The 72089-nt window shown below is 40.8% G+C and overlaps 1 protein-coding gene across 1 annotated transcript; it reads right to left on the bottom strand.

The window, feature by feature from the left end:
• Positions 1–13902: 13902 nt before the first annotated feature.
• Positions 13903–69731, bottom strand: LOC143283282 (ribosomal protein S6 kinase 2 beta-like). The gene is made up of 21 exons (XM_076589465.1): positions 69606–69731; positions 65482–65517; positions 62238–62354; positions 58972–59053; positions 53512–53592; positions 43168–43247; positions 41878–41984; positions 40415–40595; positions 38404–38474; positions 37349–37437; positions 32619–32777; positions 31383–31513; positions 30464–30514; positions 30015–30089; positions 29320–29409; positions 27887–28045; positions 26311–26472; positions 24955–25031; positions 20591–20708; positions 19038–19175; positions 13903–16737 (listed from the first exon to the last, which is right to left on the bottom strand). Exons 1-21 carry the CDS (start codon positions 69663–69665, stop codon positions 16606–16608), a joined length of 2196 nt encoding a protein of 731 aa, XP_076445580.1. The 5' UTR covers positions 69666–69731; the 3' UTR covers positions 13903–16605.
• Between the last annotated feature and the right edge of the window lie 2358 nt (positions 69732–72089).

Raw genomic sequence — 72089 nt, 5'->3', positions numbered from 1 at the left:
TTGATGTTTTTTGAACGAACTTAAATGTTTTTTCAATGCTGATTTAACTGAACTTTTGATATAGCTGGATGTGGGGTGTATTGTGAGTGTGTGTGGAGAGTGGGGGTGGGTATCCCTTGGTGCATCAGATGGTACGTGCAATTCCGTTGGCCAGCCTTCCCAAATATCGTGATGCAATAGTACAGAAAAAAAAAAAAAAAATAAAAAATAAATCACAATAAAAATACACAAAAAATATTTAAAATAATAGCACTATGATAAAAATAATATAAATAAATAATAATCGAGTAAAGAAAATTTATAATACATATAAATAAAAATAATATAATAATATTTTTTTTATATATATATTTTTTAGGTAGTAATCAGTATTTTAGTAACTTTCAAGTGCAAATACTCCTGCCAGACTCATTTGCAGAGTTCCCTCAATATGACCATGTTCTCATCTCCTTCAGTCTCTCCACTGGTTGTCCGTTTCTGTCGAACAGACTATAAGTATCCACTCGACTTTTATGCGTCAAAGGATCGGCCCAAATTATCTTTCGAATCCTTCATCTAGCCCCGTCTCGCCAGCTCGTTCTTCCTGATTCTCGAGTTCTAGGTGTACTTCACGTCAGAGTAGCCTAGTTCTGTTTTACATCTTTCAATCGCCAAGCTGAACAAGCCTTCCTGATAACCTTGTCCGGACAACTCCGTGGCATCTTCCAATAGTGTCTAAAACTCCATGTTCCACTCGCCTAATAAGTTCATTAGCAGGTCCCGCTCTGTGATGAGGTTGCTTGACTACGGAAGAGTTTAAAGCTGCCTCATATCCACTTCAAGGGAGCAGATGTTTTTCACATACGCATACCCTCCCCGTCTCCCTCCCTCGCCCCCCTATATGGTGACTGAACCGGTGGGATGTAACAGCCTAGCAAGAAAAGAGGAGTGTTTGTGACCAATATTTCACTTGACAACCTTACTGCAATCATGTAAAACAAACTCCATATCGATTCTTTTGAAGTAATTACTAAATCATTTTTTAACCAATAGAACTACACCTCCAGACAGCCTGGCTGTCGGGGTGTCATTATATTAACTTCCACGCCAGGTGCAATACAAGAGTCGTGAAGTGGATACACTAAGGAAGGGAATGAAGATAAAAAATAAAAAAAAGTCTCCACGAATAAACAAACACCAAAACTCTCTAAGTATGCCTATATATCAGTATCATACAAACCGGCGAGTCCGGAGGAATTTTGTTTAATGTCCCCTCACACATATCGGTGATTGAAGACAATTTGTTAGAGTATTTATGTATACATTTGAGTATCATTGTTTAGAAGAGGAGGGGAAGGGGGGTGAATGGTGAGCTGGGGCAAACCGGGTATATGGGGGGTGAAATTTGAAACAGATATCTAAATACAATTACAGAAAATTACTTAATGGACTTTGTAAAAGAGAAGTCGCTAATCTAACAAGCGAAATAAGCGAGTCCTTCTACGTTATATGAAAGGAAATTACAGACTGCTTTTATACAACATTCTCAAGGGGGCTGCCAGTTGTATGGGCCGGGCCGTAATCCTATTCTTTCTGGTATGGTCGGGCGTCGCCCTTTTCGCACTGGTTTGGGTTACACTTTTTGTCACGCTATCTTGCAACGCCTGGTGGGTAAAGGGTGGAGATTTTTCCGATCTCCCAGGTCAACATATGTGCAGACCTACTAGTGCCTGAACCCCCTTCGTGTGTTCTTTCAGGTCTTCTGCTGAAAAGCTCCTTCGAGTCCAGAAAACCTCATCAAAGACATTTAGCTAAAGGAAGGGCCTTTCAGTTCCAAGTACCTTCTGTATGGAGTTCTCTTCCTCTGGATCTCCGTCACTTACCAACGCTGTCCTCTTTCAAAACAAGGAGTTCTCTTCCTCTGGATCTCCGTCACTTACCAACGCTGTCCTCTTTCAAAACAAGTTCTCTTCCTCTGGATCTCCGTCACTTACCAACGCTGTCCTCTTTCAGAACAAGTTTTCTTCTGAGGTCACCAAGAGAGCAGGGCATGAAAGGCCACAGACTTTGGGACTGTTTTGTTTATATTGATGATGATGGAGGAGGAGGAGGATGACGATGACGATGTTGCTATGGAGGCCCAATCTGGTTTGGGGCTGCCTGACAAGGCTGTACTCTACGCTTCCTGTCATAATGATATCCCGCCGTCAACCAGGCCCGAGAGATGACACTTGCAGTGTTGGTCAGATAATTAGAGCAACACACCCAAAGACGCATCCATGAAGTGGATGATACTCCACTGTGTGGTCCCCGTCTCCCCATTTAAGCCCATAGCACACTCAACTCTGGGTAGGAGACTGCCGCGGCCCGAAAAACCCACCTCTGCTGGGATTCGAACCCGCGTCCAGCCGTCAGTCCGCGACGCTAACCACTTCGCCACGGCGGCTGGTTACTATCACTATTATTATCATACACACGCAGAAGATCAAATACGAATGTTAAAGATCCTGTAATGGCTGTAAGCGTTCGGTGGGTTATGGAAACATTAACAAGAACATAACCAGCACGCACACTCCCGAAAACAGAATATGGCAGCCTACTTGCCGGGGTAAATAAACAAAAGTCATACATGTAAAATGTTACATGTCTGTCTGAGCGTCGCCGTGTATATGTGCATGTCTAAAATCTGATTGAATGACACAGGAAACGAATGATGAGTGCCCAATGGCTTCCGTCAGTCGTCTCCCAGGTAGGCAGACTGTTGTGCAAATGACCCAGAGATTGGATAGTGCTTAGAGCTTGATCTCCAACCAAGGACAGGCACTATAGGTGCTATATAAGTATGTATCCATATCACCTCAATGTAACCTTAACGACACCAACACCCCAATGAAACCTTAACGACATCAACACCCCAATGAAATCTTCATGACACCAACACCCCAATGAAACCTTAACGACATCAACACCCCAGTGAAACCTTAACAACACCAACAGTGAACACCCCAATGAAATCTTGACAACACTGACACCACAGCACTCGACAACGTGACCTAAATAAAGGGCGTAAACCATTTGGTTGCTTAACTTAACTTAGTGGGTCAAAACTCCCATGATGATGAAACTGGCAGCGGATGCAATGCCTTCACATGCCACTGTCAGCCTGCGATGCCAGTCATGTCTTTGCTTCAACTGCATTGTTACAATTACATTTGCGTGAATCGGAACTGACTGTACATCGATCGTTACAGTCGGCTGTCTGTTTTGTTTGACTAACAAATTCAAAATTGGAGATCATTGTCCATGTCCAAAAATCATCTCAGTTTGAGAGAAAGAGAGACAGACAGACAGAGAGAGACAGAGAGACAGGCAGACACAGGGACAGACATACTGCAAGAGAGAGCACTTTCACACACAGAATAAATCCACTCCACCTAACTTCTTTAAAAAATATGTACATCTCATTTTCTGTACATTATTAATTCATCATGTTTTCAAAGTCACAACGAATCAGTATCTCACCCTTAGCAAAAAAAAAAAGAAAAAGAAAAAAAAGAGAGACACATCTTTCACAAGGTTGATCCATGAGGCACACATCACTGTGAAAAAAGGAAACACACCGTAGTCAAGGAAAACGTACTGTCTCTGATGTAATCAAAGTTAATTCAGACTAATTCCTCTCATAAATCATCGTAAACTTAAGGAAACATATAACCTTTAATTTTGGTTTCAGTCACAGCTCAAGCAAAAATAACAAACAAAACAACAACAACAACAAAAAAACAGATTTGAAGGTTGGTATAGGAGGGATGGAGGAGGAGAGGAAGGGAGAGGAACAACAAAGACAGAATAAAATCTGACACCTTGCAAATATTCATTAGTCATGTTTGGTCATTAAAGAAAACAGAACAAAAACAAAACAACCAACCAATAATAACCAGTCATATAAAATGGGAAAATTTCAAAAAAATCACTACATCAACTCTGATCTCTGCTAGGTACACATACTACTGTTACACGCAGAAAAAATTAATAATGAGGAGGGAAAAAAGGGAAGAAAGAGAGAGAGAGAAAAAAAAGCATACTAGCTAAGGTGACGTCTAAATATCATTAACAGAATTATTACAATCTGACACACACTCACACACAAAATCATCACAAATTCTCAAGCAATCACCTACAAATAGACATAAAAACCTTTGAATTCCCTCCACAAACGGCTTTTTCAGCTGCCATGTACAGTCAATGAATGCATCGGCAACACTATCTCTGTACAATCAGGTACAGCACTTTTTTTTTTTTTCACTCTTGCAAAATAAACTGACCAACCATCCAACTACAGCATTGAAAAAAAAAAGAAGACAATAATCAGGAGATGAGTGAAAAAGAGATCCACTGAAGCTAAATCAAAGAAATCACTATTCAAAAAAATATTTTCAAAAAGTGAGTGAGAGACACAGATGGGGGGGAAAAAAAAAAAGAAGTATCCAACATTCAAACAACTCTTGAAAAATAACATGCAGTGGGGGGAAAAAAAAAAAAAGAGAAGAAAAAAGCTGAAATATAATAAACGTGATCCATGAAAAGACGTTTATCACAGTGCAGTATGCGAGTGGGATAACAGATCCAAACAGTTCGGTAAGGCAACTGTTACATGGATACATTGGAAGATCAAAAGACAAAAAAACAAAAGGGGCGAGTGGTTATAGAAGGAAACTATACAAAGCTTTCAAAACACTAGTCTGTTTAGTTTTCATTTACTCTCACGATCTAGTTTCAAAAACACCCAGAGAGAAAGAAAGAAAAAGAAGGGGGGGGTGGCTGAGGGGGGGGGGCGGAGAGAGAAAGAGTAGGTGTTCTATAAAAATGTTTGCAAAACTTTTTTCATCTCCATGGAACATCAATCGGCCACAGATGAAAGATACTACACATCATTATTTTAATAAAAAAATTTTTAAAAATTATGAGGGTGCTAGGGGTTGGGGAAGAATCATGTAAATCAAAAACATTACACATACCCGTTCCCTCTTAATATCTCCCCTACTTCTCTCAGATAAGCACCTTGTCATACATATGCTCCAAAAAGCAACTGAAATATAAACTGCAGAGACGGAACACTCAAACTCATCATCACATTTTACATTCTCCGGAGGAAATGTGTGCAAGGAATATGTTGATGGAAGAGCCAAGTTAACCTTCCCAATGTCTGAAAAAGGTTTTACCAGAAAAAGCAATCACTATATATATATATATATATATATATATATATATATAAAATTAATATGTGGTCACTGTCTACAAAAACAACCAGTTTTTGCTTTCTAGAAAACAGACAAGACACGCTTAGTCATAAATCTAAATACATAAGAAAAAAGACTCTTCCTGCTGAGAATCAACCAGTGACCACCACAGCTGGTTTTGTAAATGTAAGTGTACAAGGGTAGAGAAAGTAAGTTTTGTAAATGGTCCAAAACAAAAGATCAGCCCAGCTAGCTGCCTTGTCTTGTCTTAGCTAAAGACTTGTCCAAAGCACAATCTTAACATCTCACAATTATCTTCAACACATACTAGGAGCTGTGAATGTGTTATGGTAAATGTAGACTTGAAAATCATACTTCGTCATTCGGATTTCAATCCGATTATCTAAAAAAAAAAAAAAAAAAAAAAAAAAAAAAAAGTTTAAAAAAAAAAGAGAAAAAAAGAAAAGAAAAGAAAAACACGCAGTTCAATAACCAGGAATAGGTTTCAATCCTTCTGGCCAGTCACAAAGTGTGGTGAATATTGATAACAATTAACAGATGCACAACAACGAAATCCAAAAACAATACAGATTTTGTTACAGGTGGCAGTTTCACCAAGTCAGACTTCAATCACATTGCAGACAAAATGCACAACATAAAAAAGATTATAAAAAATATTGAAAAAAAAAAAAAAAAAAAGCAAACAAACCATACAACTGCTGACACACAAGTCAGGTGTTTAAATCAAACAAGCCAATGGTCCCCACCACATAATATTCCAAGGAGAAAAAAAAGATCAATGAGAGGAGCCAAAAGCTTATCAGTTACACAGCATAATTTCTTGACAGTCTCAAATACACTTGAAGAAGCCTCAGTGAGAGAGCCCAAAAGCTTTTTGAGTTCATAACAGCATTCGTCTTCACTGTATCTTTAAAGTTTCAGTTTTCTTTGAAACATTTTTGTTCTATCATTAGTCTTCACGGTGTCCTTGAACCATTTTGTTCTCCTTTCTTTACATGAAAGACTGCAATAGATAGTTGCGTAAAAGGAATGAGACAGCATGCAGGAGGCAAGGAGGAATGATGCTGGTTGGTGGATTGGGGGAGGGGGCGGGGGGTGGGGTGGGGGGGGGGGCATGAGAATCAATATGGAAATACTTCCAGAGGTGCGCAAAATGGCATGTCTGAAGATGATATGTCATCACAGATTAAAGCTCTGCAATGGTATTAACAACCGTGCTCAAAAGGTTGTGGTTTTTTTGGGTTTTTTTCTTTTTGCATGACCCTTCTTCGCCGTATTTCGCTGCTGAGCTAACGTTTTCTTTGACCGAGTGATTGTTATTCTTCACTACCGCCAATATTCTTTTTTTCTGAGGAACATAACTTTTTCATAGTGATGTACTCTTGGAAACTGTATTCTCTTCTTATAAGAGAAAACTATGCATAGCAATATATTCTATTCCAATGGGATAAAATGAAATTTTTATGCTAAATATTCTCTTTCAACACATCCCCTTTCATATATATATATTTTTTTTTTAGTTCTCCAACAAATTCATACTGTTCACCATCAAGCTTAACATTAGTGTGCAAAAATGGTCTTCAGGTGAAATAAATTCAGTGCAGCATTAACGTTCCTTTCCAACTGAACTTACCATTCACGCCAATACAATATTAAGTCTTTTCTTCTCATAGTGACAGAACTCACTTCTAATACCCCTTCAAATTTTAATCAAATGAGCTAGAAAATGATAGAGGGAGCAACAGTGAGAGATGACAAGACAGACACTAGAGGTCACTACAGAGAGACAGAGACAGTTGTCAACTACAGCACCAACTTATTTTCCTTTTTTTTTCTTTTTATTCAGTTCATGCAAGTTCAGCTCAGTATAAATAACTTTCCACTGGCTCTTGTAACCATTGTCCTTAATTTCAGAAGTGATATGTTGGGAGAGTGACTCTCACCGTGGAATTCAATCAGTGTCTGTCACAGTACTGGCAGCCTTCATTCTGACTGTTGTTTACCACCCAGTCGACCACGAGGGGCCATCTCTAGGCTGCCGTCATGGCAGTGTAAGTAAAAGGCACAACTCAGTACAAGTTGCAACAGAAAATAAATTTTCCTTAAGATGACGGTGACTTACTTCAAAACCGTTTTTTGGTCAAAAACAATGCAAACAAATGGCAAAGGGCATCTGGGGGGCTGGAGGGGGAGGGGTGGGGAGGGAGGGGGGGGGTGGAATGGGGGGAAGGGGAGTGGTAGTGGCTGAGAACAGAGAATAAGAGGGGAGTGTGGAGGTGCGGGAGGGGTTGGGGGGGGGGACACCAAAAAAGAATCCAATGATACAGATGTGCCAAGTATATATGTTGTTGAACATTATGAAGAATTAACTATATACATCATTAACACCAGAGAGGGAGGCAGAGATGGGGGGTTGGTTGGGTGGGGTGGGGGGTTGGCGGGGGATTCAACTGGAGAATCGCAGCAACAAATGCATATGGCAGCTACAATATAATCCAGTTGGACAGCAAATGCAAGATTTCGTAACCCCTTTTGGAACACTTCAAACAGCTGGCCTGGTGAGATTAAGGTTTGAAAAGTAGATAAATAGCAATAGAATAATAACAAAAACACAACTGAAGAATGCATAATATATATATATATACATATATATGTATAGATATATGTATCTATATATAATTAACAAAAACATAACTGGTAACAAAAGAAGCACAAAAAAAAAAAAAAAAAAGTATAAATGCCTCATATATATAACTAGTGTATAAAACATCCTCCCCCCACCCCCCCCACCCCACCCCACACACACCTCTGACACAAAACACACCATGAGAAGACAAACAATCACAGTTACACCAACAACCACAACAGACCAATTCTGTCATGCACTCCTCTGGTTACAGTAAGGATCTCTACATGATTTACAGGAACTCTGTGACAGGTAACGGGAGGCTTCATCATGACATGTTGCATTACAACAGACAAAAAGACCAACAACACACGGTTATCATCATCATCATCATAACGCAAAATATGTAAGGCAGTCCAAGGGACCACTCTCTGAGGGTTTTTTTTTTTCAATCTTTTTTTCAACACTGCATAGTTACATGTGATGAAATGCCTCACACACAAAAAGGGGGAGTGAAATTTAAAAAAATTAACACTCCCCCGCCCCGCCCACCCCAAAAAATGATCAACCCCGAAGCACTATGCATGCATTCTTTCAGGTGCTATAAAAGGGCAGGAACCACCACTGACAACACTGAATGGGTTATTGTTCTTCCTCATACCAAAACCAGGGTCATCAAATCATTAAAACACACCATGGAGCAACAATACGTCCTTATTCTCATGATCATTTGAAATAAATCAATCAAACGATGCAACAAATGCACTCCTGTTTGTTTTATCACTTGTCAGTCTCTTCAATGAGTTTTCAGCAGAGCAAGATACAGAATCAGACTGAATGGCGGAACAATATTGTTTGTTGTGCATATAACCCTAAACAAATGCTAGAGCAATTCATACTTTGGACAGTATCACACAATTGTACAGAACCTAATCATTGCAAAATGATTAGCAGGACATCACATGCATGCGTATTTGAGTGTGCACGAGTTTGTGCACGCAAGCGCGCATGTTCGCGTGGCTGGGTGCAGTGTGTGTATATGTGTGTGAGTGTGGTGTGTGTGTATGCATCCAGGAATGGTATGTCAATGTGTATAGGCATCATGTTTTCTTTACAAGCAAGCAAGCCAGCCAGAATAGATAATTCATGTTAACATCAAAATCTTTTGCTGTTCCTTTTGCAATAATATTCACCTGCCATGGACTCCCTGTCATATTTAACAGTTTCACATTAATCAGTGCAAATCTGTGAACACAAACTTTGTAAGAAATAATCATTCCCCCCCCCCCCCCCCCCCCCCCGCCCTCCTGTCAACCATGTTCAAACGTAATTTGCAATTCATGCTGAACAGAAGAAACAGCACACACGCATGTTTATTTTTTTTAAAAACAGCAATAGGTTAACACAAACAACCTGTGTTACACCGACACATAACTGAGCACACAAGCAAGCACACCTAAACATGCATGTACTCACATGTGACATATACAGCAGAAACACCCCTGCCCCCCACTTCCCCCCAAAAAAATGCACATCTAAATAGTACAACCGGAAACAAATACTTTTAAACATGTTAACAACAAACACGCAGCACTGTTAAAGAATAGCTGGGTGGGATGGGGAGAGAGGCGAGGTGTGGTTTCCTACAATCAAAAGAAACAACAACATGAAAGACATCAGAAAAATCACATTTGGTCTGTCCCCATCTGCAAATCTGACCACAAGTATGAAAATATTTACACAGGTTATAACAAATCAATACACCTCTCACAAACAGAAAGCATTTATCCTCCGTGCATGACAAGGAACCTTTCTTTTTTCTTTCTTCTGGTATTCTAAAAGCATGTGAACTATCCTTTCATTCTGAAATAATCTGGAACAATCAAAATTAGGGCAACAGCTTTCGATAAGTTATACATCACCACAGTACATAACCGTATGGCAGTTTGATATCAAAACAAACTTAGCAAACTAGCTTGTTAGCAATGGTTTGTTGTTTAAAATCAAAAAGGCAGCAAAGCTGCTTTCGCCCGAAAGCCACTGCAGTTATTCAGAGCTGAAACTAACTGCAACTGTGTCCCAGGGAACTGTTGTACCCACACTGGTGCTTGGGATGTTCTCAAATGCATGTGACGTATGCGTATGCTTGTAGAAATTAAAGGAGGCTATGAATGAAAGTAAACTAAAATGAAATAATAATAATAATAATAATAATAATCATGATAACAAAGAAAAGGCAGTGTTTTAACAAAATCATTGGTAAATGGTGAAATGGCCTTTCAGATCTTGCACTCAGAAATTTTACCAACTGTATAGCTCAAAAAATGACTGCAGATTATCTTCCACAAGACAAATCAAACGACATACAATGATGGGATGATAACAGAGGCTGTCGTTATCTTTCTCCAGTGCATGCTTGCTTACTCAACTGCAGTCCAAATGACCCTTCCAGTAACAGAAAATTGGATAATCACAGCCATTTATTGCCATTTATACTATGGAGATTACAACAAATTGTACTACTGCAAGGGAAAGTCCATGAGCAACACTGAGTTTGATTCTTTTTCTCTTTCTTTTTTGTGTAGATTGCAACTCTCAAGTCAATGTCTGATCTATCTCTGTGTGCAAAATTCTTCAGTATATTTAGAAGCTCTTGCTATTAAATGCTGAGCAATTACTATGCGCAGAACACAGCTACAGGAAAGTTATGATTAAAAAAAAGAAAAAAAGAAAAAAAAAAAGACCTCCAAAGAAAGGCAAAATGCATAGACATATCTGTTGACAGAAAACAACACAAACGAAAGCCAACTACCAGAGTACTGACCAAATAACACATGGGCTGATTCACTCTTTCCAACACCAAAAATTCATTCGGTTTTTTTTCACTATCACCAACTTCTCATACTGTAATTGAGGACCAAAGAAAGACCACACTCATCACAGGATCTGTTTTCTATAAAACCTCAAAACCTTGTCAGATGAGGAGAGGCACCTGTCAGACCCTCTCATCCAATCAAATCGCTGGACATGACAAGTATGCAAAAGGGGAAATGATTCCTGTGTCACGTGCACAGAAGTACTATCATTTTGAGGAACATGTTTTATCCTTTCTGTTTTGATTCAGTGTGACCATGACAACCATCTCGGCCACCACGATTAATAGAGAATTCATGCTTGAGAGAGTGCTCCCCCTTCTTTTGCTTTTTTTCAGTAACACGTGATCCACGGCTTAACATCTGGAACAGTCATCAATCTTTTTTATATTTCTGCCTAACAAATCCACCTATTCCACAATGACAGGCATGTCTGCTGTGACCATGTCACTCCAGATGCCCAGGTACATGCTAGATGAGCTATATAAATATCCATATATAAATGTCCATTATTATTAGATGAGCCTTGCAGTGGAAGCAAGGTGGCAGGAACAAAGGATAGCACTGCGAGTACAGCTGTCTTGTCATAGCACAGGTTTACATCCTTGAAAGGATTTGATCGATTTTTTTTTTTTTTTTTTTTTTTTCCAAAAGTCTAATTTACAAACTTACAATCTCACTGGTGCCAAAAGGGGATGGAGCTCGATTTCTTCCCCATCTCAACGCAAACACATGTCCCTCACGGACGTCTCCCATGATGCCCCTGGGCCAGAAAGAGACATCACAAGGTCAACTACGTTGAGGTTCACGTTTTCCTCAAAGCCTAAAAGCTCAAACTGCTCTTACTCCACAAATGATAATCAATGTGTGACTACACAAAATATTTGGTCGTTCGGTGCCACTCTGACCAGGGCCATTCTTAAAAATATGTTGAGACAAACTGATTGAATGAGAAAAAAAAAGGAAAGAAAAAAAAAAGGAAGAAAAATAAGACAGAGAAAAAAAAGAGACAGGACATGACAAATCATCTGCCACTCCTCATCTGACAAGCGTAAGGATCGTCATTTTGTTTTGCTGACAAAATCCCGTCAATTAAAACCAAAAGTCCAATGCCAGCAAAACACATGGAACAACAACCATACAACAACAATAAAGGTATTAGCTGAAAGAGCTATTTGTCAAAGTCAAACCTCACAAAAAAGAAACATGAAACCAGAGTCAACAAAATATACTGTAAGAATACATGAGGTTAAGTCCATGAAGCAAAGTTAGGACGTTGTTAACAAAACAATATGATAATATATAAATCAGAAATTGGTACAACACCTATGTAATACAATTATTGTCAAGGATATGTACAACTATCATACACCTGACATACTGTTTGATGTCATGTCTGATATGCTCCGCTTTATGTACAATCTATGCTATTTCAAAACATGTCAGTAGAAGACAGACTGCATCAACACAAACCTTACACAAACAACAAAGCAAAAATCATTTGCATTGAAACTCAACAAATTAAATCAAATATTTGCTAATTTCATTTGGGGGTGGGTGGGTGGGAGGGAGGAAGGGCTGTTGTCTTCATACATCCTAACATACTTGCGAGTGTTTCACACAACAAACTTATGTTTTGGTTTCATTTGAAGCGGTGATCATTACAAACCGCTCTCTTTCTTGACAACAACAACAACAAAAAAAAAGAAAAAAAAAAAAGGAAAAAAAGAAAAAAAAAAAAAGAAAGGAATTCTATCATATTAAGTATACAACTCAAACTCATTCCCCCACATAAAAATATTGAAAAAAAGTATTAACCCCCCCCCCCCCCACCTCCACCCCCCCCCCCCCAACAAAATGACAAAACAAACAAAACCCACAAAAAAACTCAGACTATCAATGCAATTTCAACACTTTTATACCAAACATGTTCTTTTCAGTTAAGGAAAAAAAAAGACAATATGAGCACATCCTTGTAAAAATGCTGCTTGAGAAGTAATGGAAATATAAAGAACCTCCATTTCTTGCAAGCAAGCACAACAATGTAACTTCAATGGCCTGTTTCGTATCAAATGCATCCTCGCTAACATTCCGTGGTCCACTATGTATAAACGCACCCTCACTTCTTTTGTTCAGTGGTCCACTTTGTATAAACGTGTACTCCTTTATGTTCAATGACCCACACTGCTGACATTTTCTCACTTATGCCCCCCACATACTGCAAACAAGTTCTCAACTATACCCCCCCACCCCCCTTCACACACTGCACTACAAACGTGTTCTCACCTAACACTATATGCTACAAACATTCTCATTTATGCCACCAAACTCTATGCTACAAACATGTTTTCACTTATGCCCCCACCCATGCACTGTATACTGCAAACATTTTCTCACCTATGCGCCTACACACTGTATGCTGCAAACATGTTATCATCTGTGCAACCCCTCCCCCTGTATGCTACAAACATGCTCTCAATTATACTCCCATGCAAATGGCCCACTCTAAAGACACAGTCACAGTAAGTCATCACTTACAACCTGTAAAGAATTTTGCTGTCACCTCACAACAACAGTGATGAGCAAACACAGCTTTTTTTTACAGAAAGAAAATTATCATCAAACACAGAACGCAAGATTCAGGTAAAAAAAATGGCAGTGCCGCATTCTGTTGAGGGTTCGGCAATAAAGAGGTAATACATATTATCTTGAAAAAAAAAAAAAAAGGGACAAAACATAATATTCTGAGAAATATCAAAGGACTTGCCTCCCTTACCTGTTTCATGAAAGTGAGCAGACAGTGTAAATGTTGTATCTCATTTATTTGAACCAATCTTTTCTCAATTCTCTTCCAACACAATTGTGGAACACTGGAGTTCCAACACCAACAACATAAAGCATTTGAGGTAAATCTTCATGTCCAACAACTTGACGACAATACATTTGGCTCAATTTCTGTGTAATGGTTTCAAATGTGTGTGACAGACGACACTGAATTGTGAACAAGAGCTAAGAATATCATTATGAAAAAAAAAAAAAAAATCGAAAGAAAAAATCCACTGCTGAATATCAGGACAACAAAAACAACAAAAAAGCAACAACAATAACAACAACAAAAAAAAAGGGGGAAGGGGGGGGGGGGGATTAAGGATGGCCTGATCACTTAAGAATTGCTCTCTCAATTCTCCCAAGAAATGGAAACGAAGGAAAACCAAAGAAGACATCAAGACTGACAGAAGGAGAATGAATCACCATCAAGAGACTCTTTCACCTAGCTAAAAAAATAAAATAAATTAAAATAAAAAGGTTATCCATGAAGCATATAAATGTAGTATGTTTTACAACTAAATGTTAGAGTTGCAACAAATTTTTTACCCTCTATGAACATATTCAACTACGAAGCACCTACCAGACTCAATGTTTTTTCACCCTCAATAATCCTAATCAACTACAAAAGCACCTATCAGACAATATTTTCGTCTCAAGTCTGCATATAAAAATGCACTCATGTGCTGGTACTTGGTGTAGCTAGATTTACAACAAGAAAAAGAAGTGTCCAACAGAGTATGTGTCCCCTCTGTTCAAGAGTAGCTACAAAATCAATGAGTGATTCAAGGGTTTAGCGCATCAGCAAATACTGTACATTCCTTACACCTGTTGCGAAACGAGGTTAGCAGACGCCTTTGACCCGGAAGTTCAACACCAAGGGGCGGTTACTCCCGCTAGCGGAGGAGGGGCACTGTAAACAACTCACTGGTGTTTTGGTCACCCTGCACCATCAGCAACCCTGTGCAGTGTGCACTTCACCTTTGAAGAGAACACATCTCTCTGCACAAGCTCTCAGAAGATTCCCTTGCTCAACGACGACTTCCTGCCAGCACCGGTCAACTACCCGGTGGCGGCAGCCATCTTGAATTCGACAACACCAACCAACAACGGACGCCTACACTCACCCACTACGAGTACGTTTACATTCACAACTAGGCCTGCCCACCTGACTTGACAACCCTGCCTAAATACGACAAGAAGCAATGGTTAGTAGCCACAGGTGCTTGTCCCTTAGAAGTGCACTGCCCGATGACCGGCCATCTTAATCAATTGGCTGAACCGTAAACAGTAGGCTGTGAAAAAAAACCAAAAAAACCTCACAAAGCCAACCTAGGACAAACAACAAAGTATGTAACATTCTGTTAATAAAAAAAGAAAAAGAAAAAAAAAGAGAAGAAAATTCCTTTTTTATGAAGTTGAAAGCAACAAAATCGTTAGTTTGGATTCTTCAGTCACAAAGCAGACACGGCTGCTTCCATACCCCTCAAAAGATTCAGTCATATCAGCAATGTGAACATTCTACTTCTCACCAATCCCGTTTACTAACCAGAGTAAAAGAATCTTTTTTTTGTTTTCCTATCACCTTAACCAGTCCCACCAACAAGCAATCAAGTAGAGAACATGAAGTTTAAGTCTGTACATGTTTAGAATACTTTTCTTTTTAATATATGTGTATCAAAACTTTACTATTCGTGAGAAAGAAAAAAGTGCAAGAGCTTGTTCACACAATTATTCCTACACGCATACACATGCACAAAACCTCCACATTCAACAAGTGAAACCGTCACGACACTGTACTCAAGCACTCTCATTACATCTTCCTGTCACTACTTGGTTTACAAAACACAGAACACGCTAAAGGGAGATCAGAGGTGTGAGTTGGAGCGTGCGGGAGGGGGTCTGGGCGAGGGGGCCAGGGAGGGAGGGGGGGGAGCAAGAGGGCTTGAGAGTCTGAAGCAGTGGACTGCGTTCCACACATTCATGTAAAGAGATCGCTTCCATCAACCTGACGTCACAACAATTTGCTCCTCAGACACTACAGCTTGCAGACACACAAACTCACACATCCCAGCTCAACAAATACCACACCAACGGTACGGTACGCTTCACACAATGCCAGGATTCAGAACCACTGTCCGAACTACTCATCCAGAAATGCGAGGAGGACCGTCCGATCCATCCACAATCATACTGGCATGATCCCAGGATTCCACTGTCATTCTAACCTCCTCAAGAAGTGTTAACAGAGGGCACACTCACATCCACAGATTCCATTATCATTCTAACTTGATCAGAAAGTGTTAACAAAGGGCACAATAACATCCACAGGTTCCATTATCATTCTAACTTGATCAGAAAGTGTTAACAGAGGGCACACTCACATCCACAGATTCCATTATCATTCTAACTTGATCAGAGAGTGTTAACAGAGGGCACACTCACATCCACAGATTCCATTATCATTCTAACTTGATCAGAAAGTGTTAACAGAGGGCACACTCACATCCACAGATTCCATTATCATTCTAACTTGATCAGAAAGTGTTAACAAAGGGCACAAAAACATCCACAGATTCCATTATCATTCTGACTTGATCAGAAAGTGTTAACAAAGGGCACAATCACATCCACAGATTCCATTATCATTCTATCCTCATTAAGAAAACATGAACAAGGAAGTAATCGCATCCACAGATTCCATTAAATCATTCTAACCTTATCAAGGAAACGTTAACAAGGAAGCAAAAATCACATTCATATTCCATTATCATTCTAACCTTATCAAGAAGCGTTCACAAATCCACATCCAATCACATCCACAGATTACGTTAATCATTCCAACATCACCAAGAAAATGGTAACAAGAGTAAGCAAAGATATCCACCTTAGTGCATGATCCCAGGATTTTTTTCTTTCTTTTTTGTTTTTTTTTGTTTTTTGATACACCATGTTTTCTGCAGGTAACCATTTACATACTGCTGCAGAAAGGTTGCTAGCAGTGGGCGGACAGACCGACCGACTGACAGGTCAGGTGTGGTTACAAGGCGGTGGAGGACTTGGGTCGTGCCTTGCCCCGGCGCTGAGCCAGCAGGGAAGCCCCGACCGGCTCCAGGGGGGCCTGCTTGATGTTCTGCGCATTGAAGGCCTTGAAGGTTGCTGCCAGGGAGCCCTGCAGTGTGAGAGGGAAGACATTTTGATGTGGGGTACACCCAATTCCAGGAAACAAAAAAACCGAAAACCCAATAATGACAATAATGGTAATGAACAGTTTCATGAGCACCTTTCTGCACAGTTGTCTGGCAAGCATCATTATCTAGTAACTGAATGTACACGCTCCACCTCTTTCTACCAAATTCCCAGTGATGGCTAAATGTCTCCAAACCCAAATCCTCCCCCCACCCCCCACACCCTCCCCCAACACCTGCATTATGTTTTCTTTAAGTTTAATTTTCGCCACATGACCATGTAAGCATACGAGACTTCTTTCATCTCCTTCATTCATGGGCTGTGACTCAACACGGGCTTTTACGTGTATGAACGTTTTTACCACAGGCACTAACAGGTCTGCACATATGCTGCAGACTGCACCCGTCATACAGGACAATACAGTAAAAATACAGACAGGTACTTAGGTCTGAGCACAGCAAACTGAGCTTCTCATGTGTTACTTTACCACAGGCATACCTGTGAGGACCTGTACTGTGTTGTGTTGTATCACTCTTTCTGATACGTTTTCTCTGCCTGAAATTCCTGGTCTCCCTGGACAGAGCATGTTGCCATGGTACACCCCCCAACCCCCTTTATTTTTGTTAGTTTGTTTATTGTCTGCTAGTTTACTGGTTTTCCTATCAAAGTGGCTTTTTTCACCAGAAGTTTCCAAGTGGCATCGGTTTTGTTTGCCATGGGTTCCTTTTCATGTGCTTATTGCATGCTGAACACACAGCCTCATCCCATCCGAATGACCAGAACCATGACCACACACAAAAATACAACCACCCATTTTGTGAATGGGATTCAAACCCATGGACATTCACTCGCTCAGTTCCTGGTCAGGTATTAACTCACTCGGAACGACAAGTTTTCTCCCTTGCTTTTCCCCACAGACGGCCCATTTGTAAGGGTTTGGAAAAAAATTACAAAAAATACAAAATACTGTATAAGAAAATGAAACTTTCAGAACTGGTTTATTACGTGTTGAGCTAGTACATATAATCAAATTTCTCATCTTATTTTTACAGTTTTGCCATATGTAGAAAATACTGCCAATTTTTCACCCCGAATCACCATACCCATGCTCGCTTTCTGCATTAAATTCGCTTTCTTCTTCGTCATCATCCACCTCTTCAATGTCCGACCCTTCAGTTTGTAGCATTTCAAGTACTTCGGCAACCCTAAAACATTGCCGTCGCTGCCCTGTTCGCTTCACAACATTCTGAGAAGAGCCCGCTTTGCTAACAGGCTGGTATGTGAGCAGACGACCGGTCAGTGACTTTGTCAGCGTGTGTGCGAGACAGACCACACATGCCGGGCTGACCAATCATACTGTTTGATTGTGGAGTGACCCAGAATAGCGCACTCTGTTTGGCTAATCACAAAATCACGTATACAGCGCATGATGGAATTTTACTTTCGAAGAATGCTATTCCATTCCTTCGTCCGAATTCGAATACGTTTTGTGCTGGAATGCGTGAGCATTCCTTTGTCCGGAGAGAGTTAATACCACTAGGCCATCACTCCACCTGTTTATGTGTACATACAAAACAGAATAAAAGTAATCTCTTGCTCCCAGACTTTCTGAAACTCAGAATTATCTTACTGCAAGGCCACTGGCCTCTTTGCAAAGGAGGTACATGCATACATACATTTTAAGACATACAAAGTACTGTAAACAAAAAGGGAAAAGGATCAACATCATGGACACATTTCAAAACTAAAAATATCAACATAAAAACAAAAAACAGAGAGAGAAAAAACAACACAGGCAAAGTGGAGTGATGGCCTAGAGGTAATGCATCCGTCTGGAAAGTGAGAGAATCTGAGCACACCGATTTGAATCACGGCTCAGTCGCCAATGTTTTCTCTCCCTCCACTAGACCTTGAGTGGTGGTCTGGACGCTAGTCATTCGGATGAGACAATAAACTGAGGTCCTGTGTGCAGCATGCACTTAGCGCACATAAATAACCCACGGCAACAAAAGGGTTGTTCCTGGCAAAATTCTGTAGAAAAATCTACTTCGATAGGAAAAACAAATAAAACTGCACGCAGGAAAAAAAAACAACAACAAAAAGGTGGCGTTCCCGAATTTCACACATAGAAATCTGTTGCGACAAAAAACGAGAAATACAAATTTAACTTTGTAACATTCCTCCCTACACTAATGATAACTCCCAGGCCTTTGTTTAATCATCAAGCTAAGCAGCTGAGTTGCACTCCACCCCACCCCACCCCACCGGCACACACTGACTGACCTTGACGAGCTGTGCATCCTGAATGGTGAGGGGGTGGTGGGGGAGCTGCTGGCGCTGGGAGATCCACTGGCACTTCAGCACCTGGGCGGCCGTCAGGCGGGTGGCCGGGTCGATGTGTAGCATCCTCTTCACCAGCTCCTGCACACACACACAGACATTCACACACATAATACATACACACAATGCCCCCCCCCCCCAACCCCCCCAACACACATATTCACACACTCAGGCCCACACACATATTCACACACTCAGCCCCCCCCCCCACACACACACACATTCACACACTCAGGCCCCTCCCACACACACACAAGTATTCACACACTCAGGCCCACACACACACACGTATTCACACACTTAGGACCCCCCCCATCCCCCCACCCACACACATTCACACGCTCAGGCCCACACACACACACGTATTCACACACTTAGGACCCCCCCCATCCCCCCACCCACACACATTCACACACTCAGGCCCACACACACACACACACACACACTCAGGCCCACACACACACACAGCCACACACACACACACACTCAGGCCCACACACACACACACACACATTCACACACTCAGGCCCACACACACACACACACCTTCACACACTCAGGCCCACACACACACCTTCACACACTCAGGCCCACACACACACACACTCAAGCCCACAAACACACACATTCACACAATTAGCCCACCTCCCCCCCCCCCACACACACACACATTCACACACTCAGGCCCACACACACACATTCACACTCAAGCCCCCCCTCTCCACACATTCACACTCAAGCCCCCCCCTCTCCACACATTCACACACTCAGGCCCACACACACACACACTCAGGCCCACACACACACACACACACACACACACACTCAAGCCCACACACACACACATTCACACACTTAGCCACCTCCCCCCCCACACACATTCACACACTCAAGCCCACACACGCACACACATTCACCCCCCCCACCCCCCAACACACACACATTCACACACTCAGGCCCACACACACACAGACACACATTCAAAGGTTTATCTATGGCCCATCTCCCTTCCCATATACTGGCAGACCTTTTTTTCTTTTCCCCTTCCTGCCTGCAGCCTGTGAACAGGCAAGCGGAATCTCCCTGTCTGGGCGTGCCTGCCAGTCTGTGCGCGTGCGTGCATGTATGTGTGTGTGTGTGCGTACATGTGTGTGTGTGTGTATGTGTGTGTGTACGTATATGTGTGTGTGCATACGTGTGTGTGTGTGTGTACGTGTGTGTGTGTGTGTGTGTGTGTGTGAGTACGTGTGTGTGCTTGTAGGCAGGTGTGTACACACCTAAATGCGAACATTTCCCATCCAACATAGCACCACTTATCAACCAAAGCGCTGTCAAATCTTTCCAAAACATACTTTCTCTTCTCTAAACCATTCACGGTTTCACCTACAACAAAACACACAAGGGAAATCCGAAAGACCATAACATTACTTCAAACAATCCTCCCAGCACTTACAACCCTACGCCGCTGTCTCAAAACACAAACATCTCAGTCCCACCTTTGCAGGGGCGGAGACCGAATCCCAGTTGCCTCCCACCAGGGTGAACTTGCCCTCCTCGATTCTGGCCAGGATATCGTTGGGAGTGTCATTCGGACCGTTGGCAAAGGGAGTGTGGCTGCATATCACCAAAACCCACAGAAAATTACATTACATGGATCGAGTCGAAACAGACAATTCATTCAATGCGCTCTGTAACCTTTTTTTTTTTTTTTTTTTTTTTTGTAATACTCACATGCAACCTTTTTTTTTTATGATCATCACACCATAAAACGAAAGTAAGTGCTCTATAAAAAAAAAATATATATATGTAAATTACATTAAACAAACATTCACAAAATCATCACATCATTAAAGACTAGTAGACTGTACAAATAACTGGGAAAACATTTAATACAGTTTAAAAAAAAAAAGAAAAAAAAGAAAAAGAAAAAGGTTTACATTACAATGGTGTCAACACTGAAATTTACAACCATCACTTCACTGAATTATGAAATATAAATAAAACAAAATAAACAGTTTTCGAAAAAAGAAAAGAAAAAAAGTTTACATTACAATGGTGTAAACACTGAAATTTACAACCATCACTTCACTGAATTATGAAATATAAATAAAACAAAATAAAATAAAATAAAGAAAATTCTATAAATTTGCCCTGTGAAATATCATCAATGAAATAAAGGTGTGTACAAAGCTAAAATGATGTGCCAAAAGAAGTGCTTGGGCAACACTGAGCCAGGAACCAAGACAGCAAAATGTGTCGCACAAAACATTATCACCTACACAGAGAACAGACCCAGTCACAATTCGGCTTACGCAAAATATCACTGCTCTCTGACCCTGTCTTCACCTTCACCTTCACCTCTCCCGTAGTCTGGGTTCAGACCGTTGGGGCACCGCTGCTGACCTGGCCACCACCCCTCTCCACTCTTCACGGTTTTCTGATTTCCTCAGGGCGTCACCGAGCGTCAAGCCTGTCCAACCCCGGATGTTGTCTTCCCATCTCTTCCTCTGCCGTCCTCTCCTTCTGCCTCCTTGTACGGTGCCTTGCAGGAACGTTTTGGCAAGACCAGATGATCGGGAGATGTGTCCATACCACCTAAGTTTGCGTTTTTTCACTATGGACAGAAGGTCTTCGTAGGGTCCAATACTTTGCTTGATTCTGTTCTTCACTTCCGTGTTAGTGATGTGGTCTCTGTAGGAGATGCCAAGTAGTCTACGAAAGCATCTCATCTCGACAGCTTGGATTCTTCTCTCGATGTCCGCAGTCAGGGTCCAAGTCTCGCAGGCGTAGAGCAATATTGAAATAACCAGGGAACGCATCAGTCTGATTTTTGAGCTGAGAGCGATGTTTTTGTTGTTCCAGATGGTGTTCAGCTTGTTGAGTGCCATTGTTGTTTGGGCAATTCTCGAGAGTACTTCTGGTTTAGATCCTTCATCTGACACGATTGCTCCCAGATATTTGAAGCTGTGGACTGTTTTAAGCTTTTCGTCGTTGACTTTGATGTCAATGCTGATGCCGTTGGTGTTGTTAGTCATCAGTTTGGTTTTCTCCGCACTGATTTGCATTCCATACGATGTGGAGGCTTTGTCTAGATGTTTGACCAGGCTTGCCAGTTCTTCTTCTTTTCCAGCCAGTCCATCAATGTCGTCGGCAAAACGTAGGTTTGTGATTGTTCTGCCGCCTATGCTGACTGTTCCTACATGCTCTTCCAGTGCGTCAGCCATTATTCTTTCTAAGAAGATGTTGAAGAGTGTTGGGGAGAGTAGACAGCCTTGTCTCACTCCAACTGTGGTTCTGAACCAGTCCCCGATGCTATTGTTGAGGTAGACGGCGCTGGTGGCTTTGTCATAGAGGTGCTGTATCAGTCTGATCAGGTTGGCGTTGATGTTGTACAGATTCATGGTAGCCCACAAAGCTGCATGCCAGACCCTGTCAAATGCCTTCTTAAAATCAATGAAGACGTGGTAGAGGTCTTGTTGGTGTTGATGGTACCTCTCACATAGCAACCTCAAGTTGAAGATTTGTTCAGTTGTGCTCCTTCCTGGTCTGAAACCTGCCTGTTCTTCAGCAATGATGTTTTCTGCTTGTGGTTTCAGTCTGTTAAGCAGGATCTTCAACATGACTTTGCTGGGATGACTAATCAGGCTGATGGTGCGGTAGTTTTGACACTGCTGGAGATTGCCCTTTTTGGGGAGGGTGATGATCAGTGATTGTGTCCACGGTGTGGGCCATTCCCCTGTTTGCCAGATCTTGTTGCAGATTTTCAGTAGCACATCTATCATAACTTCACCCCCTGCTTGGACCAGTTCTGATGGGATGTTGTCCACTCCTGCCGATTTCCCTTTTTTCAGCGATGCTATTGCTGCCTCTATTTCTTCACGGAGTATGGGGTGATTACTGTTATCAGTGGCTGGTGGAACATTCAGTATTGCTGGATCACCTGTGGTCTGTATGTTGTATAGCTCTGAGCAGTATTCTGTCCATCGCTTTAGGATGTCTTGTTCTTCTGTTAGACATTTTCCATCCTTGGTCTGGATGTTGGACATAGTTCTACCTTGCCTTGTGTTGGTAAGTTCTTTCACAACTTGGTAGGCTTTCTTGCTGTTGTTTCTTGTCAGGTTTTCCTCTATGTCCTGGCATTTTCCTTCAATCCAATTCTCCCTTGCCTTCTTCATGCTTCTCTTGATTTCGGTGTTAACTGCTTTGTACTGTTTTGCCCCTTCTTCTTCATTCTTTTTCTTTTTCAGGTCTCTACGTTTGTCACACAGCTGTAGGATGTCGTCCGTGACCCAGGGCTTCTTTTTGATGCGTTGTTTTCCAAGAGTTGTTTGGGCTGTTTCAGTCACAGCTGCGTTGAAGTCGCTTACAAGTGTATCCAGGTCGGCGTCATCTGCATCGAGAGTGATGAGTGGCGCGAATTTCCCACCAATCATGGCTTGGAAAATGCCTCTTGTACTTCAGATCTTTCAATTTTTCCAGGTCGAACTTCAGTCTTGAGAAGCTTTGTTTCCTTGTTTTCTTCAGTTGGAGTTTGAAGGTCATCATTACCAAGTCGTGGTCACTTGCAATGTCAGCTCCTGGGAAATTCTTGTCTTGGCAATGTTCACGCTAGACTGGAACGCTTCTTACCATGATGTAGTCTATTTGGTTGTGGTGATCTCCTCCAGGGCTGTGCCATGTCCATCTTTGGATGCTTTGTGTGGTCCAAATGTGTTTGTTATCTTCAGTTGTTGAGCAGGCAAACCAGCGATTCCATCCAACAACCCTCTTTCAATAGCGTTGTCTTTTCCAAACATATTCTCCACATGTTGCCCTTCCCACCAGGGAATCGAAGAGTCATTCTCCATCCTGCCCAGTTCCAACTCCTACCTTGTAACACTAAATCTTTCAGTCCCCTTTAAAGGGCTGAGATCGATCCAGTTGCTCCCCCCAGACTTCCTCCTCGCTGTGCCAGATTGTTGGAGTCTTTGCCTGTATGAATGGGAGTGTGGTGAATCCCAACAGTACCATGGTGAGTGAAGCGAGATAATGTTCATAAAGCCCTGACCTTTAATTTCTTGTCTTTTGGTCAAATACTCCATGCAACCTTTTTTTTTTTATGATCATCACACCACAAAAAAAGTAAATGTCCTATAAGTGAATTTACGATGTATTTACTTTAACATTCACAAGTTAGGATCCACATATTGACATTGCAAATGGAAATTATCAGTTTTAAAAATTTTCCTGGCGTCCTGAAATTTACAACATCACGTTCCTAATAGAATTAAAATCTAACAAATAAACATTGTTTTTGAGTGAGTCCACAAGTGTAAACATGAATTTACACCATCCACCCTGAATTATGCAAAATGAAAGAAAAGCGAATCCTTAAATCCCTGTGCATGGTTTTAAAATTACACAAACCACGCACCCAATTTACTTAAAGTGAACTGTGATTCAACACTTTGTGCAGCTGCAGTCATGCAAGGTTTTTTCCTTCCAACTGTTCTAAGTGTTCCAGCACAAAACATTTAACACATACTTGCGTTTGAAATTTTCCCTGAACTATCACAAAACAGCAAACACCTACTTGCATTCAAAATTTCCCTCAACTATCCCTTTTGATCTGCCGACTCTTGCCCTACGAATCAACCCAAACCCAGAAAATGATTTCTGAAAACTAATTAAAAAAAACAAACACAAAAGATTCTTCCTCTTGGGGAGTCCCACATCAGCAAAATGAAAAAGGAGTCGAAACAGACTTCATCTTCAGCAGTTTCTGCTCACCTGACCAGCACAATGAAAGATATAAAGGAGCAGGCAGGGTGTGCATTTATTATGAAAGATGTACTGATCATAATGTCCATCCGTTTCTTACCCAGCCAGCATGGTGTAAAGCAGGACCCCTAGACTCCACACATCACAGGATGCATCGTAACCCTGTCTTTTCAACACCTGTACACACACACACACACACACACACACAATGATCAAGATTAGGAGGATGCGTTCTTTTCAACACCTGTACACACACATAGGATGGTTCAGGTTAGGAGGATGCATGGCAACCAACAGACAATACAGCAACAACAAAACTTATAATTCATTCGCATTTCATTAACAATACAGCACAACAACTTATTTGTATTGTCTTGTATTGTATTACTATTTGTTACAACAAATTTCTCTGTGTGAAAACTGGGCAGCTCTCCCTGAGAAGAGCATGTTGCCACAATGCAGCACTATCCTTTCTTTTTTTTTTCTGCTTGCAAATTTGTGTGTTTGCCTTACTATCAATGTGATTTTCTTTCACAGAATTTTGCCACAGACAACCCTTTTGTTGCTGTGGGTTCTCTTACGTGCGTTGAGTGCATACTGCACAAGGGACCTCGGTCTACAGTCTCGGGACTTACAGTCTAACTCTGAACTCAGATAAACAAGCAAGCGCACTTCCACTGGCGCAAACCTCAGAAAGGAAAGGAGAAAGAAAGAACACATAAATAAACTGGTAGACTAACGGTAACGTGTTCGCCTAGGAAGCGATAAAATCTGAGCACATGGAATCAAACCCCACATTTCCCAGTATTTTCTCCCCCTCTACCAGATCTTGAGCAGTGGTCTAGTCTGGATGCTAGTCATTCCGATGAGACAATAAACTGAGGTTCCGTTTGTAGCATGCAATGAGCGTCTGTAAAAGAACCACAGCAACAAAAGCTTTGTCCTTGGCAGAATAAAGTGGAAAAATGCACCTTGATCGGAGAATACATACATCAGCAGGCAGCAAAAAAGGAAACATCAAATTACAAAAAAAACATGTACAAACAGATTATAGAATAGAATATGTCTTTATTACTAAGTGTACCGGGATCACAAGGAATACTGTGATATTTATTATTTTTTTAAAATATTTTTAAAAAGAAAAAAAAAGGCAGGTGCCGCACTGCTGCTACACACTCTCCATGGGGAGAGCAGCCCTGAATTTCACACAGAAACATCTGTTACCAAAAAGAGGGATAATACAAGACAACACAAAACAACAAGCAGCCCCGAATTTCACACAGAAACATCTGTTGCGACAAAGAGTGACAATATAACACAACACGAAAAAAAGAGTGATAATACAAGACAACACAAAACAACAAGCAGCCCCGAATTTCACACAGAAACATCTGTTGCGACAAAGAGTGACAATATAACACAACACGAAACAATACAACACAGAAGTCTGTCACACCTCAGGGGCAACAAAGTTGGCAGTGTAACAGGGGGTCATGAGCAGGCCATTGTCGGCCCTCAGCTGCTTGGCAAAGCCAAAGTCGCAGATGCGCAGGCTGTCGGGGGAGCCGCTGTCATCGGCGTACAGGATGTTGGAGGGTTTCAGGTCACGGTGCACCACCTGTGTCAAAACATTCAAAGAAGATTAAAAAAAAATTTAATCCTTTTTACCCCTTTTGGGGTGCGGAGGATACAATAACAAAACATAACAATAACGCAAAAACGCACAACCAAGCACACACACACACACGCGTGCCCCGATGATAATGATTTGCAACAAAACAAACCAAACTTAAACATACTGACAAATATGTTTTAGATGTAACAAAAGTTACACACCCTTTCCAAGTTTTAAGAATTTACTTAAAGTGAGTTGTCAAACATACACCACACCACTTTTGTTACACGAAACACCTTTGCTGGATACAGAGCAAGTTTTGAGTTATGGTGAGGTATGTCTTATTTAAGCGGTATATCTACAAAACTTGACATATCAAGGCTCTCCGTCTAAAAGGACTGTATTGTGGTCCCGTATCTTGTTTCTCACTTGCTTTCGCCACACTGTGTGTGTGTGTTTTCCTTGCTTTTGCTGCAGTATGCGCGCGTGTGTGTGTGAGTATGTGTGTCTGTGTGTGTGATACTGTACTTTACTTTAAAAAAACCCAAAAAAGCATCTTGCTGAAAAAGAAAAAAAAAAGTGTGTGTGTGTGTTTTGATTTAGAATCTTTATTTTAACAAGTTTACAAAACATTTAAAGTGGATATATATCTTACTGTCAGCAACAGAAAAAAAAAGAAGAAAAAAAGAGACTGCACAGAAGATACAACATGTTGTTGCTCTTAAGTCAAGGGGAAAGAAATCCTGAAAATGGGGCTGCTACATGAGTGCATACCCCGTTGGAGTGAAGGAACTCCACTATCTAACTAAAAAGATACAACAAAAGATACAACATGTTGTTGCTCTTAAGGCAAGGGGAAAGAAATCCTGTAAATGGTGCTGCTGCATGAGTGCATACCCCGTTGGAGTGAAGAACTCCACCATCTAACTAAAATGACTGCACTGAAGATACAACACATTCTTGCTCTTAGTAGACGGGCGCAATAGCCAAGTGGTTAAAGCGTTGGACTTTCAATCTGAAGGTCCCAGGTTCGAATCACGGTGATGGCGCCTGGTGGGTAAAGGGTGGAGATTTTTACGATCTCCCAGGTCAACATATGTGCAGACCTGCTAGTGCCTGAACCCCCTTCATGGGTAAACGCATGCAGAAGATCAAATACACATGTTAAAGATCCTGTAAACCATGTCAGCGTTCGGTGGGTTATGAAAACAAAAACATACCCAGCATGCACACCCCCAAAAACGGAGCATGGCTGCCTACATGGCGGGGTAAAAACGGTCATGCATGTAAAAGCCCACTCGTGTACATGCGAGTGTATGTGGGAGTTGCAGCCCACGAAAGCAGAAGAAGAAGAAGAAGAAGTTGCTCTTAGTCTTAAGGCAAGGGAAAAAATCCTGGGAATGGGGCTGCTACATACCCCGTTGGAGTGAAGGTACTCCACTGTCTTGGTCACCACCTCCAGAACAGCGCTGGCCTCCCTCTCAGAGAAGAACTTCTGCCTCAGGATCTTGTCCAGCAGCTCTCCGCCTTTCATCAGCTCCGTCACCATGTACACCTTGCCGCCGTTGTCGTACACCTGAAACACACATGCATGCGCGCGCACATACGTAACACATACAACATACACATGCACGTACACACACCAACACACACGTACACAATGAACATATGTGCGCTCACACATACACACACACACCACAAACATATACACACACATACACACAAACACCACACAAACAAAAGTCATCATTCACCTTGTACTGATGGTATCATGAAGAAAGATTCTAAGATTCTGATGTATTTTTTTTTCGTTTTTATTTCTCTCAAACACAGAGAACCTCATCCACCTAATGCTGATGGTATCACAAAGAAAGATTCTGAGATATTGATTGATTCTTTTTCTTTTCTCCCGAATTCATGTTTTGGAGACACATGAAAAGCATTACACAACCAAGGATCATAACACACCCCAGCACAGAATATCACTGTACCATACAAACAGATGTTGCAATAAGATTGCAATAAGAACAGTTCAGGCTTGATCTGAGGCATGTGAAAAGGCACCAAATTCACCATTTTTTAATAGCGCTCATCCGAACAAGCTTTTGTTGTGGACACCATTTTCTGAATAATTTTATCAGAAAATTTCCAAGGAGAACATGTATTTTTCAGTTTTATAACTGTTCCTAAATCGTATTGGAGGATAACGAGACCATGATTATAGCAACAAAAGGTTGGGGGGAAAGAGTCAATTTGCTTTTTTTGAATTTTCATATATATATATATAATCACTCAAGTATGGCCCAAACCAGTTTTAATCAGAAAAAAACACACCACTGCAGGAGAAGTTTTATGTACTCATTTTCCCTAAAACTATCTCACAAACCTCTACTGAACAGTAACTTAAAAATAAATGAATAAATTAAAAAAAAACAACAGATAAACAAACAAAAAACATTCCTGTACCAAAACCCAACAAACACAAAAACACAAGAGTTAATCTGCAGAATAAAAATATTGGCAATCTTTTTTCTTGTTCACTTAATCATGTCCTCTTTTCTATTTTTACATATGTACTTATGCAGACTAAGTGTTGTCAAAAATATGAAAGAAAAAAAGAAAAGGAGAAGGAAAAAAGGTGATACATTTTTCTTAATGTCTTACAGGGTCACTTTATAATCCAGAGGGCCTTACTAATGGACAAAGCATTTCTTAGAGCCCATCTGTATACAACTGCTGACAAGACGATGACAAAAAAAGAAAAGAAAAAGTGACTGAATTAACTAGACTAAGATCTACGAAGACAAAGAACGGATCCACCAAAATACTCAGGCGACACGAACCACTCACGTCTCGTAATGATATAACGTTGGGATGGTGACCGAACCGCAACAGTATCTCCACTTCTTCTGAAGGATCTCTCTTATCTTTATCCATGATCTGAAAACACAGAGGACACAATCAGTTTGCTGGAACCCCCACATGCTAGTGCACATGCAAACATTATCCTCAAAACAATGTTAAGAAATGCACTCTCAAGTCTCCCAATTAAAATGTTGCTTCTGTTTGGCTTATCACACAAACCAATGATGCTTCTACTGCAGTAAAAACACATGAGCCAAGACTGAAGTGTCCACATTCTCCCAGGAACACTTCCCCATTCCTCCCCTACCACCACCACCTCACCCTTTCTCTCCACCCATTCGTTTGTCTCTTCAACTGAAAATGCACGATATATCTGCTCCCTATGATAAGCAAACTTCAAAGAAACCTTTCTCAGCCTCCTTGTCATCTATATTCATCACCCTATTCTCCCACTGTTTTCTGTAGTCAAGTCTCTTGTCCCCCCCCCCACCCCCCCAACCCTACCCCTGTGCCTAAAATCTTGTATACATGTACACACATGTAATATACTTATGGAGAGAGAGAAAATGAGAGAGAGAACAAGAGAGATAGAGACAGACAGACACAGACAGACTGACAGAGACAGAGACAGTGAGAGAGAGAGAACATATACACATACGCACAAACACATGCACACTTACTTTGACAGCATAGCTGTTCCCTGAATGCCTATGTACACAGCGCTTGCAGACCGAATATGATCCAATGCCAATGTCCTGTGGTCCAGATTAGACATACACAGTAATACATCATTGTCTACATTTCATAAACAGTATATAATATCATCGTCTACATTTCATAAACATTGTACAAACACATCATCTGCATCAAAGCTGACAAGTAGTATGTATACACAATATCGATGTTTTTTCATACATATATCCTGTTATCCTGGTTCATCAGTTTAATCACCCAGTATGATAAACAGATATACCGATTCTAAGGAGAAAGAGAGAGAGGAGAACAGAAAGAGAGAAAGAGATATGTACACACACACACACACATGTATATGTATATACATATATATAGAGAGAGAGATACAAAGAAAAAAACAAACACTGTCAAAGCCAATACAACAGTCTATGCCTACCTCTTTCATTTCATAGTCATCTGTGAAACTGCACACTTTGACACCAGGAAGCTGCAAGAATGGAACACGCAATGTTATCACACACTCAGCTGGAAAATAGAAACAACAAAGAAAAAACACCCTCCCTGCCTAGCACCCATGCAAAAGCCACCATCACCCAAAAACATAAGAAACAGAAAAAAAAGCACAAGAATTAGGAAATGAAGACAACTATATTGTTGTTTTGTGCACAACCACCATGTTGTCCTGTTTACAACAACAACAACAACAAAAATCTTGTTTTCTCACTCTTATCATTCAAAACCACCATAACTGATCACAAATGACATTTTTAATAATACTTGTGATACAAAATCCCTTTCACAGGCAAAGTGCATTATCATTCAATACCACCACAACTGATCACAAATGACATTTTTAATAATACTCGCAGATGAACTGTAATACAGTTTCTGTGACCTTCATTCTCACATGGAAACTACCACTATAGACATACATAATATTCACTCTCACACTTAAACTGCTGAATCGTTGAACAATACCAACAAATCACCAGTGATAAAAATATTCATTTCTTTCATGCTACCCAAACTATAGTTCACTTACAACATTATCACAGTCCCTGAAAAAAAACCTATGGTCAGTAATGTTAACATTTCTTTAAAAACCGAGTTTTATTACAAAACCCAAGTCCTTTTCTTCAAATATATAATTCTCCTTTTGTCTGTTTTAAAGACTGACTCACCAGTCATTTTTCGTTTCATCACCATACCTGTTCTATCAACAGCGTTATATATATTCGTTTTCACAAGCGCCATATAAATACTAATTACTATTATTATTATTAGTAGTAGTAGTAGTAGTAGCAGTAGCAGTAGTAGTATCTGTACCTGTACAGCAGTTCACCCACACCACTCACTTTGGCCAGACTGATCTTGTTGTCCAAGGGATGGTCAGACGTGGTGCTCTCCCCGAGAAGTGCAGGAGCCACAAAACTGAAGCCACGGAATAGTTCATGGGCTGTGGCACTAGCTGGAATCCCTGGCGAATCTGGATTAAAAAAAAAAAAAAACAGTCAGTTCACACAATCATCATCAAGATCTTCCGCCTGAGGACTGGACACAACCGCCTGCTCCACCACATGCACACAAAATTTGGCATTGGACAGAGTGGAGAGTGCCCTTGTGGTGAGGGACTAATGACAACTGACCACATCCTTCAAAACTGTAGGATGCATGCAGCATCCAGGAGGAAGTACTGGCCAACACTGACAACAGTGGAAGCCAAACTGTACGGCACCCTGGAGGAGCTGCGACGGACGGCAGCCTTCATCGAGGACACTGGGCTGCTTATCTAATGGAAGGCGAACAAGGAAGAAGAAGAAACATCAAGAAATGTTACTGAATAAGACCATCAGTAATAACTGTACACTCGGTAATCAATAAATGAAAGCTTTGAAGTTGTGATCTATCTGACGAAATAAGACAATAAGTTATAACTGTACACTTGGCATTCAATAAATGAAAGCTTTGAAGCTGTCACCTATCTGAGGTAATATGACTGAAAGCATGCCACCGTTTACCATTATGTTCTGGAGCTGAAACTCACCATTATTATGTGATCAAAACCATATCCATTTAACATAAATGCAGGCTCTGAAGATGTGACTTACCACACACAGTATTCAAGTGGACAACAGAAACAAAATACAAGATAAGCGCAGAGACTGTGGGGATCAAGTCACTGGAAATTTAACAGAATGTGCGCTTGCTACCTTCTTTCATTTATATGTATTTCTTATGATTCTCTTAAAAAAAAATAAAAAAACCAACAAAACCATCAGTATGATATTATGCAATTCAATGAGAAGCTCAAAAGTAAATGTAGAAAGGTTAAAAGATCCTTGTGGATTTTATTTCAGCAGGGATATTATTCAGTCACTGATAGAATTAGTGCGTGTGCGTGTGTGTGTGTGTGGCAATTTATCACAATGTGGGTGTGGGTGTGTAAGAGTGAGTAAGGTCACTCAAACTACATCATCATACACTACACACACACACACACACACACACAAACCACACCCTCCAACACCACAAACACACACAGAATCAAACCCCAAACAACCACACCCACCACAACCCTCCTCCCCTCTCACCTTTGGGCGTTTTGGACGTGAACTCGTGGTCAAAGTAAAACACCTCGTCCGTCTGCACCACGGCAGGCTTGAAAGGGGGCGCCACCTCTCGCCGGAACAGCTTGTCCCAGTCGATGGTGGAAAAGAAGCAGTGGCTCTTGATGTCATCGATGCCGTTAGCTGATGATCCTGGGGGAAAATGGAAACCCCGGTCCCTCCCACGGTAAGTCAGTCGGCTGACAGGCCATGTGTGATGATGGCAAGGAAATGGAAAGCCTGCTTTGTGTTGTGTGGTGTTGTATTTTATTGTATTGTATTGTTGCACTGTAGTATTGTATTGTACTGTATTGTGTTGTATTGTTGCACTGTAGTATTGTGTTGTATTGCATTGTACTGTATTGCATTGCATTGCGGCGCCGAGTGTTGGACAGACCATCGTCTTGTAGTCTCGAAGTTGAATATTCGAATCCAACCCAAGAGACGCCCCCATGGCCAGAAGGCTCCAAAACGGCTCAACATCGCTAAGCTGAAAAGCATCACCATCAAACAGTCCTTTGTGGAGCTGCTGGAAGATCGTCTGGAATCCGCCTCTCTGGACAACCAGAATGTGGAGTCTGACTGGAGGACCCTGCGTGAGCTGATCTATAGTACAGCTTCAGAGACCCTGGGACCCATGACCAGAAAGCACAAAGACTGGTTTGATGAAAACTGTGATGAAATCAAGCAGCTTCTGGATGAGAAACGCCGTCTGCATCAAGCCCACCTGAGCAACCCAAAGTCCACATCAAAAAAGGATGCGTATGATGCCATCCGCAGGACTGTTCAGCAAAAGTTACGCCAGATGCAGGATAAGTGGCTGAGTGACAAAGCTGATGAGATCCAGGGATATGCTGACAGGCACGATATGAAGAGGTTCTATGATGCCTTAAAAGAAGTCTACGGCCCCACATCCTCAGGATCATCCCCCCTCCTCAGTGCAGATGGGAATACCTTGATCACCGAGAAGGAGAACATTCTCGAACGATGGGCTGAGCACTTCAACAGTGTCTTAAATCGCCCTTCCTCCATAAATGATGAAGCCATAGACCGTCTCCCACAAGTCCCCATCAACGAAGCACTGGACGATCCGCCAACACTTCTTGAGACCCAGAAAGCAATCCGTCTGCTATCCAGTGGCAAAGCACCTGGCTCAGACTCCATACCAGCAGAGGTCTACAAGGATGGAGGCACTGTGCTGACTGAGAAGCTTCATCAGCTGTACTCACTCATGTGGAAAGAAGAGACGATCCCCAAGGATTTCAAAGATGCATGTATCATTCACTTGTACAAGCGAAAGGGGAACCGGCAAGCCTGTGATAACCATCGGGGCATTTCCTTGCTCTCCATCGCAGGCAAGATACTTGCCAGGATCCTACTTAACCGCCTCACAGCACACCTTGACCAAGGTCATTTGCCTGAGAGCCAATGTGGATTCCGGAAAGAGCGCGGAACCACTGACATGGTGTTTGCTGCAAGGCAGCTGCAAGAGAAATGTCAGGAGCAAAATGCTGATCTGTTCTCCACCTATGTCGACCTCACTAAGGCCTTCGACACCGTGAGTAGAGAGGGACTGTGGAAGATCATGGCCAAGTACGGATGCCCTCGGAAATTTATTTCCTTGGTCAGCCAATTCCATGAAGGCATGCAGGCTCGAGTCCAGGACAATGGTGAAACATCTGCTCCTTTTGCTGTCACAAATGGTGTCAAGCAAGGCTGCGTCCTGGCTCCAACGCTGTTCAGCCTCATGTTCTCTGCAATGCTTACTGATGCCTTCAGAGATGGCGATGTTGGAATCGGCCTAAAGTACCGAACAGATGGCAAGCTGTTTAACCTCAGAAGGCTTCAAGCAAAAACGAAGGTCATGACAGACATCATCAGAGACTTTTTGTTTGCTGATGATTGTGCCCTCAACGCTGGATCTGAAGCTGACATGCAACTCAGCGTCAACAAGTTTGCCACTGCCAGCAGGAACTTCGGCCTTACCATCAGCACGAGGAAAACTGAAGTTCTCCATCAGCCAGCCCCAGGGAAACCCTACGTTGAGCCCAACATCACTGTCAACGGTCAGAGACTCAGTGCGGTGGAGCGGTTCACATACCTTGGCAGCACACTGTCACGAAATGCGACCATCGACGATGAAGTGAACGTCAGGATTGCAAGAGCAAGCGCAACTTTTGGTAGACTCAATGCAAATGTCTGGAACAGAAGAGGCATTAGTCTTGAGACCAAGCTAAAGGTCTACAGAGCAGTAGTTCTCCCCACACTACTGTACGCCTGCGAAACTTGGACAGTGTACCAACGACATGCCAAGAAGCTGAACCACTTCCACACAACATGCCTCAGGAAGCTACTGAACATCAAGTGGCAAGACAAGACCCCAGACACAGAGGTGCTCGCAAAAGCCACCCTTCCCAGCATCTTCACCATCCTGATGCAGTCCCAGCTTCGCTGGGCTGGACACGTGGCGCGTATGCCAGACCATCGGCTGCCCAAAAGGCTCTTCTATGGCGAGCTGCAACAAGGGAAGAGATCACACGGAGGTCAGAAGAAGCGCTTCAGAGATACTCTGAAAGTCTCTCTGAAAGCGTTTGATATCAACCCTGACTCCTGGGAGGAATCTGCAGTGGACCGTGACAAATGGCGCGCTGCTGTGCACAAAGGCGCCAGGTTGTGCGAGGCCAACAGGACTGCTGCAGCTGTTCAGAAGATGCAGGCCAGAAAGTCACGGGCAAACAAGCTCCCTGACAATGATATGCCTGTCTTTGTCTGCCCCAACTGTCAGCGAACATTTCGTGCGCAGATTGGACTATTCAGCCATCTGCGCACTCACAGATAGATTCATGAGCATCCTTCCCCCCACCCCACCACCACCCTCCCCCCATCCCCCATCCCCCATCTGGATGACAACGATGGTCATCATCGATCTCGATGGACACACCACCATTGCATTGCACTGCATTCTATTGTTTCATATTGTATCATATTGTATTCTATTGGTATCACTCCTCGACACAACAGATTTCTCTGTGTAGAATATGGACTGCTCTCCCTGGGGAAAGCATGATGCTACAATGCAGCACCACTTTTTCTTCTTCTTCTTTTTTGTTTCTGCTAGTATAATTTTTTTTCCTATCATGGTGGATTTTCTCCAGAATTTTCCAAGAGGCAACCTTTTTGTTGCTGTGGGTTATTTCACATACACTAAGTGACACACTACACATGGGACCAAGGTTTATCGTCTCACCCAAATCAAGGTCCAATGGAGTGGGAGAAAATACCAGCATGGGATTCAATTCAAAACGCTCAGATACTTTCACTTCCTAGGTGGGTGTGTCACCATTAGGTCAACATTCCATGGTCTCTCGCACATTTGAATTAACTAAACTCTACATGGGGAAGGGGTGGAGTGGGTTGGGGGCTGAGGGTGATGATCATACCTCATCTCTTAGGACCAAAAAAAAACAAACAAAACAAACAAAAAAAAAACCTCCCAAAGAACAACTTTCAGTTCTCAAGACAAATGAAAATGCAGTGCAACCAAGCCAATTCTTTTCTTTTCTAAGTTAAAAAAGAAAGAGAAAGAAAAATACTAAAGATAACTGTTTAGCTTTTTAGAAAATATCAAAGATACCAAATGAACAGCGCAGCAACTTGTAATTCTTTGTGCCAAAAATATATCCAATATCTTTTTTTCTTTCTCTTTCACACAAATGCATGTACACACAAACACACATACAGAGAGAGAGAGAGAGAGAGAGAGAGAATGAACGAACAAAATTTTATTTCATGAGGGCAAGGGAATAAGCATGGTTGCTTTTTTTCATCCGGCCCTCAGGGACAAGTTGACAACAATGAAAAGAAAATGAAAAAAAGGTGGTGGTTGGACGTGGGTAAGAGAATACGCATGCACAAAAGCAAATTCTTCATACACACGTGAGCACACACACACACACACAGAAGAAGAGGAAGAAAAAAAAAGTAAGCATACACATCACATAATCATATACATCAATAATCATATGCATAGTACATGTACAAATGATAAAGTAATGGAGAAGAGAGAGAGATGTATAAAGTCCTAGGTATCATTTCTGATCTATTGTTGTTGTCAGTTGGTTGGGGTTTTTTTCCCAACAATATACACAAACTAAAGAGGAGTAAATGCGGGAAAGTTCACACATTCAGACAGGAAATCTATCACTACACATGTCCGTAATTTCTGTCTTTTTTTTCTTTTTTTTTCACATTTCTCATCCACTCCTTCAGACTTTTACCTCCTCCACTCTTCTCAAAGAGACTGCCGATGCAACAAGATAAATACTATTAGCAATCAAAAACATACAGCTTCCACTTCCAGAACAGTTAGTTATGCACCCTAAAAAGCAATGATGTCGTTTAACTTTTGCTTCAGAACATGAATTATACGAAAAACCAATGTACAATTAAACTGTCATGCAGAATAACAAACGGGTGATTGAAAAACTTTTGTTTTTCCAAATCTATCAAAATGAACATTAGTCACAAAGGATTATAATAATTTTTATTTTTACTCAAGTGTCATTTATTTCCATCAAATGTAAATTAAAAACAAAACAAAAAAACACTACACATCTATAACAGCTGTACATATCCGTACATCCACACACACACACACACACACTGTGGTAGTTTACAACGCCAAGACTGACTGTAACACCAGGAAAGGGTCTTACCCAATCTGTTGAGCGGGTTGCGTTTGAAGAGCGCACGTAATAAACTCTGAGCCTCAGGGCTGAGAAACTGTGGCATGCCAAGCTTTGCTCTGTCACACACACACACACACACACACACACAAACATGAATAATGAACTTCAGGATAACAGTGTCTACAGTGTAAGGAAACCCCATAAATAAATAAACACAGGAATAAACAAACAAATAAATGAATAATAAGAAAAATCATGAGCATTGTGAAATAACAAGTGCTCATCACAAAATGTGAGAAATAGTGAAAAAATACAGATAAATTAATATGTATCATTATGAAATAACAAAACATCAAATGCTAATAACACAATCTGAGAAAACCAGATAAACAAACAACCATTTAGTAGTAAAAAAACCAAACAAATGAAACAAAATATGTACATAAATAATTATCATTATAAAATAACAATTATTAATACGCGAACAATACAATATAGCTCAATTATCATTATAATTTTATAGTAATAAGTGAAACACTAACAATACAATCGGATCCCAAACATCAGTAGGTTCTGCCATACTCAAAACCAGTTGGATTCACCAAAACCCAATTCACAAATACTTCATTTTAATGGCAATATTTCTGAGTATGAACACCTTACTGCTCATCACTTCCTGGTAGATAATATCATAGTTATAAAAGCAGATGGGAAAATAAAACATATACATACATTTTCTTCTTCTTCACATTCTGCCTAAACATCATGGCTGCTGAAAACTGTTGTATAACTGCCACCACTGGAGGGGAAGCAATTACACACAGTTTGTTCATACTTCAAAAAATAACTTATGTCTCAAACAATGGCAGAATATCTACAACTACAGAGCATTAATGACAATAAAAAATACAACATTTGATTGATGTATTATGCCATCATTCACAATAAGGACTGCAGTTTGCATACTTCTAAACAAAGGGTTATGATTTACAAACAATCATAGGTAGCGCTGCACATCCAACACAACACTGAAAATGTGCTGGCTTAGATTACGATATAAAATGCCAATTCTTCAGACTCACTTCAAGATTTGTGTCATGGTCTCTTTTCTGTTGGCACCTTGAAATGGCAACGCACCGGTCAACATCTCAAACTGAAACAACATGAAGTATACATACATATATTAAACATCCATGGTAGTGAAATTAGTTGCTTCACACCTTTTTGCCTTTTTCTTGCTGTTCAGATATAAGAGCATATATAGATTATCAGGTCAAACACTAACACAAAACTACAAAACTGACTAACCAAACACACACATACACACACAAACACACAATACACCAGGAATCTTGCTTGCCTGCCAGGACAGAAAAAGAACAACAAACATGCATTTTCTTTCTTGTGTGAAAGAGTTTATTCCTATAGTTTCCAACATGTTGAGACTTAAAGGACTAGACAAGGCACCAAAAGCATGCTGTCCCAAATCCTGACAGCTTCCAAGAATCTGTCTGCACAAGATATTGCTTTGTCTCACTTCTGTCACAACAGAAATCGTCCTCACAGAACAGTGCCAAACTGCCCCCGTCCCCTCACTCTCCACCCCTCTCCCCATGTCTGCAAGTGTATTGGTTTTACAAAGTGGATTTTTCTACAGAATTTTGTTCTGTTGCCATGGGTGCTTTTACAAGAGTGCGTTAAGTGTAAGCTGCACATGAGACCTCGATTTAACATCTCAACCAAAGGACTATAGTGCCCCAGACCACAAGGTCTAGTAGAGGGGGGAGTAAAAATCCTGTGCATGAGACTCAAACCCATGGACGCTCCCTTCCCAGGTCACCACTGCACTTTAACACCAGTTCCGAAACACAACCCCCCACACACAGACGAGATAGGAGGAAGGTGGCAGAATGGTTACGATGCTTATCTGCAAACACAGTGTCCATGAGGGTCACGGCTCAAATCCCAATCTCTCACTCTTTCTCCCAGACTTGACTGGAGAATCAAACTGAGCATCCAGTCACTTGGATGAAACTTCTTCTTTTTTTCTTCTTCTGCGTTCACTCGTATGCACACGAGTGGGCTTTTACGTGTATGACCGTTTTTTGTTTTTTTTTACCCAGCCATACTCCATTTTGGGGTGTGTGCATGCTGGGTATGTTCTTGTTTCCATAACCCACCGAACGCTGACATGGATTACAGGATCTTTAACGTGCGTATTTGATCTTCTGCTTGCATATACACAAGAAGGGGGTTCAGGCACTAGCAGGTCTGCACATATGCTGACCTGGGAGATTGTAAAAATCTCCACCCTTTACCCACCAGGCGCCGTCACCGTGATTCGAACCCAGGACCCTCAGATTGACAGTCCAACGCTTTAACCACTCGGCTATTGCGCCCGTCACTTGGATGAAACAATCAACCAAGGTCAGTGTGCAACACACACTTGGCGGACTGAAAAAGAACCTGTGACAACGCAAGTGTTGTCCTCAGGCAAAATTCTGTAGAAGAAATCCCCCCTTAATAGAAACACAAAATATGCATGCGCTCCAAGGTAAGTTGTGCTGCTGATCTGCAGATGTGGTGTAGTGTATATGGATCTAGGTTGTGCTGCTGATCTGCAGATGTGGTGTAGTGTATATGGATCTAGGTTGTGCTGCTGATCTGCAGATGTGGTGTAGTGTATATGGATCAAGGTTGTGCTGCTGATCTGCAGATGTGGTGTAGTGTGTATGGATCTAGGTTGTGCTGCTGACCTGCAGATGTGGTGTAGTGTATATGGATCTAGGTTGTGCTGCTGACCTGCAGATGTGGTGTAGTGTATATGGATCTAGGTTGTGCTGCTGATCTGCAGATGTGGTGTAGTGTATATGGATCTAGGCTGTGCTGCTGATCTGCAGATGTGGTGTAGTGTATATGGATCTAGGCTGTGCTGCTGATCTGCAGATGTGGTGTAGTGTATATGGATCTAGGCTGTGCTGCTGATCTGCAGATGTGGTGTAGTGTATATGGATCTGTCCGAACACAGTGATGCCTCCCTGAGACACTGAAAACTGAAACATTACAGATTCGACAGAGTTTGTGGACACTGACCATGAGGACGCCATAGGACCACCAGTCAGCCGCCGTGCTGTGGCCTTTCCGGTTGACCACTTCTGGGGCCATGTACTCCACCGTCCCACAGAACGAGTACGTCTTCTTCTCGTCAAATATCGACTCCTTGCTCAGCCCAAAGTCCGTCAGCTTGATGTGGCCTTCCGTGTCCAACAGGATACTGGTTTAATAAAAAAAAAAATTTTAATAATTTAATTTAAATCAAACATGGATAATTATGTGATTACCTGGTCACTGTTATCAGTGATAAATTTGTCTATGGTGTCCCACAACAATATCTATCAAAGGCTCATTAGATACTGCCAAAATCATCAAGTTAAGCTACCCTCTACACAAGGTAGATATATCAATGCTCAACATGTTCATGCTTATTTTCAGTGAATGAAATAAGGTTTTTCTTCTTCTGCATTCATGGAATGCAACACTTTCACTTAAACTCGTGTCTGCATGCAGGCTTTTATGTACCATATGATATATGCAGCCACACTCCTTTTTCAGGGGTTTATTCTGCATGCTGGTTATGTTCATGTTTCATAAACCACCAAAACTGATTACATGTGCAGATTTTTTTACAAGTGTATTTGATCATCTGTATGTGGATAAACATGAACAGGATTAAGGCAATAGCAGGTCAGACATATACACATAGCATGACGCGGGTGACTGGGAAAATATCCACTCTTCTTCTTCTGCGTTCACTCGTATGCACACGAGTGGGCTTTTACGTGTATGACCGTTTTTATCCCACCATGCTGGCAGCCATACTCCGTTTTCAGGGGTGTGCATGCTGGGTATGTTCTTGTTTCCATAACTCACCGAACGCTGACATGGATAACAGGATCTTTAACGTGCGCATTTGATCTTCTGCTTGCATATACACACAAAGGGGGTTCAGGCACTAGCAGGTCTGCACATATGTTGACCTGGGAGATCGTAAAAATCTCCACCCTTTACCCACCAGGCGCTGTCACCGTGATTCGAACCCAGGACCCTCAGATTGACAGTCCAACGCTTTAACCACTCGGCTATTGCGCCCGTCATATCCACTCTTAATCCACTAGCTGATGAAACAAGAATCAAACCCAAGATCCTCACAATGTAAAATGGAATTCAGAGAGCGATGTCTGTGCCTTGCTTATATCGTGCTAAAATCCTTGGTCTCTCAAGGCTCCATCAGTGTATTAGATTTATGCGAAAGTCAGGCTTTTTCTGTCTTTTTATATATATATATATATATATATTTTTTTTTTTTTTTTTTTTTTTTTTTTAAGCAGATGTGGTGTAGTGTTAAATATATCATATGGGTCAGTCTACACTTACTGACACCTCCTTGAAACTGAATCTGCTCCAGACCTCTCTCTTTCTTTCTCTCTCTTATTTCATGCATCTACAGCCAACAAATACGTGCTGGTCGGTTGGTAATTTACTGTATTTTGACTGACTTTTCAGGCTTGAGGTCCCGGTAGATGATGCCCAGGCCGTGCAGATGGTGGAGTGCCAGAGCTAGCTCTGCCAGGTAGAACTTGACGTCTTCCTCCGTGAACATCACCTGCCCAGCCCAGGTGTGTTTTATGTTTTCCCTTCAGCTTAAGTGCATTTTATTTCACTAGGGATTGTGTCACAGGACTCAATAATCAACCAGCCAACAACAATATATGTTTAAGTGCGCACAAAAGAAGACAAGACAGGACAGACAGAGAGCTTTCCCTCCACCCAAATTGAATTAAAAAGTAGATGAAAATACTAATTTTGAGTATGTTCATCCTGAAGCACATGCATCTTATATTTGTTTTTAACAAAATCAGATTTAAAGTTTGACAACTGGCATGCTATGAAGGCAAAAAGTAAGGAAGCAAAATAACGTAAATCAACTGTCTTTCTACTGATTTCAAGAATATATACAGTCTTGTGAAAACATCAACGTACATTCAAAAAGGTTTATTTTTAAATGTCAATGACTGATGAGGTCATGTCAACATGCATACATGCATATGTGCATAAAAAGCTTTTATAACTACTGCAAAATAAACAAATTTAAGTGATGTGACTGTTACTGATGTATGGATTTTTAAAACAAAGACACTGAGATCATCATCCAATTAATAATTAAAACTCAGAACAATCTAATCCAAAAGCCTATAAAGAGGAAATAAAACATTTTTATTTAAATCTTGCGAAACAAAACAAACAAAAAAACAATGGTCACTGACAGTTCAGGAAAAGGAAATCACTCAAGTCCAATAACATACACAAACAAAGAATAAAAGTAGTAAAACACTCCCATAACATACATAACAATACATAACTAATGCAAGTAAACGACAAGACATACAGACAGGAAGACAGTAACAGAGGAAAATGTGTTACAATGAGAGACATCTTGATGGAGGGCCGGGGTTGGGGAGCAGGGGTGGGGAGGGGTAGGGGCGGGGGGGTGGGGGAGTGCCTCAGAGAGCGAGCGAGCGAGAGAAAGAGAGCACAAGCGAGCAGACAGGGAAGACTAGCAAAGAAAAAGAATAATGCAGTACTGCCTCAGCCTAAAAGCCGACCACATTAGCGTCAATCATATCTCCCCCATCCATTCTGCTCAAAGTTCCTCAGGGGTTCACGGAAGAGGCGGCCTGGGGGGGGAGATAGATCTATAAGCTGGCAGCAAGGCGACAGGGAGGGTGTAGAACTGGGAGTATAAAATGGATGGTTTGGGGATGGTGGGTGGGTGCGGGGGATCTCACCTCTTTGGACAGACGTGTGAAAAGGTCACCCCCTCGCAGGAACTCCAGAATCAGATATAGCTTGCCCTCCGTCTGGAATGCTGCACACAACCAGAGAAATGAAAGGAAAGGTCAGGAAAGGAAAGGACAACACTTCACTGACAACAGCCTATTTGGTTTCTGTGCCCAAAGGGGTATCATCAATACAGAAACCAAACAAAAAACACACAGCTACAACAGTTGAACATTAAGGCCAGCTTGTTTGCTGATCTTTAACATTTTTTCTTCATTTTTGTTTTTAGGTTTCAAATTCTAAATATCTCCTGATTTTGTTGATTTTTGGTGAACTTCAGTCTGGTTATCATTCTTTTAGAGACAATAAACAAAAATCTTGTTATATATATCTAAGTATTTAAAAAAAAATTGTTTTTCTTTAGATCACTGTACGCGTGATCGCGAGATGGGTTGGTTATCAAATGTCAGCATAATTTCTAAAGTTTTAACTCAATTGACTTCAAACTTTGCACAGTGATAGAACACAGTCAGATGCTTAAAACAGACTAAAACCAACTCTCTATCTCACTTCATAAGGCCACAGTGTGATTGTGACAAACATGAAAACTGAAAATTTCTAAACCCACTTCTCTCTTACCTAACACCTTTAGAAATAGTCTTATTTTAAAGCCACATGTGTCATGAGTCTGTGCAGAAAATTTCAAGTCATTATGACAAAAAATGCGGATTTTAGGCTGACATTAGTAACCATACTATCCGAAAATGCTGAAACTGAGAAAACAGCATTTAAAAGTTTGAAAACAACAAAAGTTAGGTAAAGACTGTTAAGTCAACAAAAGAAGCGTAAACTAAGCCAGATCAACACTGTTTGCTGACTGAAGTGCCATGTTGTTGTCTATAATCACTGTTACAAAAGGAATGTGTAAACACTTCAGTGGTTAGTGTTCATTCAAAATACAGTAAATTACCAACTGACACAAATTCATTGGATATAAATGCACAGAATAAGAGAGAGAGAGAGAGAGAGAGAGAGAGAGAGAGAGAGAGAGAGAGAGAGAGCCAGAGAGATTTACACTGATCTGGCGGTGATAATCTCAAATGATGCAAAGAAAAGTTTAAATGCACATGTGTGTCTGCATAAAAAATCATTTGTATTTGTATTTCTTTTTATCACAACAGATTTCTCTGTGTGAAATTTGGGCTGCTCTCCCCAGTGAGAGCATGTCGCTACACTACAGCGCCACCCTTTATTTTTTTGTATTTTTACCTGTGTGCAGTTTTATTTGTTTTTCCTATCGAAGTGCATTTTTCTACCTAATTTTGCCAGGAACAACCCTTTTGTTGCTGTGGGTTTTTTTAGTATGCACTAAGTGCATGCTGCACAAGGGACCTCTGTTTATCGTCTCATCCGAATGACTAGCATCCAGACCACCACTCAAGTCTAGTGGAGGGGGAGAAAATATCGGCGGCGGAGTTGTGATTCGAACCAGCGCGCTCAGATTCTCTCACTTCCTTGGCGGACGCGTTACCTCTAGGCCATAAAAACCTGCCTCTTTAAAAACTTAAAAACCTGCCTCTTTCCAAAGTGGAAACGCTGGTCATTCAGATAAGACGATAAACCGAGGTTCCGTGTGCAGCATGCACTTAGCGCACGTAAAAGAACCCATGACAACAAAAGGGTTGTTCCTGGCAAAATTCTGTAGAAAAATCCACTTCGATAGGAATTAATAAAACTGCACGCTGGAAAAAATACAAAAATTATATGTGGCGCTGTTGCGTAGCGATGCGATCTTCCTGGGGAGAGCAGCCCAAATTTCACACAGAGAAATCTGTTGTGATAAAAAGAAATGAAAAATACAAAATTATTGCTTTCAATCTCTCTTGCTAATTACAAACTTCACTGACCAGTCAGAACAGACAAAATGACAGGGAGGGAAAGAATCAAAAACGGCAAAAAAAAAAAAAAAAAAAAAAAAAAAAAAAAAAAAAGGATGCCGGCCCCTGCCAGACTGAATCAAAGCCTTTCATGTCACTCAGCTCTAAATTGTCAGCCACCATCCATTCAATCATCATGAAATTGGTTAGGGAAAGGAGGGATGGGGGGCCCCGGGGAAGGGGTGGGGTTAGTGTCAGCCATTCATACACTCATTCATTTATCCCACGCACTTCCTAGTTCCAGACTTCTTTCTTCTTCTTCGTCTTCTTCCTCTTCTCTCAGTTCCCTTGCTTATTAATTAACAGGACAAGCCCAGCCATTTGAGTTCAACAACCATGTGCTTTTTCTTTTAAATCTCATATATATATATATATATGTACACACACACACACACACACACACACACACATGTACAGACAGAGAGAGAGAGAGAGAGAGAGAGAGAGAGAGAGAGGTGGCAGCAGAAGTAACAAACTCTTCTCATGAGCCTGTATCTCTGTGTGTGTGTGTGTGCGCGCCTGCCTGCCTGTGCGTAGGTGTGTGTGTATGTTTATACGTATGTGTGCAACAGAGAGAGAGACAGACAGACAAGACACAAAGAAGCAGAGAGAAGCAGACAGAGGAAGAATCAAGTCAACAAGAGTTTATTGGGATGGCGTTTTGCTGCCAGACGTTTCAGTTAAAATCGGACGTCGGCTTCTCCCCACCCTCCTGCTTGCGTCAATAGACCATCTCATCCTTTACAGTTGTATTCCGATTCCCCCACCCCCCCAATTCTGTAACAGTATGTGTAAACTGTATGTTTGTCACTTTGTGTCTGCCTGCAAGCATATGCATGCATGTGTGTATACATGTATGAATGTGGATTTCTTCTTCTTTGTTAGTGAGTTGCAACTCCCACGTTCACTCGAATGTACACGAGTGGGCTTTTACGTGTATGACCGTTTTTACCCTGCCATGCAGGCAACAATACTCCGTTTTCCGGGATGTGCATGCAGGGAATGTTCTTGTTTCCATGACCCACCAAGACATGGATTACAGGATCTTTAATGTGCGTATTTGATCTTCTGCTTGCGTATGTACACACGAAGGGGGTTCAGGTACAAGCAGGTCTGCACATATGTTGACCTGGGAGATTGGAAAAACTTCCACCCTTTATCAACCTGGTGCCGTTACCGAGATTCAAACCCAGGACCCTCAGATTGAAAGTCCAACGCTTTAACCACTCTACTATTGCGCCTGTCAAATGTGCATTTAAAAATTGTGTGTGTTAATCTGTTTTGTTTTGTTGTGTTTTTTTTGCTTATAATGTTATTCTGCAATTGTGATTTCTGATGAACATCCACCCTCTTTCCCACACCAACTTTGACCCATCCATTGTGTGACACTGCTATATACGTGTGTGTGTGTGTGTGTGCGCGCGCGTGCACGCGTGTGTGTGCGTGTGTGTATGCGTGTGTATGTGTCACTTTGTGTTTGTAAGTAACAATGTGTGTGCATGTGTGAGTGCATACGTGCGTGCATGCATGTGTGAGAGGAAAGGCAGAGACGCACAGAGAGAGACACACACACATACATATGTGTGTGTGTATAATCTCTGCATATGTTGAACAGGACAAGGGAAAAGGGGATGGGTGGTGGATGGATAGGTGAGGGTGATCACCCCCCCCCCTCCCCCCCAAAAAAAAGCACACAAACCTGGCATCTTGAACAAAACATTAGAAATAATAAAACCTCACAACAGCATTCACCCTCATTCACTTACAGGCCTCGTGTACTAAATAAAATAAGAACCAGACAACACTTCAGTCTGACATATGCATTCTCCAAAAAGTAGCAACATACCAGTCAGCACTTAGGCAAACCATAAAGTCAGATGTGACAGCAAAGAAACATACATAGAACAATGCAACTTGGGATAGATAGTCACTGGAAACAAAACAGAAAAATCTCCAATAGCGGCAACCCCCAAGAAGCTTTCTCGCACACAGATACAACTATCTTCTGACTTGAATCCTGTTGCTAGCCAGTTTCTCTGACAACCTAACCTGCAGCTAACGGTGAGGGCATGTGTGTAGGAATCATAATGAGTGGCGTGGGAGTAATGCCACTGAACGAATGGTGCAGATGGTGGGAAAAAAAATCCTGCAGCAATATGATGCCATCGGAAACGCTAATTAATTCAAAACGATCAAGAAGACTGACAAAGATAAACGCCTTCATTATCAAGAAATCAGACACAGGTAACATCTTTTAACAATGATAACGCCTTCACTATCAAGAAATCAGACACAGGTAACACTTTTCAACAAAGATAACGCCTTCGCTGTCAAGAAAATAGGTACAGGTAACACCTTTCAACAGAGATAACGCCTTTACTATCAAGAAATCAGACATAGGTAACACCTTTCAACAGAGATAATGCCTTCACTATCAAGAAATCAAAGGTAACACCTTTCAACAATAAGATAATGCCTTCACTATCAAGAAATCAGACACAGGTAACACCTTTCAACAGAGATAATGCCTTCACTATCAAGAAATCAAAGGTAACACCTTTCAACAATAAGATAATGCCTTCACTATCAAGAAATCAGACACAGGTAACACCTTTCAACAGAGGTAATGCCTTCACTATCAAGAAATCAAAGGTAACACCTTTCAACAATAAGATCATGCCTTCACTATCAAGAAATCAGACAAAGGTAACACCTTTCAACAAAGATAACACATTTACTATCAAGAAATCAGATGCAGGTAACACCTTTCAACAGAAATAATGCCTTCACTATCAAGAAGTCAGACACAGATAACACCTTTCAACAATAAGATAATGCCTTTACTATCAAGAAATCAGACATAGGAAACACTTTTCAACAATGATTACGCCTTCACTATCAAGAAATCAGACACAGTTAACACCTTCCAACAGAAGTAACGCATTCACTAGACACTAGTTACAAGATTATGATCCCTTCCCTCACCCTCCACATGGTTCTGCAATAACGACATGTCTCCAGCTGAGCTGTAAGGGAAATAATGTATCTCAAGTATGAAAGGAAAAAAAAACAACTCAACTTGCTGGCATTACAGCGCCAAACTTCATTATCTAGTTTCTGCAAACAAGGCATAATAATACACATTATAACGGAACACTGGCTCGAAATCAGCTTAGTTAGTCCATCTGCCATGATCCAGGCTGGTGCATTTCAGGTCACAGACAAAGGACAGCAAAATCTTGACACGTTTCCATCGGTTCATACCAAGCACTTCATTTCATGCAGCCAAAGGAGGATCTTACAATCAAATTTCACACTTTTGATGTATCTGGCCTTCACTTTTTGGTCACAATGACATAAGTTTTTAAAGATATAATTTGAAGGTTCCATACTAGGTACCGTTTCCAAAACAAAAAAAAGATCCCAACTGACTGCATCAGAATGGCCGTAGCAAATTCATAAAACAAATTACTGTCAGCAGCAAAACAGTGTCTGCATCCCCCTTGATTTACGCAATGATTCTGCAACTTTCCAACCCCTCCTCTTAAATGCCTAGCAACAGTGAAGACTGATGCTTGTTCCTCGATTCCTTCTGTGGCAGTACATTTGAAAAGTTCTGCATGTTTTGTGACATACACTCTCTTGTAGTATTATATCCTATTCATAATCAGTTTGATATTATTGTGAAGACAGTGAAAATCAAATGACTAACCAGTTAAGATGTCTTCACAAGCCTGACAAAATTACAGAATTGAACCAATGTCAAATTACAGGCGGATTTATAAACAAAAAAAAAGAAAAAGGAGGGTGGGTGGAGTGTAGTGGTAGGGGCGGCCCGTTCTGTTTACATTCTCGTCATCTTGACCCAATCTCTCCACGTGCAATCCAACTCAAAAGCATTTTATCTTTTAAAGAACATACAACAATTTATCCTCAAACTCTCATGAGGGAAGCGACGCAGAAAGAGAGACAAAAGCTTTGGGACAGACAGACTTGACAAATGAACATGTCTGACGGCCACGACAACGGACATTAACCACCCAAAATTCTTGTTTATAAAGGAGAAAGGAATTCACTGGTCCTCGCTTCCCGTCCTCCCCTCACACGCTCCCACCTCCCTCCCAACCGGCGGCTCAGCAATGGAAATGAGGCAGTCAATCGAAGGGCGCTAATGTCCCCATGCCTTCCAGCCCTGACTCCCCGAACACCTTGGGGCCAAAGGACGGATAATGGGCAACAAAGTGCATGTGCCGGTCAATGCCATGATTGATAATTCACTTCATCTGGTACCAACGCCAAAATCTACCCCCACACAAGACACCACACCTTCAAGGTCAGGTGGTTTTATGTTCTTGTTGTTTTTTCCTTACCAAATTTAAATATTTATATCAATCAATCAAAAAAACTATATTAAACTGTATAGCACTTACTGACACAAAAAGAGGTATCCTTTGCTAAATTCCTGTTTCACTGAATGGTGGTCAATTCATTTCAATAGATGCAAACTTTACTGGCATCGGACATTTATTTGTCCAATATGCTTTGCCTTTTTTCTTTACTATTAACTTCCTCATGTGAATTTCATTGAATGGTTATTTTAGAATAACATTACAACTAAGCTAACCAGTAAATTGGTAATATATGACGATTTGACAAACAACATCCTTAACCACTCAATGAAAACAGTGGTTCTTTTGAAGTCCACACACACACACACACACACACATTAATCATTATTTTTCTACATTTTTCATTGATCAGCCATTTGGACCCTAATTTTTAAAACATATTTACTGTTTTAATCTGTCATCTTCAAATCTGTTGCAGCAGTCTCATTATATCATTACTAATTATCATCACAGAGCAAAATGTTGAAATTTTGAAAGCAGTTTATGGCCTCACAACATCAAGAAAGATTGCACATGTATGAATGTTAATTATGCACCTCCTGTCTTAGTTACATTCTTCTTGAAGTGGGACAAGTGAGCTATCAGAAGAACAACAATATCTTAATCCTATTTTCTGTCAAGTGACAGTGATGATCATGAAGCTATACAACAAAAATTCTTCAAAAGTAAAAGTAAAACAATATAATACAACATTCATGCATGCTGGTTCCAGAACCAGACAACTGCTACACTGTTCCACCCAAGGCTTTTCCCCACACTACTGCTCAAACTACAAAAGCACATCAGAGGAGGTGCAACGATATGTTCCATTCCACCCACATGGAATACATCTCCCACCGACCCAACCGCTCCAGAAACAATGCATACATATTACTTATTAGCCAGCTACATGATAGGATCAGACCTGTCACAGAGGACAAAAAGAGACAGAACAACAGCGTCACAGACAATACGCATGACTTTCCAAGCCAGCCCTATCCATCATAAAAGCTCCAGTGGTTTCCTGTTTCTAATAAAAGGCCCCTCTTTATTGCATGCTGATCCAGCTACATATATATATATAACCCAAGAAAGAGTCAGAGGGGGAAATGGAGGAAAAGGGGAAGACTGGAGAGGTATGGTGGGACAAGGGCAGAGGGTGTGCAGTCAGAATGGGGGACTACGTTTGTTGCCTTTATTCTTTATCGCACAGGTAGCTTGCTCAGTTGCTGAGAGCTACAGCAGGTTAAAAAAAATGGATGGAATCGTTCCTAACTATATGTAATATTATACAAATCACAAATCAGAGAATAATGTCCCCAGGGCATACGTGTCAAGTCGACTGCCAATGAGAGCAAATAAAAATGAACGAGTTATGAAACGACTTGTGGGACATGGTGCAAGGTAAGTCCAATTATTAATATGATGTAGAAGCACAGTTCTTTATACTGGGTTGTGTATCTAGTGCTGATATTACATAACTCTAACCATTTGCATGAACAGCAGAAAAACAGGCATGTAACAGATTAACTACTCCCCTCACCCTTCCCACACCGCCACTACCCACTCCAAAATTTTTTTTTTTATATTGTGCTTTAAAATCATTGTTTATCACACAACAAGCACTTGTGTCTATGCATATGTCCACGCCACGCCACCTATGAATCAGTGCTTATGTCTCACTACTCCAACAATACATTCCCTCAGCCCCCCCCCCCCCCCCCCCCAAAAAAAAACAACAAAAAAAAACAACAACATAGAAACAACACTGAAAGACAAAGACATACATACACACTTATAACAGCCTCACACCAACACCTCCCCCCCCCAAAAAAAGTACAGCCATGGAGCCACTCTAGTAAACAATGACCATACATATCGCCAGCCCCCCACCCACACCCCCCCCTCCTCCACCACCACCCTCCCCATGCTATCCTTAAACCCAACCATCAAGCCACAGCCATGCAATAAGCAAGAAGCTTATCACTTCCTGCTGCCCTTTCATCACCCCCCACGCCCACCCCCTCCTCATGCACGCCCCCTACCAAAGCTCATCCCATCAGGTCTGCTGCTGCCCTTTCATCCACACAGACCAAAGCCCCAGAAACAAATGAGGGTCCAGGCTGCCCACGCAGCCTACTACTTTATGAAGGCCTCACGCTACCAATGTTCCTCCTCCTCCTATTCTCTCCACTACCTCCAGCCCCAGAAATTTATTAAAAAAAAAAAAAAAAAAAAAAAAAAAAAAAAATCAATATGGACAAACCTTGGCTCTTTGGTTTCTGGTGTAAATTTATACAATTTGGCTTGTTGGTTTGTAGCGTGAACATCATTTGGCTTGTGGGTTTCAATACAATTTGGCTCTTGTTGGTTTCTTGTGTGAACACAATTTGGCTTGTTGGTTTCTAGTGAGCACACCGTTCAGCTTGTGGGTTTCCTGTGTGAACACAATTTGGCTTGTTGGTTTCTAGTGTGAACACAATTTGGCTTGCTGGTTTCTAGTGTGAACACAACTTGGCTTGTGGGTTTCTAGTGTGAACACAATTTGGCTTGGTTTTGACACAATTTTGCTCTTGTTCAGTTGCTGGTTTCTAGTGTGAACATGATTTGGCTTGCCGGTTTACGTGTCAACACAATTTTGCTCTTGTTGGTTTCTAGTGTGAACAGAACAAGTGATAATGACGGTGATAATAGTGGTGGTCTGTGTGCCCTGTGTGCAGACAAGTAGGTGACAGTGATAATAGTGGTGGTCTATGTGCCCTGTGTGCAGACAAGTAGGTGACAGTGATAATAGTGGTGGTCTATGTGCCCTGTGTGCAGACAAGTAGGTGACAGTGATAATAGTGGTGGTCTATGTGCCCTGTGTGCAGACAAGTAGGTAGGTGGGTGGCAACGTGTATGTTCCCTCACTATTCTCAGATTGTCACTTAATATCTGGCGATGTAATCCACCCCTTCACCATAAAATAGAACCTTCAAAGTTCACTGCAAGGAATAGAATACAAAAAAAAAAAACACCCAAAAAAACCCAACCCAAATGTTTGTCAAAATTCAATGATGACTATATGGATGCACCAGCAACAAAGAACCGATAAACCACAGTTCTGTTAGTATCCTTGCCAACAAAAACCCTGTTTAAATCATACCCCAGTTTCAAAACCCTGTTTAAATCATACCCCAGTTTCAATCCATCAAAAAGAATTGTGTGCTCTGAATTTTGTCCTCATTATGATATATATTACATCCATGCTACATCACCCAATGATCACATTCTGAGAGCCTGTGTACAGTGCAAGGCATTCTTTCCTGTTTGTTTCCTCTTTGGACTGGTGTCGTGTGTTTTCCAACATTCTCAAGACACTGGAATCGTCATTAGCTTCACTCATTTACTCCGTGAATGACAAAACACCAGTGAGACTTAGAGAGACTAATCACCAACCAAACAAACATGACTGATGTGAAAGAGACCAAAATGGACAGAGCTGATAGGAGATGGACTGGATGATGTCAGATTTACAAGTTACTGTTTGCTCAATCAGACATGAAAGCCTCAGCTACTGTCTTTCTTTTTCTTCTGCATTCACTCGTATGCACACGAGTGGGCTTTTACGTGTATGACCATTTTTACCCCGCCACGTAGGCAGCCATACTCCGTTTTCGGGGGTGTGCATGCTGGGTATGTTCTTGTTTCCATAACCCACCCAACGCTGACATGGATTACAGGATCTTTAACATGCGTATTTGATCTTCTGCTTGCATATATACACACGAAGGGGGTTCAGGCACTAGCAGGTCTGCACATATGTTGACCAGGGAGATCGTAAAAATCTCCACCCTTTACCCACCAGGCGCCGTCACCGTGATTCAAACCCGGGACCCTCAGATTGACAGTCAACGCTTTAACCACTCGGCTATTGCGCCCGTCTATTGTCTTTCAATTCTCTCTCTCTCTCTCTCTCTCTCTCAAGCCCCATTAGTCAATGTTCAGTCAGTCAAAAGACGAAACAAAACAAACAACAAAAACTCACCATAGTGCAGGCGTACAATGAATGGGTGGTTAACATCAGCTAGAATGTCTCTCTCCATCTTCGTCCTCTGACGATCACGCACTGCAATTCATCATTTCAGGAGTTTAGTGATCTTTCTGGAGCTGGTTTGTTTACACTGCAGATCAGACTCGTGAAAAATGTTCATAAACAGCACAGTCAATCCACATACTAAATAAAACATTAGAAATATTATACAGATCGTGGGATACGAACAGTTCATATTGTAAATGATCCTTTCCACCTGGGTCATTGAAAGTATATAAATGGAAAAATTATAATTACAATACTGGTTATTATCATCAATCCTTTTGTAGGGTACCACAGGCATACCATAAATGCTGACACTGGACACAAGGTTGAGGCAATACTGTCGTTCTACACAGACCTGCTGATTTCTTATTACTACTTATGAGAGATACAGTTACAACAAATCATTTCTGTGTCGGAACGAAAGGTTGAAACCACTGATTATTAAATACACCCCCTAAATGGATGTGCTGTCTCTCTGATATTCAGAAAAACAGAAAGTATTAGAAAACTAACATTTTTTATTTGGGGTACACATTATATGGTCACAGTGAGTGGGGGAGGAATGCTTGTTAAATAATTCAACTTGGAGTGAATTATTTAGTGTACAGGTTCTTGCAGATGTGGCCTGACAAATCTGCATACTTTTTCCAGACCTTTTCCAGACTTCAACATTTTCAGTATCAAACACGAAGCCAAACTGAGTAAAAAAAACAACATGTGTTTGCTGCATTGCTGATGAAAGAGATTGGCAGATAAATGTATATTCCAGTAACCACGTTTAATTTTTTTTTTCTAAATCCTATTTGTTTCTTTGATTATTTCCAGAATTATGCTCTTTGTCAAGAGTTTATATATTAGTATTCTAAGACTTTTCTAGTAATCCAGATCCAGAAGGACAAGAGATGTTTTTTTCCACAAATTTTCCAGTCCCGGAAATGGTTCTCTCATTTTTCTCAAGACTTTTCTACGCTTCTATGACTGTTAGAAGTCTGAGCATGTAATATACAAAGTATACAATATAAAAATCATATAACACATGAAAATCAATTCCGGAACTTTGAAAATAATGGCTACATGTATCACATCCAAATCTTCCTTTGCTGAAACCCTGCTGAAAAACTGGCCAATTTCACGGCACTGTGCCAAGTTTGTTCAGCATCCAGACTGCGTCAGTGTGAAATTCTTGATTAAATCAAGTGAGCACAGCGTGGACCAGCACTGACGCACACTGACATGACTGTGGTAAAGAATAGCGTTGATATAATCCAATACCATACGAAACCAATTGCCCACACAACAGCTGGTGCTTTCCTGATCACAATTTCATTTTTTTGGCATGACTGTTCTTGGAATAACACTACCTGGCTTATAATACTTTCTTTTCTTCTTTTTCAATAACAAATAATAAAGAACAAGATAAACAAGATACCAAATGTCACATCATGGCATGTATACATGTTGAAATAGCTTCAAGGAGCACCAGTTTTTTTGTTTTTTGTTGTTGTTGTTTTTATAAAGTGTTATTAAAGGAATAATATAATTATGTTATCCATTACCTGTGGCAGCGTGCTTCTTACAAACATGTCAAATTTTGCAGTTTATTCATTTCTGATATTGTTAAAAATTATATCAAACATGCATCATTCATGTACTGTATTATGATGACATTTTTCATTTTACTCAATGTTCTATTACCAACACAGAGTATGGTAACCATTTTTTAACAAAATCACAGTAATTCATTTCCATTGTGTGTATATGCTTTTCTAACTTGTATCTATACTTGAGGTCAAGCAGGAATGCTTGCAGTGTTGGTTTTATTTGGTTGATTCTACTCCTATGTATAAAAAATTTTGCCCATAATAACATTAAATCTAAAGTATCATCCATTGTATTTTTATCATCAGTTCCAAACAATGCCAATTCAAATTTTTATTTTTAAAATAAATGTTTAAGCCTGGTCTCCCATACTGATAAAACAGGAAACAAGACGAAGATCAAAAAGCTGATTTCACTGTGTCACACAGAATTTTAAGTTAAAAGCAGGCAAACCAAGGGTTTTAATAACGAAACACTTAGTATTAATGAGTCCAATTGCTATTTTTTACTCACTTGTGTACACAATGTGAGTCTATATAATAACCTGGTGTTCGGCTCTCTGTGTGTGAGTGTGAGTGTATGTGTGTGTGTGTGTGTGTGTGTGTGTGTGTGTGTGTGTGTGGTAAACTTTAACATTGTCATTTTCTCTGGAAATGCTGTGTCTGCCAATACCAAATTTGGATTGAAAACAGCGGGGGGAAAAATCTTCAGTCATACCAATAACAGGTTGTAAATCTTCTGGATTAAACTGTATTTCTGTATTATGAATAGTTAATTTGTTGAGGATCCAAATCCAGAAAATGGTTGTTTTGAAGCTGGCATGACCTTTTTTTTTTCCTTTCGTGTTTGCAATTAAAAGAAAAGAAATACAAATTCTGGACAGAACACATACAGTGACACTAACTACATCATCAATGCATTTACTGTATACAATGAATATTCTAAAATGGAGACTGAATAAACCAGAATGAAAGAGTAAGTGAATGGACTGTGTTGTAGTTTCTGCCAGTAACTGAGACGTCAAACACGATTTCCACAGACGTGGAAAAAGCAGATACATGTGGTGTGCTTGAGGTGATGGCAACATCTCCTTTACCTTGGACTTTAAAGAATTTCTCAAAGGCCCGAGATATACAAAAATAGCATGATTTAAATGACATTATCTCCTCCAATACAGTAACCAATTCGTCACACTAAATTAAAGATTAATTTAAAAAAAATAATAATAAAAAAAATCAAACATTAAATTTTTAACGTCATTTGTAGACACACATTAGCGCTGTAAGTGTAAGACTACTACCGAACATGCTTGGAATTAATCTGCTTTTTCTTTTTTTTTTCTCTTTTTACCTGAAGCTTTATAATATCAAATACAGAACATTTCAATGATTTAGAATTTTTTTTTTTTTTTTTTTTTTTTAAAGTGAAGGCCTTGCCTCTCTTATTCATTCATGAGATTAACTGCTTTTCATTTTCATTTACTGATTGTGACTATCCTAACAATATAATATAAAGTCTCTGGATGTGCCACCAATCTGATCAGAATGTACTCCCCTCATCCAAGTCAGTAACTGGCAAACATTTGGCACATCTGTCCAAAGATGATACATGCAATGCCAGTCAAGATAAAAGGATGTGCAGTACAAGCAAATTTCCAAACAATATCAGATTAGAGGCTCACTTTTCTTCCTACTCCTAGTCCTGTTCAATGCAATGCTGACCATTTCTCAAAAAGTGCTGTGCCACATAACATTTCCAAACACTGAAGCCAATTTTTCAAACCCAGTTAAATCAATACAGTCTGATTCTGCTGATGTTATGGACTTTTTTTCTCTTTCCCTTTCAAAATAAATGTCTTTCTTTTCTGAAGTGACAATTTCAGCCACTGAACTCGAGTGATTTTGCAAAATTCATACTTAACAAGCACTTTAATCCTGAATGGGGCCCTTCTGACCATGTCCAAACACCTGAACGAGTGCTCAGTGTTTATTTTGTCCCAACCTGCCCAAGTGCAACGCACACACTTCAGCCAGAAGAATTATGACTGGGCTTCCTTTCACCTTTTTCTCTGCTGCTGCTGCTTCTTCTCAAGGCCTGACTAAGCGCGCTGGGTTACGCTGCTGGTCAGGCATCTGCTTGGCAGATGTGGTGTAACGTATATGGGTTTGTCCGAACGCAGTGACGCCTCCTTGAGCTACTGAAATTGAAACTGAAACTTCTTCTTCTCCCTCAACTCTGAGAAGGGTCATTGGGGCAGCCCACACAAGAGCCACTCACAAGATTCCTCCAGGTCTGTCAGCTGTGTGTCACTGTCACTTTCAACACACAACCAACAGACCTTACACCTTACCCACCTGGTCTATAATGTCTCTGAGGATGAATAGTGTGTGTGTGTGTGTGTGTGTGTGTGTGTGTGTGTGTGTGTGTGTGTGTGTGTGTGTTTGTGTGTGTGCGTGTGTGTGGTGTATATATAGAGAGAGACTAAGAGAGAGAGAGACAAATAAACACCGACAAAAATGCATTTTTTCTTAAAATAAAAATTGTGGAAATGTGTCTTTTTATATCATTATTTGGTTACTCTGCTTTTGATGTGATTTTTCTGACACCAAAATGGGGAGTTCATATTATACCGTATACTCCCAGTTTGGTTAAATATACTTACCATGTCAAACTGATGCAAACCAGGCCTACAAGTTTGCTCTTCTCAGCCAAAATTTCATGAATAGTTATTTCTTAAGCACTGCTCAGCACTGAGTCAGTAAGTGTATGTTTACATGATACAATGCTTACAAGACTCAGTAGCATGTTAATAATCAGGTCTTCAAATCTTGTACACTAAAGTATGCATACTTATAAGCACCAGGAAGATCTGTAATTTTGACAAATATTCAAACTCAAACTAGTCAAAGGCCATGAAAATGCTATCCAGTTTTGTTGTTTGTTTGTTGTTAAAACTGTTTGTTTGTTTGTTGTTGTTTTTTGTCGTTTTTCAAACCTGAACATTTAGAAACACAAAAAACCCTGATGCATGCTTCATCAACAGTACTGTAGACATATGGTAAGGCTACTAACACAGATAATACCCGATACCTTTATCACAGAAAGGGTGAAATGCAACACATGCACAGTACACACACACACACACACACACACACTCATCACACCAGGTTACATGTATTGCTGTAATCATGCACTTACACAAACACACATACTCATATATTTATTTTTTTGTTCACACACACAGACACTTTTTTTTTCAGACACACACACACGCACACACATGCAAATGGAGCATATTGACAGAGCAGAATTTTAAAATCTGACAAAAACTTTGAGAGAGAGACAACAAATGACCTAATACATGAATGTGCCATAAGCAGTACTGTTTTCGAACAAATTTATGTCCAGATCTCAGCAATGACCAACACACTGAGGTTGTTTAGTTTTTACGTTTTGTGCGAGTACTTGCTTGCCAGGTTTATTAAAAAGGTTAATGGTTAAAGATCCCATAGTCTTGTATGGTCATCGGGCCAGTGAATCCATATATCCACTTTGTCAAGGGCTCAGCACAGAAGAAAGGCTAAGAAAAGTAGACATTCATAACACCAGTCTTACATATATATATATATACACCTTCCTATCACCACCCCTACCCCCAAACCACCCAACTCTCCCATTCTCTTTCAACACCCCATACACCTCCAAACATCACGAAACACCAGACGTCAGACCACACACACACACACACACACACACACACACACAGAAAACCCCAGCCTACTAGTACTACCTAGCCTGCGTATGCCTGACCTTTCAGCGTGGCCTTTTTCAGGACCTTCATGGCGTACAGTGTCCCGGCATCATCACCTGTTATCTTCCTCACCAGAAACACCTGTCAGACACACAGACAGCAACATGCTCCATCAATACTTGACACCCGTTAGGCTGGGTTAGTAGTAGTACCACATTTCTTGTTGCTGTGTTGTTTTTTTTGGTTTTTTGTATAGATCCTTTTTTAGGGTTGTTTTTTGTTTGTTTGTTTTTAAACGTCTGTTATCATTCACCGTTCCCCTGTATTCCAATGTTTCATGTTGCATCTGTGAGTGTGACATGGGCGATGGTAAATCAAATCATGAAAAGTCAAATTTACGGTCTGTTACCGTTCCCCCATATTCCAGTATGTTTCATGTGGTGTTTCTGACAAAAGCTATGGTAAATCAAAGTAAGAAAGGTCATGTTCTCTGGGCACTGCACCAAACCCCCTCCTCTCCCCCCGTCGCTGATCTGCAGTGTATGTTCAGGTGTCTGGGTCAGATACTTGTTCTCTCTTTGACAACAGAAAATCAATTATGAACAGGAGTGTGTGTAATATGTGCACGTGTATACGTGCAAAAACAGTTTGTGTGAATGGGCTTATGTGTGTGCACACTTTTCCCCATGCATGCATGAAAATATGAATTCTCTATGCATACATGCATACAAGCATAACAAGCGAGAGGGGTGTGAAAAAAAAAATCATTCAATGCAAATAAAATTCATGAATTATGCATTAAGTGATAAACTGCCCACACTAATGTGCAACTGCTTGTGTACACGTTTATACATGTACATGTTTTAATGTATGCATCTTTTATTTGACGCATACAAATGCGCTTGTGTCTGCATGCCCACAATTATATGTATGCTCAGCACTGCTGTTATCAGTGCATCCATTAATTCAAAAAGACATGAAAAGCATCAACAACAACAACAAACAAAAAAAGGTATGCCCTGAAGGCCTGCAACACTGCTCAAGAAAAAAAAGAAAGAAAAATAAATAAGAATAAAGAAAGATTCAGATCTATGAAGCTCCCCTCCCCCACTCCTCCCAAAGTCTGGTCAATTTGGACAAAAAATATAAACTGGACTGTGGATTTTACTCTTTTTTTTTTTCCTTTTATTTTTAAGTACAGACGGCACTAGTGGGTCAAGGTTAAGTATGAGTAGTTAAACTATGTTTTATAGATGGCTCCCTAAGTTTCTCTAATGACTACATTTTAAAAGTTTTGATAGCAGCAATGTTTCAACCTTTCATATACAACAACATTAACTTCTACTGAAAAGATGTCCAAAAGAGAAAGAAATCTGTCAGTTTATTTGATTGACATATTTTTAATGCAGACATTCTGAAATGTTCACAACATCAGCCCCATTTTAGTCTCACTGGATAACGATACAAGTCAACAATCACGAATTTCAATGTATCAAAACATCATTCCATACATGGAGGTTGTCAATCATCATGTGACTATCTAAAACATTAATGCCTAAGAATATAATAACAACATTCATTACTTTATATCATTCTAAGTGGCAGATCACAGCATGAATCTATCATCTGACAAAAAAGCAAGTAGTATCATTTCTCTCTGGTCTAAATCAGTAAGTATAATATATCTTCAGAATTAAGTGGCCTCAGATGTCCACACTGAGAATATCTGTGGCTTTCCATCTTCTTTGCTGGTTTCAATCTCTGCACGTTTCCAGTTCGTAGAGCATAAATCATATATGTATTTCAATTCTGATGCATCTATTTTAAATTGACAAGGAAGATAAGGGCAATGCAGGCTGGAAAATTAGCATATTCTGATAATGAGCTTTTTCTATAAATTTTCAATCGATCTAATATATATGAATCGAGGTTTGCAGGTAGAGAGAAAATATCAGTTACCATGGAAGGGAAACTGGTGTGTGTGTGTGTGTGTGTGTGTGAGTGTGTATGTGTGTGTGTGTGTGTGTGTGTGTGTGTGTGTGTGTGTGATATGTAATCTATTAATCTATTCTTATAAGGCAGCCCTAAAAGGCTCAATTGTTCATGTTCAGTATCGAAATAACCAAATTACTATTACCAGTATTAGTATTATCCTCCAAAGTAACTGTCCTGATTTGTGACATAAGCTGACAGCGTTTGGTAAATGCCTTGATCATAGCTGATGAAGAAAAAAAAAAGGTAACACAGACTGGCCTAATAATATCGAGACAAACCATGACCCAGATTGATATTAATAATAATGTGACTGGTCTTTTCAATAATTCCTATGCTATAGAAAGACATCGTAATAAAATGCTGGAAACTGCAACTATTTTACTGCAGTATTAATATTGGCAGTTCACAAACGCAGACCCCTGAAATTTTGTTTTATTATATTTTCACTCATGATCATGCTCTCAACTCACCATGGCCAGGAATGGCTCTCCTTTTAAGTTTATTCATAACTCTCACCCTGCAGAACACATCATTACTAAAGGTCTTGTTCATGTGTTCTGCTGTTCTCCCTGATTTTAGTTCATGCAACACTTGCAGAGCTGAGATACTGCCAAAGTTAAAGTTTGCCCCCCCCCCCTCCCCTTCCCCCCCTCACTCCGCCCCCCCACACCCACCCGCCCACACACTAAATGTCTAATATAGACATGAAAAGACATTACAGTAAAGAAGAAAACACACATGCACACACAAACACACACACACACACAAATGAGTCTAGGAGTTTAGTGCTGATCACATATAGAATCACTCTGTATATAAACATAGTCAAAAAGAACATAAATCACCCTTTGGCCAGTTTGGGATTTAAATATGTATACACCCATTCATAAAATTTCACTCTACTGCTGTACTATTTCTCTAAGTTAATTTCTACTAAATAAGTTCAACACCTCACAGCTCAATGCTTGAAGAACACCACAGCACCACAGTACAATATGACACATTTTATAAAATAAACAAAACATCAATACACCAATACTTATTGGTGTTATTACTATAAATAAAAATAAAATGCAAAACAAAACATACATGTGGATGTACATGTATACATACAATGATACATGCATACACGTACATGTATATATGTATGTATGTATATATATATATATATATATATATATATATATATATATATATATAGTAATATACCAATACCATCTACAAAACTTCAGAGTCAATGTTTTGACAAACACTGGTGAATACAAAATAAGATGAGCAGATAAAAAGAAATACAAATACAAATACTTTCAATACAGTAACATCCACTTACTTTTCCAAAGGAACCTTGTCCCAGAACTTTGAGAAGTTCAAAATGAGAAGGGTCGGCTTTCTCTCCATGTTTGTTAGCAAGACTTGTAATCTCAAGTTCATTGGTCGAGTCCTCACCCTGAAAAAGAGTGGGAATTCTGGTGGTTATTTCTTTTAATGTCGGTCTCTGAAGACTTAATACTGTATGCAAAAATACACACACATATATACGAGGTGTGTTCAAAAAGTATCCGACCTTAATTTTTCCTGCGTAAACAAATGAAACTAGGGAGGCGTGGTTTAGTGCATGTATGTAGGTGACCCAAATGTGCATGCCTGAATTTTTTTCCCGCCTGCAGAAGCTGTGAGTGTCAGTCGAATGCAGACCGCCGATGAATGAGGAAGTGTAAATGAGCGGCGTCGGATTTTCGTTTTTGACAAAATGACTGAAAAACTTGAACAGCGTTACTGCATCAGATTTTTTTCAAGCTTGGCGATTCCCAAGTGGAAATGATCCACAAGATTCAACAGGCCTTCGGGGATGAAGCAATGGGCACCACACAGATAAAGGAGCGGTACAACCGCTTCAAAGATGGTCGCACATCAGTGGAGAGTGAAACATGTTCTAGTAGGCCCTCAACATCCCGAAATGTGATCGTCAATGACCAATTGAGGACCCTGGTGATGCAGGATCATCAAATCACAATCCAAGAACTTACAGATGAGTTGGGCGTCAGCATTGGATCCGTTCATTCTATTATGCAGGAGGATTTGGACTTGAGAAGAATCTCAGCGAAGTTCGTACCAAAGCTGCTAACGATTGAGCAGAAGCAACTCCGTTTGGAGACTGTGAACAGCGATCCCAAATTCAACACAGTGATCACTGGTGATGAGTCCTGGGTTTTTGGGTACGACCCAGAAACCAAGTTGCAGTCATCACAATGGAAGCATCCAACATCCCCGAGGCCAAAAAGAGCAAGGCAGGTCTGCAGCAATCTCAAAGTCATGCTGACCGTCTTCTTCGACTCCAGTGGCATGGTTCATCACGAGTACGCACCACACAGCACAACCATCACAAAGGAGTATTACCAAGAGGTTCTGCGTCGCCTTCCTAATGCCGTGTGACGCAAATGGCGGGACCTGTGGGCAGTGGGCAATTGGCAGCTCCATCACAATAATGCACCCACCCATTCTTCACATTTGGTAAAGAGTTTCCTGGCCAAACACAACACACCTGTGCTTCATCAGGCTCCCTACTCTCCTAACATGGCTGTCTGTGACTTCTGGCTGTTCCCACAGCTGAAAATGCCCCTGAAAGGGACCAGATCAGTCCAGAGAAGACATCATGCAGAATACAACGGACCAGCTGCACGCCATCCCAAAAGAGGCCTTCCAGTGCTGCTTCCGACAGCGGCAGAACCGTTGGGAGAAGTGTGTGGCAGCTTAATGGGACAACTTTGAAGGAGATTAGTGTCTGTTTTATCTGGATACGAGCAGTTTTTATGAACAAAGGTTGGATACTTTTTGAACACACCTCGTATATTAATCAAAACACATTATTATCACATTATCAATTCAAACCCCTTCACAAATTATTTTCAATAACTGTACAACTTCTACAAGCATACTAATGTGTTACTAGGACACTTCTCTGTTTCTGATGAATAGATAGGAGATCTAGTAAAATATTACACATTTGATATTCTAAAAAATAAGATTCCTGTTGAAATTATCATCCGTTAGTTCATAGTTAACATAGCTTCATTCATTGTATGGATCAGAATTTCAGGAAAATTACACACAAGCATGGCTCCAAATTTATTAATTACAGTTTGTCAGCTGATCTGAAACCAGAGAATTTCATGTAGACCACAACTGAGTTACCCACCATGGCAACACAGGATCAGTATAAAGTATTTCACATCAAAGAAAAAAAGAACAAAAAAAAAAAGCTCTAATATTTAGTCTCCTGGTTGTATGTGATATATATATATATATATATATATGTGTGTGTGTGTGTGTGTGTGTGTGTGTGTGTGTGTGTGTGTGTGTGTGTGTCATATCAGATTCTTTATAGAATACAATCTTTAAAATCAGGCAACTAAACCTGTAAAAGATTTATCTCTGTCTCCGCCTGCCACCTCCCTTGATCTCCAAACCATCATTTAATCATGATTTATTTATTCACTCTCTCCAACCTGATGCAACTTAAGTTTTACCAAATGCATCTTTTCTCCCTTTGCTGCACACACTATCACCTATTTCTAGAAACCATGTTTAACAAACTGTCCACTACCCGAGTACCTCCCTTCCCCCTTCCCCATAAAAGCACTTTATCCACTACCATCTGCTGCTATTGTATCACTCTTCTGTTTTTAACACTGGGTCGGGTACAGTTTAACTTTATGTCAGTAATGAATTAATACTAATACTGTAATAGTAATACGTGTAGTAATAATTCTGATCATTTCTTGAAAATAAAAAAAAAGATACACATTCACAATCTATGATTAGTATGAACTTCAGGCTGTCCTTTGAGTATTCAGTTCACTCACCCTTGCTTATCAGTTATTTGCTTATTAATAGATTACGACTGCTCAGTGGACAAAATGCCTTCTCTCTTTAGTGTTCCTTCTAAATAAAACTTTTGTAAGCAGTCAGTCTCAGCACCAGTCCAAGGAACAAAACAAAGTTCATCCTCAGTCTGCACCCACCAGATCCAGATCTGGCACGTGCAATGGCACATCAGACAAAAATGACATAGGAACTACATGGCACTTAAGAGTGTCTGATTCTGACTGATTCTGCATGTGAAATGGGACAGAAAATTAAAAACCACAGACTGCAGATTATGACTATGAGTGTGGCAGCAAAACAGTGACAACAGAGAAACACAGTGACAAAATCTGACAAAGTTGGCGTGGCAGCAAAACAGTGACAACAGAGAAACACAGTGACAAAATCTGACAAAGTTGGCGTGGCAGCAAAACAGTGACAACAGAGAAACACAGTGACAAAATCTGACAAAGTTGACAGTTTTTCAGTTCCCATTAAGTGACAGCAGTAAGATTTTTTTTTTTTTTTTTTTAAAGATCTGCGATACATAGCTTAAAAATGTGTGTGTGTGTGTGTGTGTGTGTGTGTGTGTGTGTGTGTGTGTGTTGCTGTTGTTATTGTACAAGTTGTTGTTGTTACTTTACAAAACTTTACAAAAAGCTGATTTCACAGACTTGACATTGATTACGTGTTTCCAAAATGATGCTTACCTGGTCATCCACCAGCATGTCTTCTGTGCTGGCTGCCTGAAACAGAAACAGGAGATCTCTATTAGTGACCTAACTGTTTTCGATAGGAGGATTGGTGAGTGGTGAAAATGTTATTTTCATTCTGGGGGTCCCGGGTTCAAATCTCATTAACGGCGCCTGGTGGGTAAAGGGTGGAGATTTTTCCGATCTCCCAGGTCAACAACATATGTGCAGACCTGCTTGTGCCTCAACCCCCTTCATGTGTACACATAAGCAGAAGATCAAATATGCACATTGAAGATCTTGTAATTCATGTCAGCATTATGGAAACCAGAACATACCCAGCATGCACACCCCCAAAAATGGTGTACAGCTGCCTACAAGGCAGGGTAAAAACTGTCATAAACGTAAAGGCCCACTCGTGTACATACGAGTGAATGTGGGAGTTGCAGCCCATGAACAAAGAACTGTTTTCACACTGAAAACACTGAAAATAGTAAATTATAAATTATATCATAATAACTGATCTTGATAAGGAAACAGCAGAGTATTTAGGCAAGTGATACTATAACTAGTATAAGCAAATGTCAGACCGTGAATGATGCACAACAGGTTGACAAAAAAAAAAGATAATAATAGTACTAATACTTTAAACAGAATACAGTGTATAATTTACATGTAACTATCATCAAAATACATTGTGGAAAGAAAACAATACACTAACAGTCATTATGAAAAAAATAAAGGAAATATTGTGCCATGAAATGTGTGAGTGGACAGCTGTTCTGCGGATGTATAATTTACTACAAAGTGTGAGTTGGCGAATATGGACTATTGTGTCTATGCAATGCAGCAGTGATCCTTGTGTCAAATAGAACAATGCTTTATAACGTACGCACATAATCAATCCCTGAGTGATAATAATAATAATAATAATAATAATAATAATAAAATAAAAAATGAATAAAAAATAGATAAGATGATAAATAAAATAAAATTAAATTAAACAAAAATAAATACATGAATTAGAACAATCAGCTATCCATTTCAGCAGCAGTTTTGACCTGTAGCTGTAGAAGGGAAACAAGAAAAGAAGTTGCTAGGATGAAGAAAAGTCAAATGTCATGTTCAGATTTTTTTTTCCCCATGAACACATGGTGAACTTTAATTAAATATATAACAAACAGGCAACTAATCCTGCTCCAACTGTCAGACAGAGGCAATTACTGAATTAGCCAATTAGCTAATGCCAAGGGGGTGAGGATACTGTCTGTATGACTGGACAGAGAGAGAGAGAGAGTGGAGGAGGGTAAGGGGATTGGCTGCTGGTCTCTGTCGCATTACCTGATGCTGCGACTGTGTGTGAATGTTGAAGAATTAGTTCTCAAGCCGAGAGAGACAGAGTGACAGGGAGAGAGATTTTTTTCTTAATTATCAGAACAGACATTTAAACAGACTTTGGTCGTTACCTTTTTCTTTATTTTGGTGTGGGGGGTGAGGGTGGGGGTGGGGTGGAGCAAGGAGATCATGCTCTAAATAAATTATTAAAAACTATCATACTAATAATTTCCATTAATTATCATAAACATATTTAATGCTCAAATGTATAATTTGAAAAAGATGCTATTATTTTCCACATATTATATCTATGGATAAATACAGTTAAACTTAAGTTTAACATTTTATTCATAACAAGATGAAGAGGAAGACGAAGAATATCAGAGAGAAGGAGGAGAAGGAGAAAAAGAAAAAGAAGACGACGACAAAGAAGAAGAAGATTGGGCCTCTTATTTTTTCAATCTTCTGCAATGCAACTCAATGCGCTGTACACGCTCCACACACACACACTTCAATAAATTTCATGTCCTAGCACCACACACACGTACACCCATGATAAATGTTGTGTCAAAATTTATTGTTGTTAGAATTATTTTCCTTGATGCTCAGACTCAGAGAATACAGAGGAAGCCAGAGGAACAACTGTCAGGGCCACAGCAGCTGACAGTGTAGTTTCTTTTTGTCTATTTTCACTTTCAGTTATCAAATATATTCTTCGTTACACATGATGTGTTAATCTTATTTGTCCGAGCGACAACAACAAACAACTACTGAAAATTTGTACGTGCAAGTGTAAAAACTTTTTTTTTTAAAAAGAGGTAAACTTGGCAAAATAACTATGACTTGAGCCAGCTGAGGCTGATTTTAATTTGCTCAGCGTTGGAGTCTTAAATGGAACATTATGCAGACTGAATGGCTAGGAGTTCAAATGTTTGGAGCAGTGCAGCCAAAAGTAAAACCCCCTTCTCTATCATACAATTAATTGGAGGAGTAAGCATTATACTCCATGTCTGGTGATACATATACTTACCATGTCAAACTGATGTAAACTAGGTGCAAACTAGGCCTATCGGTTTGCTCTGTTTGGCCAAATTTCGTGCGGCTAACAGTGAAAAGACAACCTGAGATTCTTCTGTTAGAACCATAGTATTATTATATCAGGGATCGCGTTAAAGCATGTTTTTCGCATATTTGACGCATTTTGATTTTCGCTGACGCATTTTCACAGCGCTCACGTGTAACACTTACGCAAAACAACTTTTACTCCAAGCCGTATCAATGCAACTTTAGGACTGACTTGGCAGCTAGGTTTGCGATACTGAATCAGACGGTACAACAAAGTGTCTGTGCATGCGGAGCACTGCGAGATGCCTACGTGACTCTTAACAGTTACAGCCAATTAACAGAGTACGCGCGCACACAACACTGCTTAGCTGACGAGTGAGCCGACGTGAGCGGCGAAAATAGGTGAGTAAACCTTTGATTTAGTGTCATAGGTCTGACACAATTCTGACTCTAACTTACGTGTGTTTTTTTGCCGACTTTGCGTAAGCTGCACGCGTTTTGAAAAAGTCTAGCGCGATCCCTGTTAATAGTAACACTCATTTTGCTAAAATTGGCTTTTCCAGCCTTTATAATTTTTCAAATGAAAAAATATATCAATCTTATCAACTTTTTTCTGCCAGTTATAAAACTGTTCCAAGCTTCTATAATCTGAATTATGCAACTTGTAAGATTCAAGTTTAAAATTTGAATATAAATATTAACCATACTAAGGAAGTTTAGATATGAATGATATAAGGGGGTGCTTTAAGATTCAAGTTTAAAATTTGAATATAAATGTTAACCATACTAAGGAAGTTTAGATATGAATGATATAAGGGGGTGCTTTTCATCAGGATATACAGCTTTGTTCTGCTTTATGTTTCTCATCAAAATAAAAATGGTTATTTCCTGCTCTGCTTAACCATAATTTTATTAGAAAAATGCAAGTTTGGGAGGAAAGTATAAATTTATGAACATAACTCATCTCACTGAACTAGTGGATACTTTGAAAGACTTGTTTTCGAGAAATCACTCCTCGATGTTGTTGAAAAACTTGTTTCCAAGAAGTCACTCCTGAATGTTATTGAACTTTACCTTTTACTTGACACAGTGCACAATAAGAGCATATCTATATGAGATATTTCAATATTCCTTCTCAGTTGACATATTTTACAATTACTCAATGTTTTGTACAGCTCTTTCCCTTTCTCTCTGTGTGTGTGTGTGTGTGTGTGTGTGTGTGTGTGTGTGTGTGTGTGTGTGTGTGTGTGTACATGCTTTACTTTAACAAACATTTTAAAATTCTAATCTCTAGTTCTATCATATATGTAACCTATGCAGTATGCGTGTGAGTGACTGTGCGAGTTCAAAGTCGAAACAAACACGCACTGAGGTGAGCAAACAGGAGCGACAAACGACACCCACCAAGTGCGTGTGGAAAAGGGGGAGGGGTGTACAAAGTAGGGGAGGGGCTTATGACTTGCGGTTTCTGCTAAGTGTGCGCATTCGTCCATTTCTTAAATCCCTTCCTGATATCCGCTTAAGATGATTCTGTTCTTAAAAATCATAATATTGGATAGAGATTGAGGAGGCAGGATTGCGATACTCAGATTTATTCATTTAGATCGTGTGAACTGTTATTCACTGCGATCAAAGCACATGTATTGAAGATTGACACACCAGGCATAGCAACCCAGATTCGGACACTTGGGAAGTTGATTTCAACCTGCACTGCGGACAGAAAACGACGAATAACTCCTTACCTCCGTATCCTGTGCCATCTCCATCCGCCGCCATGGGTCTGCGAGCTGTGCCAGCGGCATGGTGGGAGAGAAGAGCGGAATTTTGATAGCTTTCTGAGGTTCTGTGTGTCCTATGAGTATCCTCCGATAAACAAAATGGCGGTAGGTCTACTGGCGATTGAGAGGCTCGTGTCTCACTTCCTGTGACGCAAAGTATCTCAGCCCAAAATTCCACGCATGCTTTCCCCCGCCTGTAAATTCATTCCCCGCCCCCATGCACAAACCACTTCATCCACAGCCACAGGTAAGATCCTTGCCGGTCCTGCAGTAGTTCTTCTGCAACGCAAATCGAACAACTGTTGCCAACAGCACGAAGCGCGTGGGCGTGCAGACTGAATGTCGACAAGAACGAGGCCCAGCGACAGGGAGAGATGAAACGCAGAGCACGCGAACTGATCTTGTGAGATGATTGCGGCAATGCCACGCCGCGTGCGCAATGGTGCCTGTCAGTCGGATCGACTCAAACAGGTGACAATGACAGCGACTGCAGATACTTACTGAGCTCACAGCGGACACGTATTTTACTATCTTTCTTCTTTTTCTTTCATACACTTCGTTGTTTCAGTTTCAGCAGAGAAACATTCTTGCCTGCAAGTGTAAGATCGGGTTTTTAAAACCCGAGGAATGGAACTTCGCCAAAAGTGTGTCACGGTGTGTGTGTGTGTGTGTGTGCAGCGGAGGCAGGGGAGGCCCGAGTGTGTGAGGGTTGTAAATATCTGGGTTAAAGAAAAGAAGAAGAAGAAACGAAAGAAGAAGAAGAGGAAAAAAAATCGTCCAGTCGCTGAGGCGGTCGTGCAAATCTTTTTCAGCGGGTTTTTACCCGAGTCCGCACTGAAGGGTCGTCGTCTGACACGATTGATCAGGTAAAATTAATTGGCTTCTAGACTACGCCGGCGTTTTCTTCAGGACAGTAACTCTTCTGCTGGGATGAGTCGGTGTGATATTCCAACATTCAGACAAAACAAAACGGAAAAGTGTCAGTGACTGAGGGAGCGCACTAACTGAAAGAAAACTGAGTCTGCCGCGTTAGTCGGTGATATGATCAACCAACTTAAAAATGGAAGGATTATTGTTGTGCAATGAAATGGGCATAGCCAGTGACTGAGTCAAGCCCTGAGGCCTGTATCAGTCACTGAATAATGTGTGCACTGAGCACGCGAGCGCACCGCAAATACACACGCACGCACGAACCATGCACACACTGACGCACACACACACGCGCGCGCCGGCGAGCGCACACGACACACTGAGACACACACACACACACACACACACAAAGTCGGTCCTGGTAAACTTAAATTGACGACATTGCCGAAACTATAAAGTCTGTGATGCCAACATAGTAAGGACAAAAGGCCCGGCAAAATCAGACAAAATCAGAAACTAACATAATGATTGGCTACAGATAAGAATAACCTGCTACTACTGTATGTTAGCCGTTTGAAAAGGCACTTGCATAAAAAAAAGAAAAAAAGAGAGTGAACAAGTTTAGCTGTGAATACTGAAGGGAGACCGGACATTGCCATGGCTTTGCATCGTATGGGACAGCAGACAGTAAAGAGTTAATTTGTGTTCTTCCCTCTGAGATCGTGGCGCTTCGTCAGAATAGTGCCCAGTGCGTTCCGATCAGTGAGGAGTCATGGCTGTCTGCCGGACAGGAGTGGTGAATATCTGGCTGTTCTTTTGGTGTTCCTAGTCCGTGCTGTCTGAAGCCGGAAGCCTGGAGTAGAGGGGGGTGGGGGGGCATGGTGGGGGAAAGTTGCCTATTTTTAAAGGGTTGAAGTTCTACTGGCGTTTCTGGTGGGTGGGTGGGGGGAGGGGAGGGGGTTGTTGAGGGGACGAGATGGGGGGAGTTCTGGCCGCTGTTCCTCGGTATTGCGTTTCAAGGCTGTCTGAAGAGGGATGAAGTCCTGACTGTTCTTCCTTCTTGCTTTTCTTTGGGAGGGGGGTCGGTTCTGTGTGTGTGTGAGGGGGGGGGGGGGCGGTTGGGGGGGGGGGGGTTATGACTGTCTGAAGAGAGGTGAAGTCCTGGCTGTTCTTCTGTCTGACTTTTCTTTGGTGGGGGGCAGGGGGGTGGGGGGTACGGCTGTCTGAAGAGGGATGAAGTCCTGGCTGTTCTTCTGTCTGGCTTTTCTTTGGTAAAGGGGGGGGGGGATGGCTGTCTGAAGAGGGATGAAGTCCTGGCTGTATGAAGTTGAAGAGGGATGAAGTCCTGGCTGTTCTTTTGTCTGACTTTTCTTTGGTAAAGGGAGGGGGGGGGGGGTATGGCTGTCTGAAGAGGGATGAAGTCCTGGCTGTTCTTTTGTCTGACTTTTCTTTGGTCATGGATACTATACTGATTATAATTATCGCCAGGGCCCTGAAACGGACTCGGAGTTTAATGACCTGTCTGCGAAAAGGTCTTATTTCGGCGACTGCCTTTCGTAGATCAAGGGGTACGTCCGG

This window comes from Babylonia areolata, chromosome 6 (assembly GCF_041734735.1).
Source record: "Babylonia areolata isolate BAREFJ2019XMU chromosome 6, ASM4173473v1, whole genome shotgun sequence".
Lineage (NCBI taxonomy): Eukaryota > Metazoa > Mollusca > Gastropoda > Neogastropoda > Buccinidae > Babylonia > Babylonia areolata.
This window is presented reverse-complemented; position numbering and strand designations above follow the sequence as displayed.

What these genes read in the sequence shown, in the direction of transcription:
- LOC143283282 (XM_076589465.1), bottom strand. Translation starts at nt 69,665, where the DNA reads ATGCCGCTGGCACAGCTCGCAGACCCATGGCGGCGGATGGAGATGGCA. An exon ending in ACATGCTGGTGGATGACCAG is followed by an intron (nt 62,355 to 65,481) that starts GTAAGCATCATT and finishes ACTCTTTTTCAG; the next exon opens with GGTGAGGACTCGACCAATGA. An exon ending in CCAACTTTGTTGCCCCTGAG is followed by an intron (nt 25,032 to 26,310) that starts GTGTGACAGACT and finishes GTGTGTGTACAG; the next exon opens with GTGTTGAAAAGACAGGGTTA.